The sequence below is a fragment of the Protopterus annectens genome, chromosome 1.part1, assembly GCF_019279795.1.
Source record: "Protopterus annectens isolate FY-2018-M chromosome 1.part1, PAN1.0, whole genome shotgun sequence".
Lineage (NCBI taxonomy): Eukaryota > Metazoa > Chordata > Ceratodontiformes > Protopteridae > Protopterus > Protopterus annectens.
Window position 1 is genome coordinate 1,591,434,745 of NC_056726.1, and position 72,089 is coordinate 1,591,506,833.

General features: G+C 36.0%; 1 protein-coding gene and 1 long non-coding RNA gene across 2 annotated transcripts; one reads left to right on the top strand and one right to left on the bottom strand.

Annotated features, from left to right (window-relative positions):
* Positions 1-4,972: 4,972 nt before the first annotated feature.
* Positions 4,973-34,161, bottom strand: LOC122813978. Its single transcript, XR_006366753.1, has 3 exons — positions 33,881-34,161; positions 5,288-5,337; positions 4,973-5,181 (listed from the first exon to the last, which is right to left on the bottom strand). It is a non-coding gene; the product is annotated as an uncharacterized LOC122813978 (long non-coding RNA).
* Positions 34,162-37,992: 3,831 nt separating this feature from the next.
* POU3F1 (POU class 3 homeobox 1) lies at positions 37,993-40,770 on the top strand. Its single transcript, XM_044083486.1, has one exon. The coding sequence runs from the start codon at positions 38,018-38,020 to the stop codon at positions 39,146-39,148; it is 1,131 nt and encodes a 376-aa protein (XP_043939421.1). The 5' UTR covers positions 37,993-38,017; the 3' UTR covers positions 39,149-40,770.
* The last annotated feature ends 31,319 nt before the right edge of the window (positions 40,771-72,089 follow it).

A 72,089-nucleotide genomic window follows, 5' to 3' on the forward strand; every position in this document is an offset into this window, starting at 1 on the left:
GAGCTGCTATCTGGAGAAAGTATGATGGGATGTTGTCAGTAGATACAGTGCATGGTTTTAGCTTAGAGAGTAGGGTTTTGATGTACGGAGTGGGAACAGGTTTGAGGAAGAAAGTGTTAAGAGAATTGAAGATTCAGGGTAGTTGGGAGCATTGGTGTTAGAGAGGTTAGGGTTAAAAAGTTTGAATATAGATAGCTGTACGACATCTTTTACAAGTGACAACCGAGTATACATAGTGTATATAGTTTACTAAGTAGGCCTAGACTTATGGTTGCATCCTATTTGTGTGAGATTTTAATAAGTATATCACTACTTTTGCAAAAACAAGTGAACACCAAGTACTGTCTTATATGAGCTTATGTTTAACTCTAACTGTTGTATTAGCACTGCAGTCCATATGTCTGATACTCTAAACTTCCTGTATTTGATTGTATGTAACTTATTTTAGTTGAAAGCTAGTTTTCTTTCTGTATCTGTACTACATATCAAAAATTATAATAAAAATTATATTGGAAAAAAGGTTGGATATAGATTCTATAAAGTAGGTGTTGAAGGTGTTGGCAGTTTCATCTGGTGATTTGTCAGGACATGGGTTGGGTGAGGTAGGGTTGCAAGGATGTAGTGTATGGTTTATTGCATTACAACATTTTTTTGGATCAGATTTTAGAGTCATTGAGGGGTTGTAGTAGAATTCATTTTTGTCTTTATTGATGAGATTTTTTTGCCTGGTTTCTTTGTTCTTTATATCTTTGTAGGTCAGCAGGGTTTTTAGATCGTAACCATGCTTTACAAGCCCTATCTCTGGCTTTCATGAGGGTGTCAGTAGTTTTTGATAGCCAAGATGATATATTAGCCTTTATCCTTATTTTTCAGAGTGGGGCTATTGAGTTTAAGATATCAAGGAAAGTTGAGTTGAAAGCTTGGATAGCTTCATCAAGTGGGAGATGGGTGAGGAAGTTCCAGTTTACTCTAGAGATGAGGGTTTTAATGTTGAAGTTGGAGAGATTGTGGCAGGTGATGTATATGTGTGGTTTAGAGAGATGGTTAGTCTACCTGAGCAAGTTTATGGGTGAGTGTTCACTCAGAGAATCAGGAAGTGTTTCAGAATTGTGATATTTAGAGGGATTTGGAGCGAGTATCTGATCTATGAGGGCAATGGGAGAGTGAGAGTTATTTGTATGGGTTGGTTGAGAGATTAGCTGAGTAAATCCATATAGATTTATATGATGTGGGGAGCAAGGGTTATTGAGGGATTGCCAGTTTATATTTATGTCCCCAAGGAGGATAGTTTTATTAGGGATGTTTTCAGAGAAATAGGAGAGAATGCTTTCCAGCAGGGTAATATTATCACCTGGTGGAATGTAAATGGCTGCTATGGTAATGGTAGTATAGTTACTGAGTTTAAGGTTAACTGCCAGTATTTTGACAGGAGAAAAGGATGGGATAGATTGCATGGAATGGCAGATAGTGAGATAGCTGGAGTAGACAATAGCAACTCTGCCACCTTTTTTTTTTTTTTCTACAGTCCAGGTAAATAATATTATAGCCTGGGGGGAGAATATCTTTGTCAAGATTATGGGGTTTAAGCCATGTTTCTGTTATTGAAATAATATCTGGGGTATGGTTAAATATCCATGCATGAAATTGGCTAACATTGTTAAGGATGCTTTGGGTATCGATCGCGTAAAAAGATATTTGTTTGTTTTTTTGTGGAAGAATGGCCTGAGTTTGGAGAGGAATTTAAGAGGAGGCCAGTGTAAGAGATGGGTCCAGGATTTGGATGTATGTCACTTGATATGAGTAGTCTAGTAGGGTAGTATTGAGTTTTCACTGTTAATGAGTAGTATCTAGTATACTTTGTCTTGTTTTTAGATGTTAGCGAGGAGGGAGGAATTTTTATTTTGGAGAGTTGGGTGTTGATGAGAAAGATAAAAGCAGAGATAGTTATAGATTGCTGTGAGTAGGAGAATTCATTAGGATCTTTATGAAAAAGGAGATAAAGGTGTGGAAGGTGATGTAACAGTAAGTAGGAGGAATAGTGGAAGCAGCAGTAGGGTAGAGTGGACTGAGCTATGCACAGTGAAGTGGTAAGAGTAAATATGGGTGGGGTGGGAGGTGAAGGAAGGACAACTTAACAAGGTAGTTCTTTAGGAGTAAAAAGTTGAGACAGATTGGTTGATTAATAGTTGATTGGAAGGAGAGGTATAGTAAATTTTCATATAGGAAAAGTAGATTAGGCAAAAGGTAGCAGGAGTATGCTGGGTGGCTGAAAGGAAGGGGTTAGAGAGAGGTGTAAACCAGGTGGGTGTGGTTTGAGTGTGGGAGGAAACAGGTGGTTAGGTATAAAGGAAATTATATGGGTAGTGGGTGGGAATGGGGGTGGGAGAGGAACAAAGTGAGTCCAAGTGGATGGAGGGCATACGGTGCGGGGCTACACCAGAAATAGAGGATATTCCCAAAGAAAGCAATCTGTGAGTATGATTTAAAAAAGGGAAAAATGGTATTTGCCCAATTTAAGTAGGTAGATATCAGTCCTTACCTTGCTAGTCCTTTTTACAAGGGGTTACTATTAATTCACAGGGGGAGGTTAGAAACAGAGATAAGGTAAACCAGACAAGGTTTAAAATTTATTAGCAGGAGAATATATAGAGTCAGGAATTGGGAGGGTAAATATAAGTGGGTCAGGATATAGAGAGGCTGGGCGTTCATAATATCATGCTCACTGCAGCTACCTTGCCTAACAAAAATCACTAATTTAGGCAAAATTAAGATTACAATCAGTTAAGGCAGATTAACTGTTATTCATACTTTGTGACTTTTTTAAGGATGGTGAGACTGTCCGTTGGGTGAATGTTCCTATTAATGGCTCCTTTAATCCACAACAGGCACTAGGTACAGACATGCCTAAGGGTAGAAAGGGTGCTGGGGGGTAAGGAGGGAAGAACAAGATAGAAAAATATGTTAGGAGAATGTGCAGAGGAGATTAGACATCAGTCAACACTTTTTCTCTTTTTGTCAGCCAACCAGTATTCCTTCTTAGCCAGGTCAGTCTCCTCTAACTCCCACTGCTTTCTCTGCCCCTTCTTTCTTTTGATAATTTCTTGGAATTCTGCATTCAGACATCATCTTTCCTTATATACCTAATTTCCATACCTGGCTTGGCAGCATATCTGTTCTGTATTCCTCGCACATGTTGTTTTCAGATGTCATCATTCTTTAACTCCACCTATTTTGTCTTCATCCTGAGGTGTTAGAGCCCTCAGTATTTCCTTGAATGCATGTGCTTTTTCTCCAGTCAACTTCCAGGTCTTTATCCTGGTTTTTGTTTACCTTAGAGCCTTCTCTGACCACTGCTTGAAGCTTATTGTGGCAACTAGTGGTTTATGCTGTAGGCCAACTGTTTCACTGGGGATGACTTTGCAATCACTTATTCTACTCCAGTGCCCTTTCCTTAACTGGAGGAAATCTACCTAAATTTCATGTTGACCACTGTTATATTTGATCTTGTGACCATTGCTCTTTGTCAACCACTTGCCACCTGCTAATAATCCATTTGCTAAACAGAAGTATAGAATGAACTCTCCTTCTTTACTCTTGTTGCCCCATCCACATACACCCATACAGTCTTCATCCCGTGCTCTGTCTGTCCTAGTATGAGCACTCAGGTTTGCCATTACTAGCATCGGCTCACTTTCTTCTTCTTTATCCACTAGGTTCTACAACTGCTGACTGAATGCAGTCTTTTCCTTACATCACAAACCTGCTGTGGGATATTATGAAGTTATGAAATTATGAATGTTGCCCTATTTGTACAATGGACTTTGAGTTCAAAGAGTCTGTCTTTAATTCTGATGAAATCCTTGTCTTCAGAAGATTCTTTTTCACTGCTAGTCACGTACCATTTTTAATCTGCCCTCCACCTGAGTAGTGGATTCTGGAACCCACGCTAAGTAACTTTGCAGCACTGCTCTTCCCGTTTCTCTCTTGAATGCATAGGATGCCCAGCTCTCTCTTTACTATCATTCTTCCATTTCAAGACATTCTGGATAGCAATCCTTAGTTATCTTTTGGCACGTTGATTTGGTTTTACATCCTGGGTTTGCTCAATTAAGCTTTCCACAGTTACACAAACATATTCATAGTGCATAGCCAGCCAATAGCCTATTGATTCAGATTTGCTGGGCCTTATGGTAGGCACACATTGGCCAATAATGGCAAATAGACCCCTCCTAACATTAGCATGGGTCCCTGGAATATGTCAAAGGAGGCAGGGTCCTCAAAAAATTTAGCATAGAAAGATACCCTTGCCCACTTTTGACAACATTACTGAATGCGTCCAAGTTTACACCACTGAGTGGCTGTCCTTGACACCATTATAAATAAATAAAAATAGAATTTAGTGACTGTGAGCATGGAAATCAAAAGGATAAGATACATAATAAAAATAAATTCTTAATGCATGTTAATGTTACAGAAAGCTTTAGCTAAAAAGGCATAACTCTCTTTCCTCAAGTGAACCAGTCTGACCTTAACAAGGGATATACAAGACAGAGGTCCTTTTGTAAGTATACAATGAGGGTTTCATACTGCTATTTTTCCTGTGTTTCCTGAATAGCAAGAAATTGGATTTGTTTTCCCGTATTGTAGCCAAAATTTGCTTGTAAGGAACTGTGATTTTGGTTTTATGGCCTAATTTTATGAGATGGGACCTTTTCTTTTTTGGATAATGAAGAAAGCCATCAAGCTGGAAATGAAAACGTATTTGACTGTTTGTTACCTGGTTACTTGAACTGTTCTGAGGACACTTTTCAGAAAAAAACTAGATAGAGAAAGGCAGAAACAAACATGAAAACATTCAAATACATCATGTCAGTCCACAATGATTGTCACATAAGTGCATGGCCAATGATGTAAAAATTACAAATAAAACAGGTAATCTTCAAGCAGTTTACAAAATGAATGTGAAACGGTATTAAAGCAATATGTGTAATATTTATATAAGAACATAACAACAGAGCCCAGCAGAAAGTGCATAAAATATCCAGAGAGATTCCAACAGTTTAGCAAAACAGTAGTAACTATTGTTTTTTATGTATTAAGGGAAATAGGTCTGATGTGTATTGACCAAGACCAAAATTAGACGGCTAAGAGGGTGAGGGGTGTGGCTCAATCTCCTTGGACCTGAAATGAAGAAAATATGATGAAATAAGGTTATTGAAATAAGTTTTTTTTTCACAGTAAAAGTAGAGAAAAGAAGCCTTAAATATCTAAACAAAGTGGTACTTACCAGACAGCTGCACATGTGTATTTATGGAATCCCTAGTTGTGAACCAGAGCCTGAAACAAAACACAGATGGCAAATAAACATTATAAGATCTTATTTGCACAAAGGGAAAAAAAATCAGCCAAAATGATGTGAAGTGCTGTGATGCTGAGAATTAAATATACACATGCGCACACACACACACACACACACACACACACACACACACACACACACACACACACACACATATATATATATATATATATATATATATATCTGGGTCTACTTCAGAAGATCGACGGACCATTTGATCGACATTCATTTGGTCAATAACTCATTTGGTCGACAACCAGTATTCAAGGTACTTAGGGATTTGCCCCCCCCCAATGTTGTGTGACCCTGGAGTTGATATATATAGTTAGGGGTGGGGGGCACAGCCCCCCACCTATTTTTGTTTAAAAGCATGAAAATACAAGAAAAACTACACATTTTAACCGAAAATAGGTGCGGGGGGCTTCACCCACCACACCCCCCATTGTGCCATAAAAGGCAGTACAGGAAGCACATGTTGACAGGTATACTACTCCTATGGTGTTACAATTAACGTGCCCTGGACAACTAATGGTTCGAACACAGCTTTTAACAACACTGTAAGGACCATCATTAACGTATCTGCAAATAAAACACATACCACATTTAAACATTCTAGACCTGTAACCGTCATTAGTATTGGAAAACTCTGATTCTAATAGTTCATTTATATTCTTGCTACTACTATAAGTAAATAGAGGGGTTTTACCATTCTGAGCTTCAATTTTTCAGTAAAAATTAGATTCCAATTAAATGTTATAGTACTTCTAATTTTATAGACATCCCTATTGTATGGGATAACTAGTGCTCCCCTTCTAGAATCTACTCCTTCTTGCCTTAAATTCACTTGAGTAGCTGTAGAGGTTAAATGCTTTCCCAAAAATGGGGGCATAGTGATAACCCCTACCTGGAAAATAAACTCTTTTAGGTTGTATAAAAGGTCCTGTGGGTAGTCTCTCTCCAAAAGCATTCTAACCTTCTTCTTTCTTCTTCTTCTTTTGGCTTTTCCCAGTTAGGGGTCGCCACAGCGAATCACCTGTTTCCATTTCTTCCTGTCCTCTGCATCTTGCTCTGTCACACCAACCACCTGCATCTTGCTCTGTCACACCAACCACCTGCATTCCCCAAATGTTGGTTTCTATTTCAAAGTGGCTGTCCTCAGTAATTAATCTGGACAGACATCTGTCCCTTAACAATACTTTTTTTTCTGAAATATACAATGACAGCTACTATAATGCAAATATGAATTGGAGAATGTGGCTTTCCTAAAAATAGTAGAACAGAACCTCTTCTGAAATAGGTCCTTGTATATGGGGACATTCAAGTAATTAATGGCTTCAATAGATTTTGATAGGCGAAACATAAATAACTTGTGGTACTTTCCAAATGCGTAACAAATTCTGCTTTCTGATGTTTGTTCCCATGCCATAACACAAGCATTTCACCTAAAAACCTATAGTATGCTAAAATCTTGCTGACAAAGGGGGTGTTTAATACAACATTTTTTCTCATGCTGTCAAAACTGTATTGGTAAAAATGGGGGCACATTTGTTTCCCATAGCCACTCCCGTCGTTTGATGGAAAAACTGCCCCTCCAAAAATGCAAAATTGTTCTTAAAGACCATATCCATGAACTCACCAACAACAGCTATTTACTGGTGGTCCAGGGAAGTTGTATCAGTCAACATTTCGGTAAATAATCAGTATGCATTATAACTGAAAATAAAGTGATAGTATCTATAGTCACAAATAAAATCTTTCTGTCAAATTCAAGATGGTCAAGTTTCTCCAATAAATGCCACCAATCACGTAGCACATGGTAAAAAACACTAAGAATATTTTTACACTTTGTGTCCACATATTCAGCCAGAAATTTGGTTCTGGACTGATATGCAGCTACTATTGGCCTGAGGGGGGATTTGTGCTATCCTTGTGGATCTTCGGTGTCCCAAAAATAGAAGGGATCACATGCTTTTCAATCCTTACAAAATCGAGGGGTCAACAGAAATGAGATGCTGGTACATCATATCTATCAAATAATAGTCAATTTTCTTATATGATATATTAACTTCATTCTTTGATACTCTTGTTTATACTTCCACGTCATTAAGGATGTCAAACATTTTACACGAATAATCCTCATAGTCCATGAGCATTACCCCTCTCCCTTGTCTGGCTTCATAAAAGATATAGACTTATCTTTTATGATGGTAACTAATAACGAATGTTCCACTTTTGTTAAATTGTCAATATATGCCCTTTAACAGCTGTAACACATGGACCTAACCTGATTGTGACAAAAAGAGATACTGCCAGCCCAGCTATCTGGAGTTTTGTAAATGGTTATGCATCATTTGTGAATATCAACATGATTCATATGCTTGTTTTACGAATGTATTAGAACTTTATGTCATATAAGATGGTTTGTACAGATGTGTGCTGAAGAGATATGTTGCAGAGTACTCAGCTTAGAGATGTGTCCACCATGTATCCTACTGAAAGAGAACAGAAATGTACATAAACTATTGTAAACATGTAAAAGTATATATTTTAACAAAACTTCAGAAAAATAGTTGAAATTAAATAATTTTATAATGGCATCATAAAAGATGGTTTAGATGCAGCAAGGAGACAGGATGCCTAAAACTAGGGAGCCTTCTGCATGGTCTTATAAGTGTTTTATTGTTTTATGTCTTCCAGCAGCTGCAAAGATCTAAGGGCTATGTATTTTTCACAGCTAGATGCTAAAGGCTGACAGTTTCTTGCAATAGGGGTTAAGCTTGGGAACTAAAGTCAGATGACAAGAAGTTATGTCATCCTGCAAGCTAACCCAGCAGTAACATTTGAGATATTAATTTAAGAACTCTCTGAGAGAGACAAAGTATTCTGTATTTTGTCTTTGACCTGACAAGAACATCCACTCACCACATCTGTCTTGCCTGGCTCTGTAAGTAAGTTAAGTAGGGTACAGTAATTTCTCTTAGATTCAGACAGGAATATAGTGAAGTATAGCTTAGATGTTTTCTTTATTTATTTGAAACTGTCCTGCAAAGTTGTTTTAAGTATTTTCTGTGATTTTGAACTCTGATGTAACTGTGATTATTTACAGAGTATTTTCTTGTACTTTTATTATTTATTATTAAATATATTTAAACCTTTCATTGTGGCTGATCTGTTAGAGACATATTTATGTTCTGAGAGCACTTATATATGTATTTGGTGACACTGTGGTACTCTTCATAGGTTCATAGATTAGTACTAAGCTAACTGCCCTTGTGAGCCATTTTAAGCCTAGCCAATTATCCCTTGTGAGACTCAAACCCTGCACCTTGTGTTTGTAAGGCAAACACCTTAACCATTAGGCCACCCTCCCAACCCTTAATAGCCTTGCTCTTGGTCAAACTACCATTTGGATTAATAGTAACGTTACACAGTAAGATTGGACACCCTTTGTTAAAGGTCTTAAAGTAGCTGACAAAGAATTGGCTGGTGGCAGTAATAACTACCTTGTAGTCTGGGCAAATGGGAGAATACCTAGAAAATCGGTGCCAGCATTTCCCAGGTGTCTGTATGTTTGGGTATAAATCAAATCTCAAAGAGTGTGTGTGTGTCAGCTACTTGGGCAGGGACACAAAGCACTGGTTAGACAGAGAAGGTGCTGGAAGTCTTGGCTTATCTACTCAGCTGAGTTCTCAACTCTATAGCTTTGGAAGTGGACAGCCTTACTGGGGATCTGGAGAAAGAGGGAGAAACCAGCCCCGGATTTATTGTGGTCTCTGTATCCTCTTAAGGGAAATGGCACTTGATGTAGAGAGCTGCATCTGGAAATACTGTGTGTGTACTTGTCATCTTCTCAGTGAATATCACCCACTGTTGCCAGTGGTGAGGAATGAAGCTCCTGGACTACTGAGCCAATGGTGGGGTGTCACATATTAATTGGTTGGCAGTGGTGGAATATCCACATATTAGGATTCAGTGGTGTGGATATTGAACTCCTGTAGCCTGTAAACAGTGGTCACTAAGGAAGGTGTTTGTACTCTCAATCAGCCACATAGTGAACATTCAGAGTTTCATATCACTATAGTTTTATTTATTTATTTTTTTTGTTAGCTTAGTTAGTCAGGGAGAGCAAGCAAGGATGTCAGCAGAGGAGGATGACAAGCTGACAAGGAGTCAGTTGGCTGAGATGTGCCAAGACAAAGGACTGGGGCATATAAACCTGACTAAAGCAGAGATGATTGTGGCCCTAGTCAAAACTGCATCACAGTCCATCAACCAGGAGGACAATCAGACTGGCCTTGGGGAGATACTACTCAGAAAATGGACAGTTCGACCTTTACACAGAAAACTTAAAGATCAATCTGGAGTTAGAGACTAGAATTGGAGGCCAAATGTTTGGAAATAGAATCAGCAGAAAAACTGAGACATCTGGAAGCTGAGGTGAATGAGAGGCAGAAGCAACATGAGAAGGAGATGCTGACTCTTTGCTAGGGTCATGGAGGTAACGGGGAAGGGAGTAACCGAACCCCAAAAGCAACAAAGGTCGGTAAATTTATTCCACAATTTACAGAGGGTGATAATTTTGACAGTTTTATTTATATGTTTGAAAGGGTATGTAAGTAGTATAATGCTGACCAAGGGCTCTGGGTACAGTTTCTGACCCCCTTATTCCATGGTAAAGTTGTAACTGCTGTTTCTAAATTGTCTGATACTGATTGCTTAAATTATAATACTGTTAAAAATTGTCTGTTAGAGTGCTTTAAGTTAACACCTGAAGCATACAGGAAAAGGTTTCATGAGCATAGGCGCAAAGCAGATGAAAGTGTGTGTGAATATATTGCTGAGTTAAGCACTTATTTTCATAGGTGGCTGAGTGGGTGTCAGGTCACCACTTCTGAAAGGCTGACAGAGGGACCAAGCCATTGGCACTTTCCCTGAGGAAATGAGACTCTAGTTAGTAGAGAGGCAATGCAACAGTGCAGATGAGTTGGGGAAGAAGGAAGACCTATACCTAGCAAGCAGGGCATCACTGCACAGGAAAGGGATACCCAGTGCTGCCCATGGGTCAAAGGTAGGGGTCTCAAACACGTGGCTCATGGGCTGCATGCGGCCCTCAATGTAGTTTTCTGTGGCCTGCAATTACTTACTGAGGATCTAGTTGTCTGGTAGTATTTTTTTCCCCAGTACGACTTTTCTCAGTATGAGGTACGTCCTGGGTTGTGTGCATCACCAAATGTGCCTAATACAGTGGAGATGTGATTGGAGGTTGCAGTCAGGTGCTTCTTTCCTCCTCCAATGGCATCTCTCTCTTGAATTAGGTGCATTTGGTCAATTCCTTTCCATGCATAGAGTAGTGGAGCTGCCCTGTGGGTCTTATCTGATCATCCATTCACAGCAGACTAATGCTCAGACCGTGTGAGTGGAGTGTTCCTGAGGTAAGCTGCTTTGTTATTACTTTTCTAGTTGTTTTCAGGGCACCAAACCAGCCAACATACTGTTGAGAGAGATCTGCTTTTGGTGCCCTGGGCTGCAAGCAGATTCTCTTTATTTTACCAAAGATAGAGTGTTTTTGGGAGATTCTGAAATCAAGTAAAGCAAAAAGAAAAGTGGGTACTGGGTCATCATAAATAAGAGCTAAGCTGTTCATCACAGTTTTTGAATAGAATGATTTTGTGTGTAGTCAAGCATCCTTTTATTTTCATACCAAACTGTTAAATCCTACATTTCTCGGTATTATTAGGATTAAGTCTTTAATCACAGTTCATCATTGGAAAGTCAGGGAAACACTACATACAGCATATGTACTGCTTCCCTGACTTTCCAATGATGAACTGTGGTTCGGCCACAATGCACAAACATATGGAAGCGGGGACAGCATGGGAACCTGAAGGGGTGGTGGAACTTAAGCATGCCTCTCTACCTCTTAATGCAAGAAATCTGGTCAAAGAGTGACAAAATGGGGGGACAATGACCCAAAAATAGGGACATATTTTAAATATTTCTCTCATAAGCTTAGAAAGTTGCTAGACTAACATGATTTGATTTAACATACATTTTCTGAATTATTTGAAGTCTGAAACTCAAATATATATCATTATTTATTGACTTCGTTTTCAGTTCATTCCAGTGATTTGCTGGAAAACCATACATTTTGTGAGGAACAGGCCAACAATATGAGCCAAAAATCTGGACATTCTGAAAAAATCTGTACAACTGAGAGGTATGCAAAGCTGTTTGGAAACCCTTATTGATGCATGCCTGCAACCCACTTGTGCTTGTGTATACTTAGGCATGCTGATGCAGGGATTGGTGGGGAAACTGTTTCCTTTCAGTACTGGTGCGTATCTGAACACATCAGTGGGGAAATGTTTCATTTTGGTGCTGGCGCATACTTGATAAACTGCTGATGTGATTGCTGGGCAAAATAAAATGTGTCAGTTTAGTAAATTTAGTGCTTGTGCATACATTGACATGTTGGTGAAGGGATTGGTGGGGAAGATTATTTCATTTTGATGCATGTGCATGCTTGGACAAACATCTAAGTGATCGCAGGACAAAATAAAATGTCATATTTTACTGCATGTGCATACTTACACATGTTGATGAAGGGATTGCTAGGGAAATTGTTTCATTTTGGTGCTTGTGCAGGCTTGAGAAAGGTACTGAAGGGGTTGCTGGGGGAAATAATTATTTTGTGCCAGTGAAATGCTTGTGCATACTTTGATAAACTACTGATGGGACGGTTGTGGGCAAGTTCGTAGATTGCAACTCAGGTATGAAAGGCAAAGCATTACATTTAACAAGGGATGTGTGGGCAGCATTGATAGTGGACTGTGAATTAGAAAAAAGTACACAATTCAGGAATATGGACCGAGCCCTGGAGTTATTGCATCATAAACTATTGCTTACACAGAAGACTCCCGGTACAGAGAACCCTACATAACTGATATCCCCTTGTACCACTCAGGATTCACAAATGCGTGAGTGATGGAGTAAAATGGGTACAGCAACCTGAAATCTGTGGGATAGGAATTTATTAACTTATTTATTGACATTTGATTGCCAGGAATGTCTGACTTAGTAGATGCCTGTTATCTCTGCAATCTGCACCAACTGCTGGATATCTTTGTACGTGGTGGTTTACGTGGCTGTCTTAAGGATCTCAGGATAGTGTGGGTTAATTACCCAAATATCATTGTGTGTACATGTGTGTATATGTGAGCCTTACAAAAGTTTGTAATATCAATTCAAAATTATAAAGCATTTGCAGGTTATTTTGTGGCAGGAACAGAATTGAGAGAGAGAGAGAGAATACTTATTTATAATTTGTGGTCATCATCTGTTACTAAGGAAGTGCTTGTTTCAGTATGAGAAAATGTGGGAATCAATATACTTTTCTTTGTATGTTTTTTTTTATATTGCAGACTAGTATTATAAGTGAGTATTAGTAATGTCGTCATCCAAGAAACGAAAGATTGTAGATGAAAAGTGTGTTTTCCAAGAGAAGTGGGAAAAATTATATTTTTTCACGGAGTTGAATAGTCATAGCAAATGCCTTATCTGCTATCAATCTGTTTCCATTCCAAAGGAATACAATGTACAGAGACATTATGAAGCTACGTATGGTAACGAATATGATGTGATTACAGGCGAAATGAGGGAAGAGAAAGTTCATCATCTAAAATCAGCCTTTGCTAAGCAGCGAAACTTCTTTAAAACTTTTAACAAAATGAGCAAAGACTAAGTACGAGCAAGCTTTGTTATCAGTGAAATGATCACGAAGTTGTCCTGTCCCTTTACTGAAGACCATTTCATTAAAGACTGCTTCATAAAAGCAAGTGAAATTCTTTGCCAGGCAAGAAGAAATTGTTTGAAGGTATAAGTTTGTCTGCAAATACAGTGGGCAGCAGAATTACTGAATTGGCCAGTAATGTACACCAGCAGCTACTTGCAGCTGGAAAACAGTTTGAAGCTTTTTCAGTTACCCTTGACGAGAACACTGGCATAACAGATACCACATATTGTGCTCTGTTCATTTGAGGTGTGGACAAGAACTTGAATATTATGGAAGAATTACTAGACCTGTTGCCTTTGAAAGGCACAACCACAGGACATGACAGATTTGGTGAATATGAAAAATGTATAGAAAAGTCAGAATTGCCATGGGATAAGTTTGTTTTGGTAGTAACTGATGATGTACCCTCAAGGTGTTCTGAAAAAGTTGGTGTTGTTGGGTTACTGAATGCAAAGCTCAACAGTGTTGTCGCTGACACATTCATTGTAATTCACTGCATTCTGCACTGGGAAGCGTGTGGGAAAAAGTCTTCAAATGAAGGAAGTCATGGATGTTGTTGCTAAGGTGATTCATTTTATACGTGAAAGAGGTTTAATTCATGGCCAGTTAGTAACTTTCTGTCTAACCTTGATACCAAATATGGAGAATTACTCTATCACACCAAAATCAGAATGGCCAAGTATGAGAAGTGTGCTGAAAAGATTCTTTGCACTTCGACAGGAAATAGCAGTCTTCATGGCAATGAAAGAAAATGGAATTCCTCATCTAGGTGATCCATTTTGCATATCTAACCTTGCTTTTCTGACAGATTTATTTACTTGTTTATTTATTTATTTATTTATTTATTTATGTGCAGTTTGTTTGCCAGGATGGTCCATTGGGCTACGAGGAGCCCTTTTTCAATAGAGTCCTGGGGAGAAAAGCTCCAAAGCAGTACAGTATTATGAAATTACAACATCATAACATACAAAAATTATAAAATTACAAAAATTAAAAAAACATATAAAATTATTACATGAGAGTTAGAAAAATGCCTGGTAACAACAGTTGCAGAAAATAGGTAACTGAGGGAGTTGATACTTGAAAAATTCCTCACTAACAAATTAAGGATCTTGTAGAACAGATGTACTTCTTACAGGAATTATATGGTTAGTAGAGACTATTGGCAGATGTAATTAGCTGTAGTGAGCAGTAAAGTTAAAAAATGTATGTAGGATGGGAGCAAGAGATATTACACAGCACCTTAGTGAACTCAGCCTCAAGCTCCAGGGCACAAAACAGATGATAATGAGGATGTATGACAGTGTCAAGGCTTTCAGATGTAAACTTTCCCTGTGGGCGAAACAGCTGATGAATAAACCTAGCTCAGCCTTACAGTCACTCCGTGCAGTCAAAAAACAGTTCTTGAAAGAATATTCACACAGTCATCAAATTATGAGCAGAATTTGACCATCTGTTTCAGGATTTAGAGGCACTAGAACCCCTATTTGCCATCTTTACTACTCCTTTTTCCATAGGTGTTGACACTGTCTCTGAAGAATTCCAGATGGAGTTGTTGGAACTTCAGTGCGATAGTGTTCTGAAACAGAAGTACATAGATGCTGGTGTTCCAGATTTTTATAAGTACATGAGTCGAATCCTTGCAATGTTTGGCACTACATACATTTGTGAACAGTTTTTTTCATCTATGAAGCTCATCAAATCTGTTTTCTGGTCAAGGTTGGCTGATGAACACTTGACAGCTACTTCGCGAGTAGCTGCTTCACGTGACATAAAGCCTAATGTTGACACCCTGGTCTCTGCAAAACATTGTCAGCTAAGCAGTCAAAATGAAGAAAGGCAATAATTTTCATGGACAACAAATTCTTTGTCATAGACTTAGGTGAGATTACTAGAATATCTGAAACTAATACAATAGAATAGTGTTGGTCTGTTGCTTCAAACCATTTTTTTTTGTAACTTTTTTTTTTGGAAATTAAAAAAATACATAGTTTGTGGATGACTTGGACTTGCAGCCCCCCCCCCCCCTAAAAAAAAATCCTTGAAGTTATTTGCAGCCTTCATGCTCCCTTTAGTTTGAGACCCCTGGTCTAAGGGAACCCATGGTGGGCAGCCTAAACCACCCCAACAGAGTCGACCAGTAGCAGAGGAAGCCACTCGTTCAGGTACATGGCCAGGACTAAGGGTTAAATGTTTTAAATGCAACCAGTGGGGCCATGTAGTATATAGATGTACATGGAGGCAAGGTGGGGAACAAAATGTGGGAGAGCCAGTAAGTGGGAATGACAGAATGCCAGCGGTAAGTAGTCTGTAGACAACAAGGGCACCAAACTACCACTAAAGTTACTTAGTAAATGGGAAACAGGTCACTGCTAAGAGAGACACAGCCTCTGACCTAACCATTCTGAAGCCTGCGATGGTTAAAAAGTAGCACTACTTGCTTGGGCAGTCTACTCCAGTCAGAGCTTTAGGAGGGACCCCATTCCAAATACCTTTAGCTAGGGATCACCTTGACTGGGAGGGTGGAAAAGGAAGCCAGCATGTAGGTGCGTTTGAGGATATCCCTGCAGATGTCCTGATAGGGAATGAGTTTGATAATGCAGTACCTTGTGTGCATACAATGACACACAGTCAGGCTTGGGACAAGCATGTTGGTCTGGTAGTCTGGGATGGGCCCAGACAGACAGCTGACTTGAAGCCAGGACTGGTGTGGTGGTTACTAAAGAAAGTGAGCTACCCTGTAGCAGTGAGGTTCAAGATGAGCCACAGCTGCTTGTGGGTACTGATGTTCCCTTGGACAGAGTGACGGCAAGGGCAGAGGAGAGTAGTAGTACTCAGGCTGACAGTGAGGTACTGCTGTCTGGGAATGCCAGACTTCTTGTGGAAGGGAAGCTGTGAAGGGTTACAAAGAGAGAGAGAGAGCGTTGGGATAGCCCTAAAAGCTATTGGAGCAGGTCATGCTGTTTTTGCATTGTATTCCTGTTTATCTCTGAGGAACTGTTTGTTTCCTCTCCTTATTTTATGCCATTACTGTCTAACATCTTAAACACACTCACATATTCTTTTTTGTACACGTCAGATAACAAACCCTTTTCCAAATTTCTATTCAAAGTCTAGGTTGGACAGTTTGCATTTTTTTTCTTTAATTAACAAATGCATTAATTCAATGATCGAAAGGTTCAAAAAGTTTTTCATGAAACACAGAAAAAGGCTTTGTCCTGCGGGGTATTTTCCATAAGCTAAGACCCTTGGGAACCCATTTCACTTTTATACAGTCAGCCAAGTAACAATTGTCTACCTGTAGGTTCCTAAACTGTACTGTGTTGGGACTAGTGCTGGTAATACGATAATGTTCTCCTTTTGTTAATGCAGTTGTTATAGAATTTGATTTGACTCCTGTTTATATAGGACAACTTAATTAATGTGAAGATATATAGTACTAAGACATGCTATATCTTGAATCCAGCTTTTAAGCTCTATACACATTTAAAGACACTAGATACACTACTAATACTAATTAAGGATCTTCTACAGCATTCACTGCCAAGTTGTAACATTAAAGCTGTCAATGGTCAGATAACTAAAGTTATTCTAAACTAATAATCAAAAATAGTCAGTCTATAGATTTAAATATCTTCTGCAACATCAACAAAATGGTTTAGAGTGACATGTATATCTCACAGAGGATACTGCTGCTATGGAAAAGACTCCCTCTTTACATAATACAAAGTTCATACTTGCCCATATTCAAGCATAACTTAGATTTATGGATGAGAAACAAAAGAAATTACTTTAAGCCTGCCCTCTTTACTACTAATGGATGAAGACAGTTCCCATATGCTTTATCCCATGCGTGGGTCCTCTCAAATTATCCATGATATAACTCTAGTTATTCTCATTAGGGGTAATATATAATTATTGACCATGGGATAAATAGGGCCAGTCTATAGCCAAATGAGATAAGGTACTTTGAGCACAAAAAAAGAGAAAGTAGGTAAGCTTAAAATGGACTACAAGGGGAGCTAGCCTAGTACTTACCTATGAATCTATAAAGATAGTGAGAACTGACCACTATTTCAGGTGCTTGATGTGTAGAACTTTATTTTCATTTTATGATTCTTGACTTATGGAGTTCTTTCAAGGATACAATCATAAGTTTCTATTAACTGTTATTATATTTCCTCTGATAGAAAAGTTGATACTGGTATGTTATATGGGTTCAGACTACAGGAGTACATTGAGGTTGTTTATATGTTCTCTTTACTACTTAGGTTGTAAATAGCTTGCTTTTTTTCTAGTTTTCCAAACTTTCTGCAGTACCTTAGGATAGAAGATTAAGTCAAATGAGGGTATGGGATGAGTTAAATATAATGAGGAGTGTTTGGTTGTTGTAGTTTAAGTAAATACCTTAGCAAGTTTAATAAAGTGCTGCATTTTTTGCACAAATGAACACAGTGTTCATGATCAACTTGCATCTCAACCAGTTTATGTTTACTATGCAGTACAATGTTGTTTAAAGGAACCTAAAATGTATTCAGCAACATTCCAAAGAAAAATTGCCTTTACATTTGTTTTGTATATGTAAGTCATGTGTTGCAAAAAAGATGGACTGGGATTTCTGAAAAGTAGATTAAATGTGCAAATCTAAAAACTCTGCATTTGGACCTTGCAATACAGTATTTTAATAATGCTTTCCTGCAAATACTCAATAACCTTCCCCCAGTCAGGAAAATTCATATCAAAGCCAAACAACTTCTATGGTTATCAAAAGAAACAATTCTGCTATTTAAGCTAAGGGACAAAGCATGGACTCTTTTTTGAATAACAGAAGTAATATCAATCTCACCTCCTACCAACAACTGAGAAAGCAAGCCAAAAAACAAATTAAACAATACAAAAATACCTATTTCCAATCATGTCAACTGAAATACAAAACAAATTCCCAAAAATTCTGGCAATCAACCTCGTCTTAACCCTGGAAAACCCACTAATCCAGTCCCAACAACTACCAATACTATTGAATGTATAGCCACTCAATTCAATTCCAATTTTATTACTTCAATAACTTTACTACTTAACAAAACTCCTAACTCTCCTCTTTCCATACCCACTCCCACCAACCTAAAGTCTGATATCTGCTGGCTGTCATTTGAAATGATGTTCATAGGCATAGCCATTTGTTATAAACATTTTAAAGCTCTAAGGGATATTAATTTGCCAGCAAAATAAAAGCAGTATATAAATAATTTGTCACATATTGTGATAATGGTATTTATTAGCATTTGTGTGAATTGCAAAATGAGGTCAATACAAGCTGAAAATGTAATTTGTCTTGGCCTGAAGCAAAAAGTGTTGAGTTATGTTTAGGGTGGACTCAACATCCTTCATTTGCAGAAGAAACTCTAATAACTGCTGGAGATTACAACATGTGACAAAAGCTGTACTACAACAAAGGGCATTTTAAAAATTGCTCATAATCTCTTTCAGAATGTATATAGCTGCCCTATATCAAATTCCTTGATGAGGCAATAAACTCACAACTACTTAACCTTCCCCTTGATAGCTACTAAATGAATTGGTTTATTTAACCCCTCCCCTTTTAATTGTTTTGACAGTAAGTAATTTATTAATATTTCAAAATGAACAAAGTCTCAGGTTCCAACAGTCGCTGTAGATTCCCCTTGATATCTACTAAGTTAATAGGTTTATTTAAACTCCCCTTTACTCATTTTGAAAATAATACATTTATTAATATTTGAAAATGAACAAAGCACCATGTCCCAACAGTCACTGTGGATTTTTTATAAAGTATGTATAAGTTATGCAAAATTCTATTGAAGCTATAGAATTGCATTTGACAATATATAATCTCAGTTAAATACTTAATCAAAAACAATATTGTGTTATAAACCTAACAGACTGATTGCTCCCACTTTATGGCTGATTTCCCTTATCAACCTTGACCTAATGATAGACAGATAGATAGACAGATACATAGATAGATAGATAGATAGATAGATAGATAGATAGATAGATAGATAGATATAGAGCTACAGGCAAGTACATTAGCAAATCAAGGAAGGTTTGCCTCTTGTCATTTCTACGTGCCACTCATTTCATGTGTCATAAATAAAATAGTGATCAAACACTGGGATTAGAGTGTTTATTTCTTCTTAAAGTTAAATAAAAATATGCTTTATTTACCTTAGCTATTGATCTTCCCATAGATTTTGATGTGGTCAGCTACATTTTTATTTAAGATTTTTAGCAATGCAGTTTTTCTTTGTTATTTTTAATAGAATCAAAACATATTCTCATCTAGATGCATTTATTTATTTGTTTATTTTTCATTTGTTAATTGCAAAAGTCTGGCTGGGCACAAAGGCCCCTTTTTAGTATTAGCCCATGAAAAAAAAACACCAGTACATGCAATACAATCAAAATCTTTTAGCTAATATAATATCATAAATGTAAGGCAGAATATATTTAAAATAAATTTTACAATGTCAAAATAGATAAGATAGTAACTATGCATACAGTAGTAAGGCTTCTTATACTAATTATAGTAGTCGGATAGATGTCACAATAAGGAGTGCTAAGTTATTTGCAAAGGGTGGATAACAAATGGTTGATTCAATTTGAGATACAAATGAAATGAGTGGTAAAAGAGATAAGAAAGGCATGGGTAGAAGGTGGGGTGAGTGAAGACAGATTGATAGTTGGTAATAGAGTAGGAGAAAGTCGAGGTATAGTAGAACAGGCAGAGAAAGCAGAAGATGTACAACTACAGAACCAGGATGTTGAACGATGTTCTCTTATATTTGTTTTGAATATCTGTTGGTTTTCATAAAGCCTGAGAGCATGTGGGAGATCAATACAGAGGATGGCTACAGAGTTTGAGTATAAGGAGGCTCCTGATACATTTTGGGCTTTAATGATGGAGAGGATGAATTTATCTTTAGAGCAAAGACTATTGTTGGAGTTGCAGAGCTGAAGCAAGCCTTTTAGTGCAGGATACTTATCAGGGTAGTATGTTAGAGTATGTAGGTTAACATCCACAGGAACCTTGCCCAGGCAGTAGAAAGTTGCGTACACACAGGAACAGTTAACTTAACGCAATTTAATATAAGTGTACTAGCGTTTTCTCCACAACCTCTGTCACAGCTTCTTCAGAGATAAAAACAAACAATCAAGGCAGTTACAAAAAATTTAAAAAGAGGAATGCAGGAAATGATGTAAAATTGTAACAGCATCCTAAAACAATCACGCGAGGTTTCTACATCAATACCTCACATTTACCATTCAATTAAATATTCACTATCCAATAGAATTATATTAAATAATTCAGTTACAGGTAAAAAAAAATTTTTCTAACTAAAAAATTTTTAAAACCATAATGAATTGTTAACACAGTTTCAATGTTACCTACTAGCATGTGTTTAGTAAGAAAAATATTTTTTTACCTTTTTTTAATAACAATGTTCGGGTTTTTAATACTACACCGGGAACTTTTGGCGTTGGTGCTCCTGGTGTCCATTCTGGTTCTGTTTACGGTGCAGGTGGTGTGCCTAATCTCACAGAATGGATGATTAACACAGATACTTTTTGTTTTTCACAACAAGGATCTGGTATCAATAGGAATGAACAGGACAATTTTAATAATGAGGGAATAGCTAACAAACTGAAATCTTTTGATAATAAACTCCTCAAGCTGAAAGAATTACAGCTAGAGTCAGCTTATTTTAAACAATGCATCAGTGACAACTTAATTCCAAAAGGGTTACGAAATAATTTTTCACCTTCCGGTCTAATTGCGGATACCCTTTTCTTTAATGATTTAAAAGGATTATTTCAACAGCAGGGTATCCAACTTCTTGAACTGATTACTAAACATTATGCCAATCATATTACTTTACTAATCGGTGAAATTGACTCTCTGGACAATGAGATCAAAGGTGATATGGACTTCCCTTGATACAGATACGATTATAATCGTATACTGACGAGTATCGACGCACTGTTGGTTAAATTGAAAGTTAATAAAACTAAAAAACTGGCCAGAGATAGGCTTGCTTATCAGAATGACAACGCATATCCCAGATTTCTTAATTCTAGTACTAGACAACCCCCTACCAGTGACAATCCGGTTTTACCAGAGCCTGAGGAAGACCTCGTAGGGGCTATGGGCACTACTGACGACAACTTCTTTGAAGTCACCGATGTAGGGCCTAGACATAGTAACAGAATAAAAGGTCTGGCTAGTAATAATACTGGTTATAATAACACAAATAGGAATAAAGGTAATAATAACAATTTTTTAGGCCAGCGCAACAACCGTACTTTCACCAACAGGAAGAGGAACCGGAACAATTAAGCCTGAGTCCGAATGTACTAATGAGTGTAGAAATGGATGTTGATAATGGTTTGACCCATTCCCACGTTGACCAACCTTATCCAGTAGTTATCACAAATAAAAAAGGTGACTTTAAAATCTACAACTTCTTGGAGGTTCTTTTGGATGAGGAATTGGTTGAACTCTTAGCTTACGGGAACACTTTTGTCCCTAGTAGACACAGTAACATTTCAAAGGACATTATTGACCTCAAATGCTTTGTCCGTAAACTTAATTTAAAATTATTATTTAACAATGAGCTCCCCGCATCTAGTGGTGTTTTGAAACTATCTAGTGTCTTTAATCCTCCTCTACATCCTTCACTTCACTTGTTCGAGAGTGTATGTGAAGTTGATTTTAGGCATCAATTCCTAAATTCATACAAGACATCTAACGGAAGTGACTTTAACACTACCAAAGAGCAACTACTTCTTTTAGACCACCTTTGCCGATCATCGGTAAGACTTATCAAACCTGATAAAGGCGGTGGTTTAGTAATATTTGATGATTGTATGTACAAAGAGAAGATGTCGATTGTATTGACGTCTCCTGCATACACTGAATCGTCCATTAATGAAGTTAATGTAGCTCACCATAGGATCAGGGGTTATTTTCGTGACCTTTTTCTGGAGGGGAAAATTGACATTGACACATACAATTACATTGACATCACTTTACCCAAAATCCCTGTGATGTTCGGCATCCCCAAGATCCACAAGGACATCAAGAATCCACCAATGAGAGCCCTTATAGACGGCAGGTCATCAATGACGTACCCTTGTGCTAAACTCATTGATAACATCTTATCAAAGTACATTAAATTTATTCCAAGTGTATGCAAGGACTCTTGGTCCTTCCTGGAAGGTATTAACAACTTACAATTTGACAACGAGTGCAATTTTCTAACAATCGATGTGGTGGACTTATACACGTCCATTCCACACCAGGAAGCTACCGAATGGATTGGCCTTCTCCTATCTGATTTTGGGGCTCCGAAGGTTGAAGTGGATCTTGTGACCGAACTTTTAGAAATAGTCCTTACATCTAACTTTTTTAGTTTTGATAAGGAGTTTTTCCTTCAAAAACAGGGGGTTGCCATGGGCTCCCCCTGTGGGGCTAGTGTTGCCAACTTTTTCGTGGGCTTTTGGGAGAAGAATTTTTTGTATTCTGATCCTCAATTGATGTGTCTTGTCAAACATTATACCCGATTCCTTGATGACATGTTTTTCATGTTTAAAGGGAGTAACCTTGACGTAGCTGCTTTTGTTAATTCCTTGAATGAAACAACAGAGTTCTTAAAATTCACATCCAAATTTTCTCCATTTGGGATTGACTACCTTGATGTGAAACTTGTCAAGGATGTAAACAATAAAGTTTATATTTCAAAAGTTTACAGGAAACCCACGTATTGCAATTCCCTCCTTCATTACTCTAGTCACCATCCATACCAACAAAAACGGTCCATAGTAAAAGGCCAGTTAGTAAGAGCAGGGAGAATGTGCAGTACAATTCTGGACTTTCGGTCTGAATGTGCCCTTTTGAAGGAAATGTTCACCAACCGTGGTTATCCTGTACAACTCTTGAATTAACTAATTCTAGAAGTGGATATTAAAAGGACCAATGGGTTTTATAAACCACTATTGAGTCAACCACATTCCCCTCTTTTCAGTTTACCTAATTCCGAAACGACATTTGCTTCGGGAGGAGGACCTGATACAAATTGTGATCTAATTACTGTCAGAGAGACACGCGACTTCTCTTTGAGCCTTGTTACAACTTTCAGTATAAACTCTAAGACCATTTTATCTATTATATGAAAAAATTGGCATTTTATAACCAATAATTCAATTTTAGCGGAGAAATTAGGCTGGTCTCCCTCATTTGTGTTTAAAAGAGGAAGTAATCTCAAAGAAATGTTACAAAGAGACTTAACTTCCTACACATTTAACAAAAGGAAAGGCATGTACCCCTGTGGATTTTGCAATTGGTGTAATAAAATCAAAGTGGGTGAAACTTTTGTCATCAGGAATAGAAAATATTCCATTCATTTACCTTTAAATTGTGAAAGTAGGTCTATTATCTATGTTGCCCAGTGCGATTGCTGTTCTGCTTTTTATATTGGCAAAACGGACCGTTGAGTCCGTGACCGTGTTTATGAACACATGTATGCCATTAAAAACAAAAAGCATGAAAATGCACTCGCCAAACATGTTGATTCTAATCCAGGCCATAGCTTTTGTTTTACGGCTATAGATCAAGTACCAATAAAAACAAGGGGTGGGCCTTTCTTATTAATTCTTGAGAACCGAGAAATGGAATGTCAATTGAGGCTTGACGCCTTCTGCCATCCAGGACTCAATGAAAATTGTAATATCTCTTCGGTCTTGAAACTTAGGAGTTACTTAAGATAGATATTGAAGGTATCACTTGTTCAGGGTAGTATACATACAATTTTTTAAATGGCTACCTATATATGATGTACTACTGTCTAGCATACAAGTGTACTTTTTATATAGTAACTTTACCTTTAGGCTTAGCAGTAACCCCTTTTTATGTGTTAGTTAACTTACCTTAACTTAATACCTATACCAGTTCCTGTAACTATACTATATGTTAGGGTCAGAGTTACCAGGATCATATATCCTGTTTTGTATTTCATTAATTAATAGATAGTTATACATTTTCAATACATTTTGAATTTTCAGGTATGTTTTTCCTGATTTAAACACATGCTAGCAGGTAACATTGAAACTGTGTTAACAATTCATTATGGTTTTAAAAGTTTTTTTTAGTAAGAAAAATATTTTTTTACCTGTAACTGAATTATTTAATATAATTCTATTGGATAGTGAATATTTAATTGAATGGTAAATGTGAGGTATTGATGTGGAAACCTCGCGTGATTGTTTTAGGATGCTGTTACAATTTTACATCATTTCCTGCACTCCTCTTTTTAAATTTTTGTAACTGCCTTGATTGTTTGTTTTTATCTCTGAAGAAGCTGTGACAGAGGTTGTGGCGAAAACGCTAGTACACTTTTATTAAATTGCATTAAGTTAACTGTTCCTGTGTGTACGCAACTTTCTACTGCTTGGGCAAGGTTCCTGTGCATGTTAACTTGGTTATTGTTTTTTTTTTCGTTCACTTTACCATGTTAGAGTATGTGCTAGGAGTAGCTGACTATAGTAGAGGTGATGTAGGAGTTCAGTCCATGGTAGGGTGGTAGTGTTGAAGCATGCCTTTTAGTGCCTGATACTTACCAGGGTAGTATGTTAGTGTATAAGCTAGTAGTAGCTGACAGTAGTGGAGGTTATGTGGGAGTTCAGTCCATTTAGTTGTTTGTCAGAACAGTGATGAGTTCCAAAGAGGCAATGTTCAGCAAAGACAGCTGTTTTGTTGTAGCATCGCTTTAGCTTTGTTTGTGTGGAAGTTTGTAGTTAACTAAACAATTTGGGCAACATACAGTAGGGTAGGTAGAAGGCAGGCATTAGTTATTGTTTGTCTAGCTCTCTCTGTTAGGTAGGGTTTTGTTCTATATAAGACGCTGAGCTTTAGGTGCTTTTTTATAACAGTTTAAAGAGTTGGTCAACTTTCATGCTGTCATCAATGGTGACTCCTAAGAGTATGGTGCTAGGGACCTGTTCAATTAGGGTGTTATTTAATTAAGTGATTTTGACAAGAGCGTTGCTTTGGGAAAACATTTTAGGCTTTAAAAGTAGTCATTTTGTTTTCTGGGGTTCAGTATTAGTTGTGAGTTGTTGAGCCAGGATTCTATGGACATAAAGGATTCTTGTGTAATTTCTTGATGTTTTTGTAGGCAACAGGCTATGCAGATGAATGTAGAGTCATCTTCATATTGTACAATAGTGGCATGTTTGGAAGCCAAATGTAGATCATTTAAAATCTGTTAAATAGGAGGGATCCAAGTATGGCACCTTGTGACACCCTACAGTGATGGATAGAAACGAGGGGCACTCATGCTGCCATTTGACTGCTTGACATCTATCTGTTAAGCCAGTAGAGAGAGGAGGGGAGAGACCCAAAGGGGAGAGTTTTAGTAATAGTTTATGGTGAGAGACAATGCCGAATGCTTAGGACAGGTCTAGCCATAAGGAAGATACTAGGTTTCCAGTATTTCTATTTTTATTAATAGTATCAGCAAAGTGCAGTAGGGCAGTAGTGGTGCTGTGGTTGGGATGAAAACTATGTTGTGTGCTGGAGAGAAGATCATTTATGGTTATGTATTTCAGTCATTGAGAATGGACACACTTTTCCTAAATTTATACAATGGTGACATAATGGCAATCGATCTGAAATTGGAGAAGTCAGCAAAAAGACCTACTTTATGAAGAGGAAGTATGTATGCCTTCTTCCTAATGGCTGGGACATGATATTCAAGAATGGATTTCTTTATTAGTGTAGATATATTTTAGTTATAAACAACGTATTAATCAACTGAAACTAATATACATTTTTATAGATTAATAAATATCGGGTTTATATTAGATGCTCGAAGTTACTGAACTTCAAATACGATATGATCTACACCATATTGTTGAAGTCCAGTAACATCGAACACCTAATAAAAACATCACAAAAAGTCAAACAATAGACCTATTTGCTTTAAGCAGGGGGGGCAAGCCCGCCTTCACCTCCCACACCCCCCGCTACTTAAATATTCCAACTCCAAGACCGCACTACATTGAAGTAAACGGAAATCTCCCTTTACGGAGATTTCCGTTTACCTCTTCGATATTCTGCGGTTTCACTGTTTACATGTCGACAATGTCAGATTCGACATTGTGAATGTTTGCAATTCTGATATAGACCCCTAAATATCTTAACTGTATACTGCATTTGTCAGTGATGTCAATATTTGTTTACAGCACCTCATCATGTGACATTTCCAGAGTGCTTGAGGCTGCCCTTTGATGAGGTGATAACCAGTCATAAATTCAGCCAAGCCTTGACCTGTCATGAGGGTAGATATTGGCAAGATGATTATAGTCCATGGACTGGTCCAGCCATGTAAACTCTATGAATCTATGAAACAAAACATGCTCCAATCTTCCAAATTATAAACTCAGTTTAGAAAAGTCAAACCTGGTTTCACTTTTTGATGACACTTCCATGCTAAGTCCTGTGGACTTATCTAGGATTTAAATATTAACAAATTAAAATATATAAGGATTAAATGTTCTCTATAAATAAACTTACTTTCTTACTGAAGCATAATTAGTCAAAATCTAACAAGATCACCCCGGTTTGGATATTAGGTCTATTATTATATTACGTATTTCAAAATATGTTTTCCACAGAATACAAATTGAGTGGATCACATGTATTTGACACACTAAATCTGTAAGAATTGTCTATTTACAATTTCTATTCCCTAGAACTTTACATAGTTTTAAAGTTCCTGATTGCCAGTATTAGTATAAGTAGCAAGAGCAATTATATACTTTCAAGGTAAAGAAATCTGCAATCGGGATTTATTTTGGATTTCGCTGTGGACTCAGATCTGAGCTAATATTTTTACAGTAATAGACTCTAACTGTCTGACTTTGCCATACCTGAACTCCACTGTATTAAAAAAGTTAGATTCCCAGATTTTTAATTGCTATGATTAAAACATTTATTTTATTTTTATTTATTTACATTTCATTTTATTTTAATGTTAATTATAAATTAAACTCTTAGAAGAAAATCATATATTACCTCTGTGGCTCATTGGTATTCAACTACTAATAACCCAACTACCTTAATACATAACAGAATGATTAAAAATCAAAATTTTCTATTATAGCTCCCCATGAGTTATGTCTCACCATCAACATTATATGGCTCAAACTTATGGAAAGTATTCTATATTGGTAATAAATAAATTAAAATAAATCATTAGTATCTATCTATTAACATTTGCCGTTCACATAAAATATAATTTCTTCTACATAGGTATCTTTTCTAATAATCGAATGTAGTCATTTTTTTCACAAACCCATTCATTTGTGTTAAGTACGATGCTTCATTAAACAATAATAACATTCATTAGAAAATACAGGCCTCCTCTTTTTAAGATACATTGCATGCATTAAATTATATTTCACACATTTTATGGTATCATTTAATATATGTATGACTCCAGCTTCCTATTTTCCTAGACTTTCCTCAGTTATAAAACAAGTGATAGCAATGTGCTACATATTTTAGTTCCTACGAAAATTAGGAATATATATGTATTGTATTACTAATAGCTGAGAGTTATTTAAAATAATGACTCTAGATACTTCATGGTAACAGGCAGTATCTTGTTTAAACTTTTCTGTGTATAATGAAAATAAATATAGCTTACATTTTTGTACATCTGTGGTACAGCTAAGTAGTTAAGCCAAAACAAGACATACGTTGCAACTCTGTGTCATATGATAACTACATATTTGATGGTTTATAAGTCTACATATAAAAAGACATTAAGCATGGCAATATAAAAACTAATAATGCAGTGATATAAAGTATGATATCTGTGTCTTTTTGTTTTTATTTTTTAAATAATCACCTATTTTGACCTTTGTTATTTATTATTTTAATTATTAATACTGTGTTTTGCTGCATATTACTTGACACTCATTGGTTAACAATGTTTGCTTAAAACTTAATGTAGTAACTGTAATATTTATTTTTGTTTGTTGCAAATGTACTTACAGCTTAGCATATTCACATGATAGCCTGTTATATTTAAAACATAATAAACGTGTTCTACAAAAAAATACCTATGTATGAAAAGAAACAGAAAGAAGCAAAAAAGATAAAAGACAAACTGCATCTGCCGAAATATGTGTGTGTGTGTGTGTGTGTGTGTGTGTGTGTGTGTGTGTGTGTGTGTGTGTGTGTGTGTGTGTATGTGTGTGTGTGTGTGTGTGTGTGTGTGTGTGTGTGTGTGTGTGTGTGTGTGTGTGTGTGTGCGCATTCTAGTGTGAGAAACTCAAATGTATAAACTCTGTAAGTATACTTTCTTTGAGTCTCTGCAACCTAGGAGGCAGAATATTTATTGTCTGAAGGTGTGGGAATACAGACCTCATATCAAGGGTCGAGGTAGTTTGTCCCTGTAAAAACATTTGTTTCAAACTCACTGTTGATCAAGAGTATTTATTCCTTGACTCAGGTCATCAGTAGTGAGTTATTGATACCTAAGTAGTTAGAGTCTGAGTTAATAAAATAGATCTGTTGCTGTATCCATATATGTGTGTGTGTGTGTGTGTGTGTGTGTGTGTGTGTGTGTGTGTGTGTGTGTGTGTGTGTGTGTGTGTGTGTGTGTGTGTGTGTGTGTGTGTGTGTGTGTGTGTGTGTGTGTGTGTGTGTGTGTGTGTGTGTGTGTGTGTGTGTGTGTGTGTGTGTGTGTGTGTGTGTGTGTGTGTGTGTGTGTCTGTGTGTCTGCACGCTTGCATGTGCATGCATTTTATCTGTGCATGTATGTGAATGTGCTTTAAATACTTACATATGAACTAAACAGAAAGACTTAGAGTGGGTTCTATGGATCTGTAAGTAGAACATATTGGAATAGGACATATCTCCAGTATTTGGAACATATTGGAATAGGATATATCTCCAGTATGTGGAACATATTGGAATATGACATATCTCCAGTATGTCCTCAGAGAGGGCCTGTCCCTACCTTCCACATAGAAATTTTAGGTGACATTAACTACAGCACCCTTACAATATCCAGTCTCATCAGTATTTCCAGACAGATCTCATTCACTGCTGCAGCCTTGGTGCATCAGGACTGTTGAATTATTGTAGTGACTTCATCTAATGAAAAGGAACAACTCACACTAGTTTCTTCTGGCATCTTTTCCTATCAGGTGGGCATAACTGATGAATTAAGGATTTCCTCAAAGTGTTCTCTCTACCTCCCAACAATGTTCCCAGTCAACATCAGCATTTCTCTGCACAAGCTGCTAACAGCCTGGATATCTTAAGGCACTAGAAGTGTTTTCAGATCATTTTTTATGGCAACCAAAAGTCATTCTCTGTGCCTGTGCCTATCTACTCCCACACCAAGGTCTTTTTCGTACTAAATGCTACAGAGGCTGCCTTGCAGGTCTGTAGGTATAAAGCAGTAAAACCCACTATACCTCTTCACCAACAAGGCTGGTTCTTTAACATGATGGCTTCCCTCAGCAAAAGTGTCTACTATTGAGTTTTAAGGTGTTCACCATGACAAGGCCCAGGCACAAACAATTAAAAAATTATACACAAAGTGAGCAAGACAAATATGTTGGAATACTAAAAAACAATAATAAAGCAAAAGTAAAATGCAAAACCTGATACAATTTCATAGCATAGTACTAGGCTAACTGCCCATGTGGACCATTTTAAGCTTAGTAAATTACTCCATGTGAGAATCCAACCCTGCACCTTACGTTTGCAAGGTAAACACATTAGCCATTATGTCAACGTCCCACCCAATTAACATATTTAGTTAAAAATAGACCTTCTTTGCCCCATTTAAATCAGCCTGATACAGGTCACCTGAAGCAAGTGAATACGATTCCAAAGGTTGTGTGACTCGATGAGAAAAGTAGCAAATACCAGATAACTCCAAATGAACCCTGGAAATTTCCAGCTGACATATGGTGGCAAAAGATAAAATAGAGGCTAGACAAACATGGGAGCAGCATTTCTTTCTTGTAAAAATAGATTATTTATTGTTAACACGCTATCAATTAAACTACATGAAGATTTTAATTTTTAAGTAAGTCATGAGTTTTGTAAGGGCACAAGAAGCTTATAATATTTAAAAGTTGATCTTCGGAGTCCCTCATTGACTCTCTTCAAGAGGAATCTTGATGAGTGGATGGGAGATCGTAGATTTACTCCGGGTATCACTTCTGTGTCACTGTCAGACAGATGCACAGTATACTAACCTCGAAAAAGGGCATAGAAAAATTAATTTAAAATGGGTGGCGAAAGCCAAACACACTCTGGCTAGATTTATAAATGCCCTAGGGCAGATAGCCTAGTATGAACCTATGAACATATTATAGATTCTATAATTTTACGCATAAAGGGGGCTACAGAACTATTTAGAACTTACCTTGATAGGTACGTTTTTTTAAGTTTTACAGTATGCTTCTTTCATATTCTGATGGGAATCCTTGCAAAGGAAAGAAAATAACTCCTAAGGTTATAATAATAATAAAACTTATCTCCATCACCCCAATAAAAGTTACAGCAACTACCTATATCTTACAAGCCCACATCATTTATATCATTCGCTCTAGATTTTATACTTCTTGATAACCTGTAACAAATAAATATTTTAGCACAAAAGATAACGGTCGATTTGTATCTAAATTTTTAAGAGAGATGTTAAAGTAAAGGGAATTTACTTTTATAGAAGAAGTAGACGCTTCCTGTAAAAAGTTGGATAAATTATCAGAACAAAGAGTGGCAGAATACATATTGGAGTGTTGGTGACACGAAATTAGATCCATATAAAAATGGTAAGCTCAAAATTAAAGTCTGTAATTATTTATGTAACAATTTCGGCCTAAAATGAATTTATCAATCCAACCACGGGAAACGCTACACAAGAAGGCAACCCGTTGCACCATATGTATACATTGCTACTTCACAAACACTATTTAAATACAACAAAAAGCCCATACTATGCATTTAATGCCCACGTTTCTTTTTGCTGTATTTTTCGTTGCGTCTGATATTTGCTTTACTACATATATAACGGTGACAACTAAAACTGCTGCACCATAAATACATAATCAATCTATTTCTCATAAGTAATTAAAGTATCAGTGAACACCATTTCACTCAAAGAGGGTTTCCAAAGGCTATGTTCCCAATAAGTTCTCAGTTTCAAAGTCCGTTGTATGTTCTTGAAATGCCTTGGCTCTGCATTGTGAAATGAAACAGGCAAATGACAGCAAACGTTGCACTCTAATTAAATGCATCTCGGGACGCGTCTAACCCCCCCCCCCCCCCACACACACACACACACACACTTACTCAAATACACTCCCATTGATACACTAGAAACAGACGTTGCAGTGAAAAAGAGTGCATAATCAAAATCCTTTTTATGCTACATTCATTCAGATGCAAACTAAACTACTGTCAGAATTTAATAATGCCTACGAAAAGTACAAGTCTTTTTTTTTCAAAACTGATTATTGTATGATGTTAATGCTACCTGTTATTTTTTGTACATTATTCTTTCTAGAAGGACAGCAAATTCCATACCTCTCAGCTGTTCTGATTTTCACAGAATGCCCAGATTTTTGTCTCATATTTTCAGTATGTAAATGTATGGATTTCTGAGAACTCACTGAGGAATAGTCACAAAATAGTGTCACACATTTGAGTTTCAGACTTCATGTACCTGAGGCAATGTATATTAAACCTGTTATTATATCAACTTCCTAAGTTTACAAGAGCAGTATTTAACATCTATTCCTATTTGGTGATCTTTGCCGCCCCCCCCCCCCCCCCCTTTTTTTTGGCTTTGTCCAGAATCCAGATTGCTTTCACTAAGAGGTTGGAGGTAAGCCAGCATTCCGTAGTTGGAAGTGTGCGCACAAACAAGTGTTTGCTGAATCCAGAAAGCATTGCATGCAAAATTGGAGCAGGCTGTTTCTGTAAACTGATGGCCAGCCATTATTTAGATTACTTTTTACTGCGTTGTTCTTTCTTACAGCAGTAAACACAAAATATCACTAATCACTTCATATGCAGCTTTTAAAAACAAAGACTTTATATTTCATTAAAACGTTTCCAGTGATACTTGTAAAGAAAAAGACAAACTGGAACAAATCGGCAACAATGCCCCTCTGGTGCAGAAAGTTAAGCCCCCCTTCTCTCCATTGTATTTTAATAATCGTGGGGTTAGGTCTTGAACTCTGTACTGTAAGGGACGTAACCGAAGTCAGAATTCCATAGACTAAACCTTGCAGCTGAATAAATTGAACGACTAGTACACAATGACTTTACTTTTTGGGATGGCGTAACGCAGATGTAGCCTGGTGCAAAACTGCAGACTTTGATTTTAGCTTAAAAAACTTAAACAAGAGACTTTTCTCTTTCTGGTTGAACTCTGTTCAATATGGTCCCTGTGATCCCTTGAATACTTTCTCCATGGCAACCAACAGCATCCCTGTAAAAATGTCCCTTAGCCAGACAAGGCCATATTCTTTACAAAAGCCAGCATCTGGCCACTTTTAACCAACTTTACTGCTACTCTGTTTTCAGCACTAAGCTCCCCAGACAGCAACGTTCTAAAGTCTGCCAGATGGGTGAATGCACAGAGTTAGGATAACAGCTTCATAAAATATAATAAGATGGAACTGTGGTGTGAGCCTAAGATAAGTGCTAAGTAAATAAATAAATGCATACATACATACATACATACATACATACGTAAAAGTGCAAACCTATACAATGCCTTTGGAGCCCCAATCCATCTAATTTTTGGAAAAACAAGCCATGCTATCTCCAGCCTGGTTGGTTCAAGGCATATTTAATTTAAGTTGAGTCTAAATACCAAAGTCCTCGTAAAACCGACAAACCTGGTCCAGTGAAATTCATACTTCTTCAATGTTTTATGTAGTAAGATAGGAATATTCTTCCACATATTCAGATAGTGTCTTTTTAGCATGATGTATCTTTCCTAGCCATTATGTAAATATTTCTGATTAAAAATTAGTTAAAATAAGATAGACTTAACCAGGATTACGATTCCTCTGAATCTACAGCATCAATTATTTTCTCATAAGTTGATGAGTTTGCCTGCGATCATGACTCCCGTCGTCTTTGCTGATGAAACTTCCAAGCAAAATAAAAGGGAAAAAAATAGATTTTATAATACCGCACTAAAACCCGTAAGAGAGTGTGTGTGTGTGTGTGTGTGTGTGTGTGTGTGTGTGTGTGTGCGCAATTATTCTTAGAAAAAAAGGAAAGAAAAGAAGCCGATCCTTTTCAAACATTACTATACCAAATAGCAAGCGTTTTCATCTTGTTCATAAGTTAATGGAACCAAAGTCAAGGAAAACTTATTATGTGGAAATCAAAAGAGAAACAATAACTAAAAATATAGTGCATATGCTGTGTTTTAATCAGCCTGTCCTTTTGTTCCTAGCATGCCAATCATTTATCTACCCTGACTCCAGAACAGCAGAGGTGTTAGAAACGTCAGGACGTAGCTGACCTCTTTTGCTACCTTCCAAATAATAAAAGGTATAGCCCGATAAACTCAGAAATGTAGGATGATCTATCAAAAACGTCTGCCCCCATAGCCTGACCCCAAAGGATATGCAAAACTTACCAAACCCTCATGCCGGCAGCTAGAAGTTCAGTCCTGGATATCCACCACGTTTGTGACCCAGTGTTATGCTACAGAATTGAATAACGGTGGCATGTCCTTTCCAGTAGGCAATATGTCGGATCAAGACAGTAGCATTTTAAATAGCCTTATATTAGAAGAAAGAGAATCTGAGACCCCAGCCCAAACTGTACAGCCAACAGCACCCAGACACACACACACACACACACACACACACACACACACACACACACGCTCACTCTCACACTCCACTCCTGCTTCCCATCTGCTTTGCAATTCATAGAATGGGTAATTTGTCCTCACTGCAAAACGTGAACTGAAAAACAATCAGACCAAGCAGGAGTGAAACTAGGATCTGCATAAAAATCCTTGACAGACTGTACAACTACTACCAGCAGCAATATATTCCTATTTATTTGTCTACAGATACATTTGTATTATCGTGAAACCTATTCAATAAACCATCACTGTGGTCCTGCCTCTTGTGTTTGTTAGTTTATTTATTTGCTTACTTATTTGCTTATTATTTTCCATCTTGTGTTTTACGTGGAATAAGTACCTAAATCACAACCCCTTATTTCTAAGTATTGAAGTTCGGTTTACACCTGTATTTGTTTAAAGCGCTTGCTTATCAGGGCTAACATTTTAAGCTGCCTTATGCCTGAACTTCACCTTCAGAGTAACATATTACGGACAATAGTCATACTGATTTATAAGACGAGCTCACTGATAATTAGATTGCTGTTAAATGAACACCTCGTGTATATTAGTGTGAATGCGTGTATGCAAACTATTTGGTGAGGGGCAGTTACACTGATCCAAAACAGACTACTTTTATGCAGTACAAAAACATAACACAATTCATAAATATTAATGCCACCAATTATACAGAAAATACAGCACAATACTCTAGAAGAAAGTCTAGTAGTTCAGTATACTTCAGTAATGTAAAGTAATATTTATATTACCGAGGTGCAATAAGTAGCGAGACACCCAATGGAAACTGCGTAATTTGTGGGTTCCTTATGCTATAAGACAGAGAAAGGGTAGTGCCCACAGAGAATAAAGTAAACTGGTCTATGACAAATTAAATCTCACTTTGGAAGTGAACACAGGTTAGTTATAAATTACAGTAAGAACTCATAGGTAGTTAATGAGTCCTATGAAGATATTAGATGATAGGCGATTGAAGCTAATGTTCCAGCTAGTAACAGAGTGCTTGCACTTCACCTAAGCTTATAAACACAGTTAAGTTAACAGAAACCCTCACAATATACTTAGGGGAAGAGTGGGGGCACTTTCATTAACTTTTTATTACAGGAACCTGCGTGGTTTCGTTCAAGTTAATTTTCCAGTGTGAATACTAAAAATAAAGCCTTATTGTAAAGAATATAAATGAACATTTTTCTGGAAAACAAGAAACATAACTTCTCAGCTATCATACATTTGAGGTGTGGCACTCGAGTTAGCTCTCAGAAAGCACACATGAATGCAAGGAAAGGAAGTTTTTGCACATCACCCTTAAAATATGTCAGATGATACAATAAAAAGTTATTGAGCATTACCATGTTTGACTGCATGGTGCTTGAAAGTTTCATTTTCAAATGCAAGTCTTGTCTCAAATATTTTGCCCACTTGTCACAAACTCTGTCGTTCGTCTTGGTGAAAGGAAAATGAGAAGTGTGCTGTAAAGTCCTTTATAAAAAGGTAGGTGCTTAATTGTCTGTTAACTCATTCCACTTTCCTTCAGAATGAGAAGTTGAGAAACTCATTACATTAAAGCATATGAATCAGCTATTTATTTTTTACATTACCTCCTCAGTCCGTGGAAATAGCTTGATTGTCACTTTGTCACGGTGTGATAAATATATACATATATATATATATATATATATATATATATATATATATATGTGTGTGTGTGTGTGTGTGTGTGTGTGTGTGTGTGTGTGTGTGTGTGTGTGTTTCTTCGGCACCAAAAATACATTTACTGTCATCCAAACTATGGAAATATAGCAAAGCGAGAAACAGAAATGTAAATACCTAAGTGTGTGTGTATGTTTGTGGTAAGAGCTGCCTAGATGTTTCTTACAACAAGCAACAAACAATCCTGTTGTTTTGCTTTGTTTATAGCATCCCTGCGCCACACAAAACGCACATAGTGTAGCCAATAAACAGGCCAAATCCGTATGCGTTATTTACAGGTGCATTCACAAAATTTGTAAACGACATTTGTTTCTACTTATTATTTTGGTGAGTTGCAATAGTTGCGATTGAAGTAACATCTATACGGGACGGGCACACATGACCGAAACATTCTTGCATTCAGCATAATTTGGAACAGAAATTATATATCTATTTTATTGTAACAGTATCCCAGTATTAATACGAGGCGGAAACTCCAGGTCACACATTTCTCAGTACGACAGATGGTCACCTGATTGTAGTGTGGACAGACTGTGAAAATGAAATTAAATCTACATCTGAGATGAATAAGTAGTGAGCTATTGGTCACCTCCAGGGTGATGGCTTTTGAACTTTCCAGCCGTTGCCACCAAAATCCCGTGGGACACTGTTGCGTGACTATTAAGTTGTAGACCCTTGGTGAGTAAGAATCGGGGGGGGGGGGGCAGACACACGCACCTCGCTGTTTCTGTTTTAATTATTTTGATTTTGCTGCTTTCTGTTAAAACTGCAATATTTTGTGTAATATAAATTAGGTTCAACATGTTATTTAAAAAAATATTTTCTATAAAATTTGATATCCAAACTGCTCTTTCCAGCTCAATGTATATTAGTTGTGTGTGTGTGTGTGTGTATATATATATTACATACCTATTACACTGGCTGTCAGTGTGCTGTATATTGTATTTAATGACATCTTAAACAGCAGTGCCCCCATGTCTGTGGGAAACAGACGAGAGATAATGTTGTTTTACTCGACCACACGTACACATGAGACACACACACACACATACTGTCAAACAGACACACACATATATTGTCTCTCAGATACACACTATGTGTAGTTGTAAATGAGCTGGCATTTTATTCTGTTCGACTCTCGTTTTGCAACAAACTCTTCAAATAATACAACTGAAATATTCAAAATATGTGTTTAGTGTAATCTAACGATTGAGAATTGGATGTATTTGTCAAATATTTAATACTGCCAACAGTCCGTCACCAAAATTAGTAAATGTGCCATAAATAAATACGAATAATAATAATAATCGAATGAATGGAGAAAAGTTCTTGGGCAGTTATTTTTATTTTAAGTGAGTATGATGACTTTTGTATATATGTCTAAAGAAAGTTGAAAGCCATTTTATGATTATACCTTAATGAGTCAGTAAAACATAACTAAGTAAGCGAAAGTGCCAACTATTAACACAAGCGTTAGTGACCATCTTACGCCTGCTGCGCGTTTCCATTTATTCTGAGCGAGCTGCTGAGTGAGGTATGAGTAAGTAGGCTATGGAAAGGGAGGCGACTTTAATCAGCAATACCTGGGGGTTGGAACAGGTGAGCTCCTAGTGGGTTGCACATCTAGAATAAGCAGGGCTCACCCCAAGCACTGCAAGCAGTTTAGTTGTAATCTCCAGAAAGCAGCGATCAAGTGCATGTTTTTGTTCCAAGAACTGTCAAATTTCATCAGTTTGTCTCTCGATTTCAGTAGCACACAAATGACTTAAAGAGGGCCAAAGCGCTATCTCCTCCTGCCGTTCTCACCCCGGTTTCCTCTCTTCCAGTGCAATATAAGAACTTCTAACTCCCCCACGTGGTTATTTACAAAACCGCATGAATGAAATAAGGTCCGCCAATCAGAGCGATAGCTTTTTAGATTCATGGAGGAGAGGCCTGCCGTAAACCAACTACTGCAGACCAACCCCTGCACTGGGGAAACTGCATACGGACCAATCGGAAACGCCGCGTGTAGGACGCTTGGGAAGACGAAATCAACCTATTAATAAACTGAACGCATTTGCAATTAAATACAAAACGACCAGTTAGATTTTTGGGGGCGTGGTTGGATAACTCCGTCTGCTTTTGCAGGTTGAGCATTTTGGACTAAAGCTTAGAAATCTCAGAAGTCTAATCAGTTAAGAAGTGGGAGTCATGGCTACAACTGCTCAGTATCTCCCAAGGAATAATACTTTAGCCTCCAGTCCTTTAATGCATCCTGACTCGGACAGGATGCATCAGGGGACAACGTACAGAGAGGTGCAGAAAATGATGCATCACGATTATTTGACAGGACTGGCTGCAAACACTGGACACCCAATGAGTCTTTCTCATCACCAGTGGCTACCAACTGCGAGCAATGAATGGGCAACCACGACTCATCTCGGACAACAAGATCACACTAAACCCAATGTACAATCAAGCAGGGATGATCTGGGGAGCGGTTTTCATCACAGATCTCACCTCGTTCATCAACAGACTCAAAGCAGCCACCACGGAACATGGGCACAAAGTACGGCCCATCACCTGTCTCCCTTGTCGTCCACGTCTAATAGCCACCAGCCTTTGCTTTACTCTCAGACTGCTTATACAAATCTTAGTGGCATGTTAAGTCCGCAAGCCTCTTCTCTGCACCATAGCTTGAGAGACCCCTTAAATGAAGATACAGGCGGCGGTCATGACAGCAGGATTGAATCCCCCCAGCAGCATCTAAACCATCATCAGGACCACTCAGACGAGGATGCGCCGAGCTCTGATGACCTGGAACAGTTTGCTAAACAGTTTAAGCAGCGAAGGATCAAACTGGGGTTCACCCAAGCAGATGTTGGCTTGGCACTTGGTACTCTGTATGGCAACGTCTTTTCCCAGACAACTATTTGTAGGTTTGAAGCCCTACAACTCAGTTTCAAGAACATGTGCAAACTGAAACCTCTTTTAAACAAATGGCTGGAAGAGACCGATTCAACTACTGGGAGTCCTACCAACTTAGACAAGATAGCAGCCCAAGGAAGAAAAAGGAAGAAGAGAACATCAATCGAAGTTGGAGTCAAGGGGGCTTTAGAAAACCACTTCTTAAAGTGTCCCAAACCATCAGCCCACGAAATCACCTCACTTGCAGACAGTCTTCAGCTAGAAAAAGAAGTGGTAAGAGTGTGGTTTTGCAACAGAAGACAAAAGGAAAAAAGGATGACCCCAGCAGGGGTCCCCCATCCCCCAATGGAGGATGTATACTCACAACCTGATACCCCACCTCTTCATCATACATTACAGACTGCAGTGCAATGACTAATATCAATGCAGCTGTAAAAATGACACTGGGTTTACAAGAATCAAAATAAGAGTAAAAGAAAACAGGAAGGGATACTGACTGACAGTGACTGAAAATTGAATAGACCATCAATACCTGCCAGTTTTGGGAAGAACACCTATTTTCCCTTCACTGCTATGGTAAGATACATGAAAGTATAAATAAAAAAATGCATATTTCTTCAAAGTGTAAGGTAAAAAGACCTTGTTTATTTATTACCCCAAACTAAAAGCGGTTTAGTTGTTGAACTGAAGGGGCTATGTTGGTGCAGTTACTCGGGCATTTGGCCAAGTTTAAATATAATTCATTAATTTAAGGAGACAGACTTTCAGCCTGTGGACAATTCTTATTTATTCCACAAATAAACGCAAAGCCCTGAATTTGTAATTTATGTATAGGTGTATGTATTTTATGTTTACATTTTATGTGTAAAACCCGTGTAAATGCATTTTCACTAGAAAAGTAATGCCCAAAGGTTTTAGCCTGCATAAATCACAAATGGTCTTTAATATTGGATAGTAATGCATACGTTTTCGGGGCGAGGATACTGTTTTGTCACCCCCAAAATCTAGCATTTTATGGGCCTTGAGAAACGACAGTGACATGTTTCGAAACAAGTAATATTTTGAACATACTGTTTTTGTAAAACCCTATTGAATTTAATAGTACATATTTATGGGATTTCAAACAAAACCTATCTCAGGCACATGCCAAGTTAAAGATCCATACTGCATTCATTTTAACAGCCCCTAAGTTCTTAACTCTACTGTAATTTGTTCACCTACACTCGGTAAGTAGAGTAAACTATCAGGGTGTAAGTGCAGTCGCAAGCATAATTCCACTGGCTGTTTGGCTTCTTTTTAAATAGTAAAATACTCAGGTTTAAATATTACAATGCCCACATGTGTATTGGATTCCAACATATTATGGAGCTGGTAATTTGCCAAATACTTTTAAGATAAACTGTAATAAACACTAATGTGTTTTAATACCTCTACAGAAAGCTATATATGAGTAATTTAATTCAATGATCGTAACCGAGCTTAAAAGCTTATGAAGGGTACTGGTTAAAAACCAACATTATTTTAAGATTTGTTCTTTAAAACGTAATGGAGGTGGAGTTTTGACCAACTCTGCTATATAATGAACTTGAATGTTTGGCTTATAAAATAACTGGGAACGCTTGGCTACCTGAGCACTGAGTTATAGGTGATAATGTCAGTTTCAGTTAAGTTCCTCAGCTTTCTATTAATCTACTGTAAATATGTGAAATATGTATACATGTGCATTTGGATTTTCGAATGTATGTTTTTTGTTTTGTCTTTTGTTGTTTTTCTCGACACTTTTGTACACTTACTAATCCCGAGAGGATATTTTAATATTATTTCCTTATGGATATTGGCCCTTTATATTTATTTCCTAAATGTGTTTGAAGCTTTTTGTTTCTTTTAGCCATTTTAATATTTTTGTTGCAATGGATTTTAAACGTCATTCTTGTTTTAGTACATTTTTGTACCTTTATTGCAAATGTAGACTACGATGTCGCATTTATATTTATGTTATAGTAATATTTTATTACTTACATAAAACATAAACACAACAGCAAGCGTCCTGTCTTTTTTTGTAAGTAATTCATTTCTGGCTGTTTCTTTCTAATGAATCATGCATTGACATTTCTGATGTCTTGGTTTTACTTAATCATTGCTGCAAAAAGTCAGAATATAATATAAATAAACAAACAAATAAATAAGATTTGATTGTACCAATGAATGGGTAGATACATAATTAAAATGTGGACTTATGCAAATGTTAAATAGCGCCAGTATGATTCCACACTGTTTCAGAAACCAGACTAATGTTATAAAAGGCAATTATTACATAAGGTTTGAAATATTTTGAGAAAAAATGCTGCATAATTTAATATAATGGTCAACCAATCCGTTTCTTTTCTTGTCATTTATCAACTGTCGTCTATGAACTGCACAAATCACATTGCTGAATGTTGCTGTAAAAAAATTAAAGAACATGAAAAGTGAGGTACCTAATGATCATTCTGAAATGTGATTTCGTCCGGGACCTTTTTCATTATGAGACTAAGGGTAAAGTAGACTATTTCTTATTTGGGATAGCGATTATAATGTTTACAGATTACCATAATTAATTTGTTACTCTAGCTTGTGCATATCATCGCATGCAAACCTCACACTGTCCCTGATTTTGACTCACATTTAAACTATGTTTTTCTTAATCCCTCCTTAATCTGATGACTTTTGGAGAAAAGGTGGTGAATTGCACTTAATGAATATAACGACAATAATTAGAGTTATAAACTTATTTTGCTGCATAACATGTATATCAATTCACATTGTGTTGTTCTGTCAGTGTTTCAGTTTAATAGTACTAATATTTTAAGTGTTTCTGATTGCGCCTGAATATTTCTGGATTTGACCCTGATTTTGTTGAGATTTGTCCCTGGTGTGTTGTGAGCTATTGCTTCATAATGTGGGGTGAGTGTATTAGCAGGACTCATAAGTTTAAACTGTCCAGAATTGGACAGAATGCCCATATGCATGCCTCACATTTTGATCTGTTAAATTAATGTTTTCCCGGCAAATTATTGAGCATCATAGTCTCTAAATAATGAAATACATTTGAGTTTCATATTTCATATCCACCACAAAATGCATGCTAATGCAAAGCATATTATTCTAACAACTTTATAAGTTTATAAGTGCAACATGCAATATGTCACTGATTTTGGGCCTTTTGTCCCCTCATTATTTATGGCTTTGTTCAGAATTCGTGAGTTAAAATGTTGAGAGATAATGGACTGCAGTCTTTTTAGGTGCACTGAGTGGGGCGTGCTTATATTCTTAAATCTTTTTTTTTTTAATTATTATCATTTTTACAAATCGTTAAATTGCAGGAACAAAGAACTCATAACGAATTACATCATAAAAATCACAACCTCATTTCTACATAAAATCTTTAAATGTGCACTTCCAGGACAAGCCTCTGTTTTATGAATTTTGAGATGTTCGGTACTCAGGCAATCTGTACCTGCCCTGATATTGCAATGTAATGGGTTAACAGTTATTTGGACGAACGTGAAAGCTGGACATTTCTTACTGAAACGTTAGATTCTGAATAATATGCAACGATCTCAAACAATAAAAAATCGTCCATTCACTTTATTGCTTAAGTAAAAAGTCAGTGCTGATGAATTTTAATTGATTCTACTATATACCCAGGTTTAAGATGTTTGGGTATGTTATTGCACTGTTTTATTCAATATTTAGAGAGCAGTTAGAATTCGGTTCAACGATATTAGGATGCTGCAAAATTTTAACTTAATTTTCAGCACAGGACACAGCTACCCTTTGTCAGGACTGTCCTGAGAAAAGAACAGGTGGTAACGCCTGCCAATGTAGTGGCACAATGTTGGTAGACTCGTTGTGAATTCATTAGTTATTTCTACATGTTGAAAGAGACTTTATGGCATAATATGGTGCACCGAACCAACTTTTTATTGCCGACCTTTCTTTCTGCTTTATTATTTGAAGCAATACACACAATTCCACATTGAGATGATAAACTTCTAAACATCATTCACAGGGTATTTATCCAGTGCCTTTAAATTTGTGAAATCCTAACCATAGCAGCCAGAGGAGTTCGTTTTGCAGCCCCTCAAAATATAGAGAATGATAGTTTTTAACATTTATGATGCGTTTTATCAGTGAATTTGTACACATATAAAATCTTCAGTTTCGACTCTGACAAAGAGTTTCAGTGTCTTCCATTTGGAGTGTGTTTGCAAAACATTTCACTGATGACTACCATTATACATAATGCTTAATTTGTTCTTTTGCTAGGAATTGTGGGCGTTATGGGAATTCTACTATGCAGCTCAGTCCACATATAGGGCATTATTTGTGTTTAGAAAAATGATAAGCTATCAGATGCAAAAATATCCTTTGAGCAGGGATGTAAGGAACCAATAATTTCCTAATATGTATCTCCAGTTTAGGTAGATAAGAGCCCATATTTTTTGTGTGTGCTGAAAATATGAAGCAAAGAAGGTGCCCTAACAGCTGATGCTTTTATTTTGTATTTCTTTAGAGTAGGTTTCTGGAATATATATATTTTTTTAATGGTGATATATATATATATATATATATATATATATATATATATATATATATATATATATACACACACACACATATATATATATATATATATATATATATATATATATATATATATATATACATATATAGACAAGCCTTCCTAATAAGAACATAATTTGATGAGATTATAGTTTGTATAATCCCTGTAAATTCTTTAGGTTATATTGCTTTATGGTTTTGCAACTGATTTAGTTTGATTTCATTGCCTCACACTGAACACTGAAATATACAGTGTGACCAACATCATGTGCATCCCAACAACCATTTTACTTGACAAAGCTGCTTTTATAAGGAACCTAAAATAAAGCAAAATAGTCACATCACCACAGCATTTAAACTAGTTTAGCAGCTAAAATAGAACACGATTCTAGTTTCCTTCTTAAGACATCGTTTCTGTTTGCCAGTGTTGTTTGACATGTTTCACATTGCTCTCCAGTAATTTCCTGCATATCTTAGGAATACTAGTAAATTACTGATAAAAATAAGTATTTAAGGAGATATTTGAAGAATGCAAAGGTCACAAGAAAGACATATACACACACACAGAGGCAAGAAAAAAAATCAGTGCAGAAGTTAGTATGCTGATTGTAGTTGGTGTGTTAAATTCTTCACTGACATTTCAAGTAACATACATAGTATACCAAGTTTCTGTGCTTAACTTAGATGGAAAACTTTTGAAATGAATAAGATGTATGGTTGTTTTCTTTTAATAGGGGAACAGAAAACCACTTTAAGTATTTACATGCTAATGTTATTCTTCATTTTGGAAAATAAACATTTTGTCTAGGAGACTGAGTTAATAATTTTATGTGATGGTATTTATGTACTATTACTGCAAAGGTGCTGGTATCTCAGGTTAGCATAACAATTAAACTGGTTTATTTTCTTCAACAGGAACTCATTAAATGTCTTCTTCAATTAAGAAAGCATTTATCTTTCCTCAGTGTGAGTTAATAATTTCATCTAAAGCCTTTAGAGGTGTTTATAACCTTGAAGCATACAGTTGTGCATAGGTGCATTTGTGCTTTACATATTTTCTTCATATTGACCTACTTAATGCATAATTCTGTAGACTTGTTACTACTGTTCAACAAGAATTCATTGGCACATGTCTAACTCAGTCGCTAACTGCCCTCCTCAATTGTGTTCTACTATGACATCACAACTGGTCACCAAACACTGTCTATGATGCTGCAACCAGTGCATTGTTATCCCTATAACGCAGACTGTATAGTGAAACCGATTAAGAACATTCCATTTTATTATAAAATTCTACAGTAATGCATAATTGGACAGAAAAGTGCAAGATTCTTAACACCATAAGAGAGCTGATTAGTGTCTAAACACATTTTGAAGCTGCTTGGTAAGTGTTATCAGGTCCTTATATTAATGAGTTATTCTCCATTTCATTTGTGAACACCTGATTCTTATATAAACATAATTTTGTTTGCTTCAAGTGAGTAATTACTAGAATTATGACAATGAAATGCTCATCTGCCATGATAAGTACTACAGATATATATATATATATATATATATATATATATATATATATATATATATATATATGTATATATATATATATACATATACTTATTTCTGATTTTCTATTGGCTGTTGTATTTAAAGTCTGTAAAAGGTTTGGTATTTATTTAGACTGTCTTCTACCATTGTTATATTTTCTGATGAAGTTCCATATACTGATTAAAAGAACGAAAGCGCTCAACCACCGGATTGTTGTATGTTATTTAAGGGTCTGGTGGGAAAGTTGTATTTTTTCATATATAATATATCTATATATATATATATATATATATATATATATATATATATATATATATATATATGTGTGTGTGTGTGTGTGTGTGTGTGAGAGAGAGAGAGAGAGAGCTACAGAGCATTTCTATGTATGCAAAATATCTGCTAAACTACACTAAAATAACATATTTTTCTCTAAATACTTAAAACTGCCCAAGAGTCTTAAGAACAATAAAAATGCACCCCATAACAATACATACATCTTTTCCCCCTGAAACATATGAATCATTATATACATGTTCACATTTAATGGTGCTGCTGATGACTTTTCTACTGTCAAATGTATATTACTCGCAAACCACTGTGTCCTTAAAGAAAATAAACACTATCTTAAGGAAACACACATCAGTGAGTTGTTCAATGTTGAAAATGCTTTTTAGGCAGTATGGATACCATTTTACACCAAGCTCAGTACTGTTTGCAAGCCACTGTTTAAGAAATATGTTTGAAGTAGCCATTTGCCAGGTACTAAACAACAATACATAAATGCATTGCAGGTACTCTTGTATTTACAGTAGAGGCACGCATACACTGCAATTAATTTGCAAAAGTTTGGGTATAAACAAAATTAAATAGTATTTTAGTTGCATAGATGTTTTGGAATACTCAGGCACTGAAACATTCTCTCATATTCTATCTTTCTTGATCACATTTCTTATCCTTTGACATCAAACTAGAAGTGCCTTACATGGATATCATTTATTAAGCGTACCTGTTAGAAGACCTATTCTTAAGAAACTGTACAATAACACAGTACAGGCATATTTAATAGAATAAGAGATGACTTTCATGCAACTCATTTCTAAAGTCATCATGCATAATTACCTTAGATACACAAACAAGGACTTAGCAGGTAATTAGTATGAATTATGTTTATTAATGTTATATAAATAAATTAAATAAGAAAGGCTTCAAGGGATTTCATTAGTTAGTATACTGGGGATGCTGATTATGCATGATCCAACGAAAAGGCTGAACATGATATGTCTCATATTATAAAAACAAAGCATTGCATCTATGTACTATTTATTATTATTAATTTCTCATGCTTGTTTATTAACATAATTTTTACTTTAAATACTTTACCTAATTTAGGACTTAAAGCAGTTAAATGTGTAGTTATGCAAATTCACTTTTTAACAAAAACAAACACATTGAAAAACTATTCTGAAATATGCAGCTGGGAATGGATAAATATGTAAATGTTAGTTAAACAGGTAAGTGGATACTACATGTACTAATATCTTTTCAGGAGGTCATGAGAAAAGAGTGGATCATATTATGAATCTATAGTTACGTTTGAATCGATTACCTAACTAGGATAATATGTATGCTTCACTAATTTATAAAACTGAAATAATCCTGGCTCACACAGGTAAACTGAGATGTTACATTGTTCATAACTTAGGAACAGATTTACTATAGTTCTTTATTTTACCTAATGTCAGCAGTCTGCACAAACCTGATATATCAGTCATTTTGAAGTACAATATTAATATCATCACTGGAGGGGGGGGGGGCTATACTACAGATCCAGCAATTTTGGAAAAATGGAGAAGAAAAATGTTTATTCAAGATCCACAATGTCCATTAATTATTTTATATATACTCGTGTCTTTTTAATCTACTATAATGCAGACACCACACTTGGAAACACATGCACATAATTCAAAACACATGCTACATTTTCAAGGGAATTTTGAACAAAAACTATTTCTTCTTTGACTTCATTTGGCTGTGATGAGGCTGTGGACCTTATGTGAACCATTTTTCTGAAGTACTATTAGTTCTATTCAATAGCTTCACTTTTGTGAAGTCCTTTTTTGCCTGTTACCATTTGATATTTGTATCTCAGCCCTTATAGATGTATTTGCATTGCTTTTGATGCAAACAGTTGTGTTCTAAAAGTTACCTTATTGTATATTAAGCATATTTTTATGATGTTTAGTAATTCCATGCATATTGCCTGTTGCACAAGCAAATAGGTATACTAATCATTGCTTTATCCATTGCCACAGAGAGCATGTACAATGTAACCTCATGAGTGATTACCACACAGTGACATAAGACAAACTATACAAAACCAATAAATCATAGCATATTGGGGTTCACTGGCTACTAATAAATTGTATTAGAAAAGGACATAACCCAAACTAGTAACTTGTCTCTTACAGTAATTAGAGTATATGCATTTCTCTCACTCAATGAATAAGTAGCTAGATTTGAAAACTTTGTTACACAAAAATGAATTCTAAGTGATTAATATGTAGTCCCATTACTGCTTGTAACCAGTGGCTATGATAGTAACATATTACTGACCTACCATATTACCCTACTTTAACTTCCTTATTGCAATTGAGAAAAAAAGGGTAACTATGACAAAAATGGAAGCAGTTGATATATCCACAGAAAAGGCAACATAGAACTGTGTCAGTTTGTAATTAATTCCACCCTTATTTACAGACATATGTAGCAGCTATGGTGTAAACTTATATAAAGGAACATGCGTGGAATGTTTTCATAGTTCTTGGCTATCTGACATCTCTATATTTTTTTCTCTAGCATTTGCACTTCATTGTATGCCAAAGCAATGGAAAGGCATTTGCATTGTCAGTCTCAGCTCTTGCAATTACTCAGAGCCCACTACATTCATGTTAGAACATCCTCCATACCCAAGCCAAGTTCCTGTAGCTCACACACAATCCTCAACGTATGTAATCAGCATAGTATTAGGTATGCAATTTAGTGCCAAATATGCATTATCATTGAGATGACGATTGCTCTCATTTATCAGAAATGAAGACTAAAATATCATTAATAATTTTATTTAATATTTTATTTTTAGTTTATTTTTTTCAGAAAAGGCTACTTTAAGTCTCAAGGATAATTGTTTACTTGGTTAACCGCAATATTTAAGACTACTTCTGCAGTACTATTTTCTCATTTGTAATACATTTGCTTTGTTTCCTCTACTGATTCTAAATAATTGCTTTACTACTAGGGCTAATAAAATGACATTGCAGTCATAGGATTCACGTTTTTCTTAGAAACAAATGCTGTTTTACAGGTAAGAAAATATCCATGTGGTCTATGATAAATTTGAAAACAGAGTATCACAAATCTAATATTTTTATACTATATACATCAAAATTTAATCCATGCTTTCTATATATTCAAATCAACTGATTCACTTCTAAGTTGCATTAGCTTTTATAATGCAGTGATCATGGCAGAATGCCATCTAATCAGTCATTTAATGTGACATTACCACATCATTTTTCAGTCAGTTTCATCAAGCATTCCAGCACCAGAAATAAAAAAAGATATATATTAAAGAAAGAAATATGAATTATACTTTTTATAGGAGGCACCTTAGTATTAAATGTCAACATGCTATAGAGTTGCAGTTCCCATACACTGTGTTAATATACTACAATAAAAACTACTATTTTTAGTACTGTCAAAATACTTTAACTTCAAATCTGAGGTAGTAAAAACATTAAGGCCTTTGGAAAACAGACCATCAACATGTCATGTTTATCATACATATCAAATACTAAGCTGTAGGTGTAAATAATTATTACATACACATGGGAACTCAGGCAAAGACATTTTTCATTGAGGCTTGTTATTACGCATTTACATATCACTGCCTGTTAACCAGGTAAGTGACCTGGTTCTTCCTTAACCTTTTCAGCCTTGACTCAGGCCAAGAGTAAATGCAATAACTGCAGATGGTTCAGAATAGCAAGCCAACAGCCATGTTTTGATGAAGAAATAAAAAAAAAATAGATACACGAGAAAAAAGTGACACAAGGATAATATAAGAGTAAAAAATAAATTGTTGCAACGACAAAATAACAGACTCTATCTCTACACCCACAGTGGCCAGAGGTCAGGACAGAACACTGCCTCTTCTGCTGTGATGCAGAACTCTTACCTACTAAGTTATGTGATCTGACTTTTTAGTTGTATGCTGTATGTTGTCAAAGATATGATGCTGAGAGTGTGTGTGTGTGTGTGTGTGTGTGTGTGTGTGTGTGTGTGTGTGTGTGTGTGTGTGTGTGTGTGTGTGTGTATGCATGCGCAATACACACATCATTGCTACTTCTCATCACCCTATAGTCCAGGTACTGAGATAACTATTATATGCACATGTTCAAAGCAGTTTGTGGTTTGATATTTAAGTTAGGCTTTAAATCACATAGAGTAGTACTACATTAAAAAAAAAATCTGTCATAATTCTGCAGAATAGCTAATTGGGAAAATATACAAATCAGGTAATAGTTCAGAGTTATGTCAAGGGTAACAAACTGATCAACATGGCAGTGCCCTGGCTAGTGAAACAAGGAAAGTTAATATTGAGACATGCAGTTACTTGGCCTTCCCATTTGAATTGCTGCTGCTGTTTATTTGTTACAAGGACAGAGTCTTCATGGCATGGTTATGTGGCTACCACAACCACTGGACTTCATTTCCACAGCCACATTAGTTGCAAGTTTTGCATTTGAGCTTCTTAGTAGTAGAGTTAAAATCCAGATTAAATGTTTTAACTAGTTGCTTTTACTTAACCCTGTTTTGAAACTCTTCAGCAATGTTAGTGGTGCAGTTTGATTACTTTTTGTATTGTTTCTGTCCATTGTGAATGCTATATAATTCCCAAAGTTAAACTACTCATACAGAGGGAAAGTTAAATAAATCATGCAAATTATGCCACATTAACACATGAGATATTACTCGTTTACATGAAAGAAACTAGCATATTTGGTATTCTAAGCACATAAAATGTGATTCGTGTGTGGAGAATTTGCCTGTGCTTCTCAGCAGCTCTGAATGACAGTAAGAACTCAATGTGATACCTATTTATGAAGGTAGAAAATTTTAAATATAAAACTTTGCCCCAGTCTAATTCTATAATAATAATAATAATAATTGCTACTTGTGATTATTTGATTCCATAATTTACTACTAAGTGCATGCTATATTATTTTCAAACTTTATTTTGTTTATTACTTACTGTCTTTATGCCAGGTCATAACTGATGAAAGACCTCAGGACCAGCCCATTTATTTATATGCTTATAACTTAACAAATAAAAGCAAAAATAAATTTAAAAAGCATCTCTCCCTTGTAAGTCATCTAACAGAATCTTAAATAAATAATCATACATGTATTTCCTATGTTTTCTTTCACACAAAGTTATATTAACAAGACAATTTAAACCATTTATCTGAAAATCATAGGTAATATCAATTATTTAATTAACATACCATATCCTTTTTACAAAACCAATATCTATATTCTTTTTTTTTTTTTTTTTTTTCATTTTAAAACCTATACAGGGCTGTGCTTCTTAACAGTGAGATACAAAAATAGCAGGGTAGGACTCAGTGTTTGTGATATGTCATGCACTCTTGTATGTTCAATTCATTTTGATCACTAAGACGACTTCAGTCCTAACTGTATCCTGTTTCATGTGAAACATAAAGTCCATTATATAGAAGTATGTTTCATAAGAGTAACCTCTCACTTGTTAAATGGCAAGCTGTCCTTAAAAGTTAGCAATGATTATGAGAATAAATTTGCAGACATTTACACACTTTTTTGTGTTTTTCAGGAAATCTTGTGCAGTGGAATGTATGTAAAGACTTCAGTCCTAGAAATGCAGATTTACAGAAATACACAAACTTGTAGTCAGAATGATAGATTACGGAACGATAGGTTATTTGTACAGTAGTGAGGTATTGCTAAAATATTGAGATACTACTTAAGAATTATAAAGCACACTGTTAACTTAAAACAGACAGTATGAGAACAAAGGAAATCAATACATACAAGGTACGCCCTGGATAAAGTAATTATGTATAATGATTATTTAGTATACTTATCTGAGATAGAACAGAGAATGAAATTACAAAGATGTAACATTTATAGGAGATTGTCCGCCAAAAATCATCACAATATTTAATGAAAAACATTGAATTTTCAGAATTATTTCAGATAATATGTAAGTATAGGAACATATCAAAACATTTTTCTTGTCTCAAGTATACATGTCTATGGTCACAGAGGCTTAAAATATTAAGATTTGACAATAACATTTTAGGCATTTGTTTGAGGGGAGGAGAGAGCGGCAAACCTCCAACACATCACAAAATTATATAAACAACTGTAAGATCTCACAATACAGGAAAAATGACAAACATTTGGATTTTGGTAAATGCGAATGGTTTCCTGGTCTCCACAATCTTGCAAATTTAAGAAAAGAAAATGTGTTTTCAGAAACACAGTGCATGAAGTTATGAGAGTGAAGTATTTACACTTCAGTAAAGAAAAAAAATGTTTGTATCCCATAAAATGAATATTAGTCTCAGAGGTTAAGTTCATTGAAATGCTTCAAACAGAATGTATGCTAAACAGAGGCAATGTACAATTTTTAAAGATTTTAAGTGAATTAGAAATGTATTACTGCACCTGAGAAATGTGTCATGAATCTGAAACTTGGTGTCCAGTGGATATTTGTATTCAGGACAGAGGTGGTTTGCAAAGTGTGTATCAAAGCACATCTTTCTTCTTGCATAACACAAATTGCAGCACTAAATATGGTGTAAAGGATGCAACTATATGGCTCTTTACAGAAACAAGATAAAACAGGCCCACTTCCTGCAATTGTATCACAAATGAAGCCAGAGCAAGATTCTCCTTCTCCTGTATACATTCCTGGGGGTGTGCCTCTGCAGTGTCATTGCACATTACATTTTTTTAATTTATGTAACTTATACACATCATCTCTCCAGGTATCCCAACTGCTATAGTCTCTGTAAATATGATTTCTGAAATCACTAATATTAACTTCACTTATGGTTCTATGATCCCACTGCTTGACCAACTCATTCATAGCACTCTCATCACTTACATCAGAACCTGTCTTTTAATAAAAAGTGCAAATGATAGAGGCTTCTATATTCCTGCAAGCCAAAAGCTAACCGACTTATATAAGACCATCTGTGGGTCCTATGCCTGCAATCATTAATGCGGCAATATGAAGCTCATTGTGTAAATGCTAAGACAGCTGCACCATATTGCTGTTCACTGTGGTACAGAATGAAAAAGTAAGTGGTTACAGGAATCATGGTTATGGAGTATGTCTTGGATACTTTGGTGCGGTAGATAGATAGATTTGAAGATTTTAATTATTACTTTCTTCTAAGTTCCTCAGACATGCCATTAGGTGAAATGCTGATCCTCTACTGCCAGTAAGTATGTATACAGTGCATGAGTGAGTGTGTGCATCCGTCCTACAATGCACCAGGATCCTATCCAAGATGGGTTCTCTGCATCATACCCAATACTTACCAGATAACATCTCACCTCTCCAGGACATAGAACTGGATAAAGAAGATAGCAGAGAATGAGGAAATATGACTGATCTATAAAATTAATGTTTTATTGAACAGGTAGGTCTTAATAAGCATATTCATGTTTTTTCAAGGGTGACATATGCACAGATGTATATATGCATACGTTGTATATGTTATAAACACACATATGCACAAATCTATATATGTGTGTATGCATGTGAGTGTGTTTCTACCATATGTATGCACACACATATAGATAGAGATAGATAGATAGATAGATAGATAGATAGATAGATAGATAGATAGATAGATTAATAGATAAAAAGTTATAGGTATGATGTATCCACACTATTTACATATTGCCAGCACATAATACACAGTTGGAAAACACTTCTGTGATGAATGTTTGAGTTGCATCTGGTCTGCTTAACTTTGTTGATGTAGCAGAAGTGAAACTGTGTACAATAACTTAATATTTGTTATATATATATATATATATATATATATATATATATATATATATAAACAAAAACAAAAAATAAGAGCCTATGCTATGTTTATGTTAATATTTATTTATGTATGCATACATGTATGTATATATGTATGTATGCATCTATTTATTTATGTATGCTTTGTTGGCCGGGTTAATCCCAATAGGCTAGTGGCTTCTTTTCAGCGGAGAAAAAATGAGCCCAGGTCATGGCTGAAAGAAGTCTGTAGGATGGTTCAGTCATGCACTATACAAACAAACAAATAAATAAATAAAAGAAAAAATAAAACTAGATAGATAGATAGATAGATAGATAGATAGATAGATAGATAGATAAATATAATTGTCATAACAGGAGTCACTGAGTCTTGGTGAGATATTTTCCATTCAAAACAAGCATTGACAGAAGCCTCCTGCAACCTTACATTCCTGAGATATCTATCTATCTATCTATCTATCTATCTATCTATCTATCTATATATATCTATATCTATATATATAAAACAATATACATATATATGTGTGTGTGTGTGTGTGTGTGTGTGTGTGTGTGTGTGTGTGTGTAAGTGTGTGTGTGTGTGTGTGTGTGTGTGTGTGTGTGTGTGTGTGTGTGTGTGTGTGTGTGTATATAGATACTGATATATAAATTCCAAGAAATTCTATGATGACACAACACTGGGGAGAGGGACAGTCTTCCTCTCCCCACTCACATTAAAACATTTACAGCAATTAATGCAGTACTCGAAATGGAAACTGATTCTTGTTTTAACCAAAATAATCCATGACCAAAGTACACAATATATATATATATATATATATATATATATATATATATATATATATACAAGTGCATGCATGTGTGCATATGTCTGCATGTATCTAGACAGCTACATTTGTGTGTTTTATATATATATATATATATATATATATATATATCTGTGTGTGTGTTTATATACATACATACATGCATACATACATATACACAAGTGCATACATGTAAAATATGCATTTAATCCAAAAAAAAATGAATTACATTCTCATTAAACTGGCTTACCTAAAATTGGAAAATTGAAAATAACAGAAAAAAGAACCAAAATGAATATAATAAAAGTCCCTTTATTACTTGCTTAACATTTTCATCTATAATAAGGTAATATGGTAATGCAAATCTCTTCAGTTAATTCTATATGTTAGCAAAATATATACTTGCTATTTCTTAAAGAGTTATTTTCTTATCTTCCTTAATGCCTTCATGAAGGTGAGTTTAAATTGCTTTTTTTTTTTTACATTTGGTTTCTTTTTTGTCAGATCTTTTTGCTCTGGTCATGTATAAATTTGCTCTTGGACGTTTTTCTTTTAAAATATATATAGCTGTTCATGTACATAATACGTAATTTCATATGTGTGTGTGTGTGTGTGTGTGAGTGTGTGTACGTGTGTGTGTGTGTGTGTGTGTATGTGTGGTGTGTGTGGGGCTGCATGTCTGTCTTTCTGCTGATTATAAAGCCTATTGCACTGCAAGTGGTCATAAAAATCTGTTGCTTATACAAGCTACGAAATGTAAAGCAAAACTATATATACTACACTAATAAAGGATGCAGTCCCACACATAACATTCCGGATTAGTAAGACTACTACACAGTGGTAATATACTATGATCCAGTACACATTGAAATTAACTAAAAAAGATTAAAGTAAAGCATTTTTAGGGGGTGAACCCCCCACATGTCAAATATATAGGGAGGGTGGCCTAATGGTTAAGGTGTTTGCCTTGCAAACACAAGGTACAGGGTTTGAATCTCACAGGGGGATAATTGGCTAGGCTTAAAATGGCTCGCAAGGGCAGTTAGCCTAGTACTAATCTATGAACCTATGAACCTATATTAACTTCATAGGTAGGAAGCAAAAGGTGCCTACCTTATACATGGAACCGCTGTTATACCGCAAACCAACGTCAGCATACATAGAATGTCTAACCATGACAGTTGACGGAGTCAAACCCTGTACTACAGCTCACAGCCTTAGCAAGAGCTGTCAGACTATCTAGTATGCATTTTAATGCTCGCTTAGCCAGCAAGTGCAATTATCTTTTTTGAGGAATATTCTGGGAATTTTATTCTGCTAAAATGATTTTTATATGGTAGCATGCATGAAGCTGTGTATGTTCTAATCAAACCTAGGCCAAGGGGATATACTGTTGCCTAACACAGTTTTGAAGTATGAGAGTATTCTGCTAAACAGTGTTATTGGCTTGGCAAACAACTGAGCAAATATTGGAGATCCATTCTACCATGAGAGTTGAGATATCATTTCACTGGTTCAGCAGGCTCAGTTTTCATCCTTTCCTTGAATGGATGTATGAATATGAACAGTTCAGCTATTCAAGGACTGCACCCTTGTCTTGGCTGTCAGAGGGACACAAGGTTACATATTCCTTACTCTTCTTAGCTGGAAAAGACTTGTGAAAACTTTGATATTACTAGTCAGAATTCATGCCCATTAGGTTCACCTGTTTAGTGTGTACTAGTGACTGCAAAATGGAAACTGTTGTGCCTGTAATTGTAATGCTCATTCCCTACTGGATTAAATATCTGACCTGCAGATCCTATACCATCTTACGTGGTCATTATGCATTGTGCATGAAAAGCATAGAGTGTGTATGACATAGTATTCCAGACTGTCTGTGCATACAACGTTAGTTAAACTAATAATCCAGTACTGGGGAACATACCAGAAATGACAATGACAGCCTACTTCTTTTGTGGCAAATTGAAAAGTCAGTACAGAAAAATATTGTGCATTTTTAATCCATCTTTTTTCTCTCAGGCACTAATAATATTGCAGCACAGTGAATCTTCATACAATTTCACTGTCATCAATATACAGCTTATTTGGAAATGTAGAACCTGATAATTTGTATGTTGATGTCTGGTCTTCCAAGGCTAATGATCCTGGATACTCTGTTCTTCGCAGATTACTTCACTACCGTGCCCATTTATTGCATTTTTCTGAATGGATTCAAAGTTTGGGGTAGTACAAATCACAAGTCATCAATATATAGCTAACAACCCCTACTTGCAAAAGCATGCATTAATATGAATGCCTGATGCTTTAATGCTCCACTATGGAAGTTTGTTCATGAACACCATACAGCCTCAATCACTGTAGGAATAGCAGAACTGTTATCATTTGTGTCCATGAATGTCGTATTTATGTAGAAAAGTGGAGTCTGTCAACCACGTGAACCCTAGGTAGGTTGCTGTATGACTATATATATTTCCAAAACACTTGCTGCATATGCCCTGCTCTGTAAGTAGGAAGGTATTCAGGCTATGACTTGTACTACATTAAGCCACCTCTTTACGTATGCCATGACATCATAGTAGATTTTCAAGTAAGGATAGTAATCTTGTTACATCACAAAGAAATAAGAGGGATAAGGAGAAACAGTAGAGCACTAAAACACTGTTTAGAAATTAGGGACTTCATCTTCATGAAAGCTGGCTGTAAATGCATTAAAAATTTGCATTTATTTGAGAATGACTTGTCCATTTTATTAGCAGGAGAGGAACTTGAATTTTAAAGAAGAGCTAACAGGTTTGTGCCAATCTATCTACTGATCCAATTATACATGGTAAGACAATTGTCATCTCTTTATTATAAGTGCTCAGGCAATTGTTGGTGCTTTTGCTGAGGGGATGTGCATTTATGTAAACTGTGATTTTGTTACAACAGCACATTATTGTAGGTACTCACACAAATTTTATTCAGTATGCCTTTGGCTTGCATTGTATGTTTCTTGATCATTTATTTCTACATAATTGATGGCAGAACACTGCTGTGTGGAAAACAAGCAGGCAAGGACTTGTAAACCAGATTTTACAGGACCAGAGATACTGTCTGACTTTAGTTAATGGTGCAGGAGTAACACACTGCAGATGGGATGCTTCTTGTGTTGTTCTGCTTCTTGTGTCCCCATGTCTTTATTCTTCCTGCCTTACAGCAAACATTTCCTTAGTAAAAGAATCTTCAAGGGTTTATTGAGCTGTTTTTCTATCACAGCCTTGCTCTGCTGATTATGGCCACAATGAGACAATAAAAATACTTTAGAAGGAATATAAATCCTTTGCTAAGTTGCTACTTGGGGACATATTATGCAGGTACTTCCATCTAGCAACCACCCAGGAATTCCTTTCCGAAATCAATGCCAATCTCATGCACATAAGATAAATAGTTGAGCACACCATGCAGCACTTAACTGTGAAATACCAGTTCATATTTTTTCTGTGTTCATTGATCTTAAAGTAAATATGACCTATCCATGTCTCCCCTTTTGCAATTTAAGACAGCTGTTTACCACACTTGCTGTTGAAGGTTATTTCTTTCAAAATTATATTTTGAACTTCATTATTCAATCTGTATAATTTCTAACAATAAGGCTATAACAAGCAGATACACTCAGCTGCAGTTGTTAGCCTTGACATTTACAAGTATTGTATAATAAGCAGCAAAATTCCATAATGTTGTACTTAATTTTACCTTGGCAGGTGCTTCTCTTTGTCTCAGATGGAACTTCTACTTTGTATTTACAAAAGTTTTTGCAGATGTTTTAACATTTCTAGTAATATAAAGACTGAACACACAGACACACATGCTTTAATACAGTTATTTTAAAGCATGTTATGATATTAATCACTTTATTATAAATACACACACATGCATATGTGTGTATTTTTATAAACACACATGCACTCATACATATAAATGTGTGTGTGTGTGTGTGTGTGTGTGTGTGTGTGTGTGTGTGTGTGTGTGTGTGTGTATGAGTATTTGTTTATTTAGTTGTGTGTTTACTGAACTGAATTACTGGAAAAGACAGACTGGGTAGGAGCCCATTTCCAGTGGAGGCCCGGGTAGAAAAGCTCTAAAGTATTACAAAACATTTTAAGAATAATAATTTTACAGTCTTTTAAAATAATACAAAAACATGTATAGTTTAAATAATTATACCAAATTAGACATAACATGAGAACATTGTTTTTATATATACATATACTGGGATACACATCTTACCGCAATCAATCTTTTGTCAAATTTCACTTTGCAACATTGAGTCAATAACATTTTCACTTGAACACTGCAAAGTGATAGAATACATGCAGGCTGACTTCTTTTGTCAGTGTTCCTTTCACTTACACTGAGTATTTGTGTGCACTGTTTCTTTTTGTCAAGATTGGTAGTTATGTTAGTAGGGTATGAGAATTTCTCCTTGTCCCAACTGTTGAGTAAACCCACAGCTTTGTGTGTTTCTCAGCATGTTTCAGGATTTCTTTGAATCTAATGAGACTTTTGCTTTCAATGCACACTGCAACAGAACTAATGACATAAATCCTAGATACAAACACACACACACGCACACACACACACACACACACACACACACACACACACACACACACACACACACACACACACACACAGACACACACACACACACACACACACACATACACACACACACACACACGCTCGCGCACACACTCACACACACACACACACACACGCACACACACACACACACACACACATCTATCTATCTATCTATCTATCTATCTATCTATTTATAACACACACACATAAATATATTTTATATATATATATATATATATATATATATATATATATACATATATATATATATACATACACATACATAGAGACACACACACATTTATACATGGTTAAGTGTACAGGTGTGTATGTGTGTGTGTGTGTGTGTGTGTGTGTGTGTGTGTGTTTGCATGTATCGATCTTACTATCAATCTATCTCGCTATCTGTGTCTGTGTCTTTCCATGAATGTTTGCATGTTAATATAGTGTATGTGTAAGCTGACATAGATGTAGTTGTTCACTGTGGTCTATGTGTATTTCTTTTAATACATGTTGACATCATATCTATATCTATTTCTATAGCTATATCTGTCTGTCTATATGTGTAGCTAGAGAGGTATGGCTATAGATGTATATTTGTATATATGTATATATATATATATATATATATATATATATATATATATATATATATAAATATATATATATATATATGTAGATACATGTGAATGTGTGTGTGTATCTCTGTGCTTGTCGTCTGTATGTATGTATGTATGTATAATTAAGCATTTTTCATTGGCCATAAGCTGAAGAATAGCATATTCAAAAGAGTGTAATATTTTTTATGTGCACATGGCAGTTTAAAACAGTTCTGAGCTAAATATTCATCTCTTTCTCAGTAACAATATTGTTAAAGTTCTAGTCTATCCTAATTCTCCTTAGGGAGCAGTAAAACAGCACGTTTCGGTTATTAGATATAGCTCGTTGACATGTTATGTTGGCTTGTTAATTTCAGCAAGGATCGAGTTCCATCATAGTCATAATTAGAGAAGTGCCAGTGTGTTACAGTGCTAGCTTTATCTTTTTACTTCTAGAAGATTTTTCTGACATTTTGAATTTTCAGATATACATTTTTATGGTAACACTGATATTTTTGACAGAAATTACCAATATTCTACATAATCTATTAATGTTGCATACCAGTCATTCTGTGTTACTATAAGAATTATAATCATTTGTTATAGAATGGGTTCTGCTATAGTTTTTATTATCATTTTAAGTACATTGTAACATTTGGAGATTGCTAATATATGTGTATCTATTTTATTCAGCTACCTCATATGAACAGCATTACTCTGTTGGTGAGCTGGAATCATTATGCAAGTCTCTTTGCTGGGCTAAATATGCTATATTTTATTATGCTTTTTTTCAGGCATCTTTCTGCTTTTCTGTCATTTGATACCTTTCAAACTCTTTTTATTTTTAATTTAAACTTGGGTTGCCAACTGAATACAGCATTCCCTTTGTAACAGAGATCTATAAAGTTAAGAAGTTTAAGTAATGCGGTGAGTGTCACACAGCATGCTTGCAGGGGGTGATAGTGTCCAAACACAAGCCTCCATCTTTACACCTCACGCATGCCCTCTGCCAGAAAGGTACCTCATTATTACAGCTTTAGCTCTCACTATTACACAGTCTTAATGGTCAATAAACACTACTATAAGCCCTGTATAAGAATATTAGCAGATATGAAGAGTTCAACAATTTTTATTTTTTGTTTAGAAGAATGCAGAATTAGATCTTAGAGGTATGGAATAAGAAACACTAATAATGTGAATTGGAGTAACATAAGAAGCTAAATGTTTCAATGCTCCCAGGTATACATGATACAGTCTCCACCAGGAACATTTTAAAACTACACAGGTTAAAACATTATTTTGCACAGATAAGTTTGTTTATATTTTAGCAAGTGCGCTTTTAAGTGTACTATTTGTATTTTAAATGCATGAAGAAACTCCAGCTCTACTCAGTGGCATACCACCTGCTCAGAGGCGATCTGTGCCTGACTTATAAAGCCATGTCCAACCCGGAATTAATGGACATGCTGCACCTCAGAAAATCCAAATCCCATCGAGCTACATGCTCGAGAGACTTGAACCTCAGCACTGAAATAAATAGGACATGCTGGAGGGACAGATTCATAACCCAGAGGCTCCCTTCACTCTGGAATAAAATCCCAGTCCAGGTTAGGCAGAGTCCCTCATTGACTCTCTTCAAGAGGAATCTTGATGAGTTGATGGGAGATCATAGGTTTACCCCGGGTATCACTTCTGTGTCACTGTTAGACAGAGGCACAGTATACTAACCTCGAAAAAGGGCATAGCAAAATTAATTTAAAATGGGTGGCGAAAGCCAAACACACTCTGGCTAGGCTTATAAATGCCCTAGGGCAGATAGCCTAGTATGAACCTATGAACCTATAGGTTCATACTAGGCTATCTGCCCTAGGGCATTTATAAGCCTAGCCAGAATGTGTTTGGCTTTCACCACCCATTTTATATTTATTTTGCTATGCCCTTTTTATGAACCTATAACTTATTTTTTAAACAGTGACTGGTTCTTTTATGAGCATGCACACTTTGATTCTTATTTAAATGGTTCTCTTGTGTTTTCAGTTGTTCTAATGAATATTTTCATCAAGAAGACAAAATTGTTAAACATTAAAAACTGGTGTGAGGGACCAGTGATGCAGAGGTATTTTTTAAAGCATGCAAATACATGTTATTTTAGATTATACATAAAACCTTTTTCAAGCTAGTTTTGTAATATAAGGTTTGTCTTTATGTACTCAAAAAAAAAAAAAAAAAAACACAGGCTAACCCACAAAAGCATAGGCCCCTGAAAAATATGCATGTTTATTTAAACATAAATTAGGCAAAATAGACTGGTTTTGGCCCAAAAGGTTACTAGGCCTTCCTCAGTGTTAAAAATCAAACAAAAAAGCCAAGCCTAATATACATTAAAGTGTTCTCACAACACAACAAAGTGTTTACCTGATTGGTTGGCTAAAGATGCTCATTTAGACCTGGTGGAAATAATCCCCCCAGCTTAATTATCCACTTTTTTTCTTTCTTGTTCAATATATCATGCCAACCTGATTTATTAGCCCAATCACCAACTATTCTGTCAATAATGGTAAATCTAAAAGAGGCTGTAGTATGAGTCAAAGAATCTTTGAATAATGCGTTATTAGGTTTTTTAACCTGATGTCACTGAGATGTTCGGATATCCGTAACCTCACCGGATGGGAGGTCTGGGCTATAAAATGAACAGATTATGTAAGAACGTTGAGTCCACGAATCCCTGGGATGAACACCACCAACAAAAACCAAACCAACAAGAAAGTTGGCTAATAAGATGACACCAACAGCCACGTTGGCTTAAAAAAAATCTTCTTTTAATACTCTTGTTAAGCGCTTTCACCCACAAGGAAGTGGGCTTCATCAGAAAAACTCAATACAAATGTATATAAATTATTGAAAAATGACACAACATTGTCAAGGATACATAACAAGATGTTTAAAGGATAGTTGGTTGTTGTACTGTTATACAACTATACTTAATCCACGAACGTAACTCTATTGCATTTTTTATTTTATTGCATTTTTATTTTTAATTTTCATCAAAGTGGAATATTAATCATGAATATATTTTATTGCGTATCAGACAAATTGAATGTTTACATAGCGTATTAGTTTATATTTATTTTGAGAGAAGATTTATTTGAGGGTAATATTGGCAGCAATAATTTTATTAGTTTTAATATGTGTGAATATATCTTAATGTTTAGAGGGATGTTTATTTGGAATAATAAGTTGCAACACATGTATTTGAAATAATATATGAATGAATTGTTTGTATGAATTTTATGTATATATTTTCGGCGCACTTGTCACTTTAAATATTTTTAAATATTTTGAATTGGCGCCAAAAGCAGTATTTAAACTGCAAGTGTTTTGTATTGAGTTGTTCTGATGAGGCCCACTTCCTTGTGGGTGAAAGCGCTTAACAAGTGTATTGAAAGAAGATTTTTTAAGCCAACGCGGTTGTTGGTGTCATCTTATTAGCCAACTTTCTTGTTGGTTTGGTTTTTGTTGGTGGTGTTCATCTCAGGGATTTGTGGACTCAGCGTTCTTACATAATCTGTTAATTTTGTATCCAGTTGATGGAATGCTTCCTTGGTTCAGGTCTGGGGCTATATAGAAGGCAGAAAGTGTACAAGTGGCCTAGTATATAACCCAGTCCATTCCACAATTGGCCAAAAATCTGATATAAAAAAACAACCCAGTATTCTTACCTGTAAACTGTTTGCACTTAGCCATCCTAACATAGTGAACACAATGTCCACATGGATAGCACCCCTGTAACAAATCCCCCATTAAGGTGGATTGGGAGGGATCCCCCAAAATCAAACCCTGTTTATAGTGATTGAAATAAGAACCCATGGCTTTCCCTCTATGGTAAGAAAAGAAGCATTTGTCATTAAAAAAACTGGATAACCTGTCATCCGCTAATAGAATGTTCCAATGTTTGTTGACAATATCTAACAACACATTGGTATTGCGTCCAAAGATGGTAGTCAATCTAAGTTCAGGTTGCCCAAATTGTTGTTTATCCTTGTATACTAAAAGGTCATTCCAGTTCATTGAAGATGCCAGATTACTGGCTGTCAGTATCGTGCCAGTTTTGTACCCCCAGGATTTAAACCTGTTGATGAGGTCCTGTTTATAATGATGGTATTTATCAGGGTGTGAACAAATCCGTCTTATGTGAAAATACTGTGATTTGGGGATGTTGAGTGTGATATGGAGTGGGTGAAAGCTGGAGGCATGTAATAATGAGTTATATTGTGGATACTTGCAAAAAATATGTGTACCCAAAGTGTGGTCCAGATTTCTAATAATTAGAACATCCAAGAAGGTGATTTGATTAACATTATGACTGACAGTAAATTGGATCCCCCACTTATTCCCATTGATGTATTCCATAAACTCATACAAATACCCCTCATCAGCTTTCCAGACCATCCAGCAATCATCTAAGTAGCGTCTCCACATATCAGTTTCCTGAAGATATAAATTATGGGTAACATCATAAATCAATTGTTCTTCCACATAAGCCATAAAAAGGTCTGCATAAATGGGGGTGAAGGAAGTCCCCATGGCCGTACCCTGAATCTTCCAGAAACATTTACCATAACAATAGAAGGTGTTCTTAGTAAGTACATGTTCCGCAAGGCAGATAAGAAATGTGTTAAAGCCAGGTGGATGGAGCTCGGCTTGATAAAGCCAATGTTCAAGGACAATAAGCCTGCCCAATGAGGAATATTGGTATATAGAGATGCTACATTAAGGGTGGAGTTGTATATCCGAGATTAACCATAGAAATTGAGTGGTGTCCTGGATACGAGATCTAACATATTTGAGAAGAGGATGAATATATTGTGACAAGAACTGTGGCAATCGTTCAGTAACAGATCCATGACCAGATACAAGTGGTCTTCCCAGGGGGTCATGTAAGTTTTTAAGGATCTTTGGTAACAGGTATAGATATTGGTGACTGGGATCAGGGACAGTAAGGTGGTACAAAGTAGACTGGGAAATAATTCCTTCATCCCTTGCTAGCAAAAGAAATTGGTCAAGTTGTTGTTTAAATTTAGGACCAGGATCCAAGGGCATGTGCATGTAGTACCGACCATTGCTTAACTGTCTCTGGGCTTCAGCATCATATTTGCACTAGTCCATGACCACTATGACCCCACCCTTATCAGCTGGTAGAATGACCAGATCCCTATTTTTTTGTAAATCATTAATGATCTGTTGTTCAATACTTGAAAGGTTGTGGGGCTTAGTCCGGAATTCCCGGGACAGGAAATGTAGATCTTTGAGAACCATGTGTTGAAATATATGGACTGAGTGATGCATAGGTGGCATAAATGTAGACTTCAACTGTTCTTCCAAGGTCAATAACACCTTCTATATAGCCCAGACCTCCTGTCCGGTGAGGTTATGGATATCTGAACATCTCAGTGACATCAGGTTAAAAAAAAAAAACTAATAATGCATTATTTAAACATTCTTTGACTCATACTACAGCCTCTTTTAGGTTTACCATTATTGGCAGGATAGTTGGTGATCGAGATAATAAATTAGGTTAGGATGATATATTGAATAAGAAAGAAAAAAAGTGGATAATTAAGCTGGGGGATTATTTCCACCAGGTCTAAATGAACATCTTTAGCCAACCAATCAGGGAAACTTTTGTTGTGTTGTGTGAACACTTTAATGTATATTAGGCTTGGCTTTTTTGTTTGAGTTTTTTTTAACACTTGAGGAGGGCCTAGTAACTTTTGGGCCAAAACCAGTCTGTTTTGCCTAATTTATGTTTAAATAAACAAACATATTTTTCAGGTACCTATGCTTTTGTGGGCTGGCCTGTGTGTTTTTTTTATTGCTTTTGTGAATTCTGGGGCCGTGCACTTGCCGTACTTGCAGGAGTCTTGTATCGTTGTCTTTATGTACCACAGAAACACATTATATGTAAGTTATGCTGAGAGGAAATGCAGATAGAAATAATAAACTGTGTGATTGTGAAAGAACTGTATCTCTGTTGTATTATAAAAGTTAACTGTGACAATATTGCTGTTTTCCGGAAATACATACTTTGCCTTCATCCAAAGTAAGACTTAAAAGTTAATATGTAAAATAACTTTGTAATAGTTATGTGACATCTCATCACAGTAAAGGCCAGAGAATTAAAAAAAATGTACTGTTCATCTGTGCCTACTATAGATAACATAGCTGAGTCATGGAGGTTATGTATAACATATGATGCTGGTTTGTAAAAACACAGTTATTTTTGGAGGTGATGAATTTTTAAAGGTGTTTGCTACAATGAGGTTTTACTTTACAAGAAATTCTATATATTTTGCTAGTGATGTTTACATTTTATTTAATACAAGTCCTAGAAGTGGTTGCCTGTTTAAAAAGTGTCCTTTGGTTCTTTATCATCTGTGACAAGTTCATCTTAGAAGAAAGGTGAGATATGTTTGCTGTAAAACATTACTATAGCTACTGCTACTCAAGAAATTCATGCTACGGATGGAATTCAATGTAAATCTGAAATGCTCTCAGTAGATGAGAGGTCCTCATCTACCAGAATCTACATAGATAGGAATTCATGGGAAATGCAAGATGTCTGATAAGTGGCCATGTGTACATTGCCAAAAAACATCCTCAGGCTCTACAATCCCTTTCAAAGAGGGCAAGGCCTGCATGTCCTGATATAAATTTTAAGGCATTTATCCAATCGTCTAAGCTGTGTTTGAAGGCTGACAGGGAATCATTTGGTTTGATGTGCAAGGTGAGCTTATTCCAAAAACAAGAGGAAGCACTAAATGATTATCTACGATTAATCATTTAGTTTTAGTCACTGGAGGATGAATCTATCCCTCCATTTAGTTTTATTTTTTCCTGGTGAAGACTGAGGTCACCAGAAGGATGCTATCAATGATATCTCATCACAGTGCAAGCCAATTTATTAGAATGCCCCTAATATTTTATCTAATAAACATACATGCTTACATCCAAACATGCATCCATACATACATATTTCAGGCATGGTTAATAATGCCCTTCTAGTCTGCCAATATACCATATTACTCACATCCATAATATGTACACAATCAGTTCTTCCAAATATCTAAACTAGTGCTTGCTTTAATACAATTTTGAAGTCTTAGTAAGCATCCTCTACTCGCTCAGAGAGCCCAGTTAGTACACATCTCATTCCTACAGTATTTTCTGTGCAGGTTGTTTGTTTGATGCTTCTTTATTACTTTTTTAAGAAGCCCCCCCAAACATGCCCAGAGGTAGTTGTCTCTAAATACCATACATATCATTTTTATTTTATTTATTCTTTATTGGCTGGGTTTCTCCCACTAGGCTAGTGGCCTCTTTTCAGGAAGACCCAAGGTGGTGTTTATACTACTAGGGGAGATTTGGCCAGGGTATAAGGAAGCTTCACAACAAAACAGAGCCACGGAATAGCTTCAAAAAGAACTTTACTGGCATTCTGGTACCTCGGCTTAGTGCCTTCAAATTAATACATTTCATCACACCATGCAGCCATTTTATACAATCATCAATTAATTAATTCAAACAATTAAACATATTTAAAGTGCCAATATAATTTGCAACAATACATAAAAGTATATTTAAAGTGCTAATGCCATAAATAACAAAAAAATAAAAATATATAAATATATAAATACACAAATCAGATATTCAAATTAATGTCTAAATTTAACCCTCTAGTATTAATGTCCTATCATTTAAAATATATCTATTTCCAATTCCATCTGTTTTTGTGTGAAATTCCCCCCAGCCATTACCTGTGGTTTGGCTAATACACTAAAAGCAAACTGTCATCATGTTTGATTGTTTAATTGTTTGAATTAATTAATTGATGATTGTATAAAATGGCTGCATGGTGTGATGAAATATATTCCTTTGAAGGCACTGAGCTGAGGTACCAGAAAGCCAGTAAAGTTCTTTTTGCAAATGGATCATACCGGTTACTTGCTTGCCAATTTGGTAAAAGAAAAAGAGGAGAAATCAACTAATTATGACCCCTGGTCATCTGTTTGCAATGATGCATAGGACAAAAGGTTTGATGAACTGAAAAGACCAATGGTGAAAGAGGTCATTTTGTTTTATGATTTGAGACTCCTGGAGAAATATGTAAGTCTTTGAATTACTCCTATGGGACTGAGGTTGATAAGTTGCCTGCCTTTGAATTTTCTGAGGATGATGTGGATTTATTGGAAGGACAGAAGAAAATAGCTTTACAGTGTACGTTGGGCTGGCTAAAAGTATTGATTAAGTGGAACGCCAGGGCACATAGCAAGATACAGCAGAAGATCTTTTTATTACAGGATGGTTTGCTGAAAGAGACATCCACAGTTGTATTTTTTAACAAAATGAAAGACATTAAAACTGAACTTCAGAAGGTAGAAAGTGATTTGGTTAAATGTAGAAGAAAATCTCAATCATGATATCAATGATTACAAAAATAACCTTGTTTTTCCTTGGTAGAGAAATCTGAGAGGTGGGCGGTCCCGGGTGAAAACTATGGATACCTGGTCACGTAATACACATGACTCTTTTGTTTTGTCAGCGGAAACTACTATCAGCAGGAAGAGCATTTCTTTTGAGAGTGTTGAGATGGGAGAAGAACCAGCCAAACACAGAGAGGGAGAAGAGCAATCAGGGTTTCAAGCCAACAACAGAAGATGGGGTGGAAGAAACAAGGGTCGTCATAAATGGAATTGAATCATGTCATTTTGAAGCCTCCCAGCAACTAAATACTAGTGTTGTTTTCCCTTTTGGCACACTAACCTCCATTTTATATGAAAGTAAATCCGTAAATGCTAATTTGAACATTGTGAACTTGTCTGACTTTCATATTTCGCAAATTGCTAAAAATATCTTATTGAAAGGCAGTAGGTTTGTGCCGACAAAAACTCCTTGTTTCTCAGATGTTTTATTTGATGTTAAATGCTTTTGTTGTAAATTTCATTTGATGGTGTACTTTCATTCACAAAAACAATGGTCATTGTGTCTCCTGAAATGGACTTAAATGATTCTCTGTTGGATGTATCCATATATGACAATGAGTTTTATGTTATTAGTGAAGGGGAAAATGATTTAATTGATGTAAATGATGTTAATTATTTGAGTGAAGAATTAGGTATAGGTTATGGTAAGCTATCCATTCCTAAAATGCTTAACATTAATCTTTTCATACTTAAAAAAAATCATCTGTTCTAATTAATTTTGAAAATGTTTTGTGTAAAAAATTAAATGTAAATATCTGAAGTTTTTGAGACTTAAAAAGATGTACAATTTAGACAATCAGGAATGGTTAACTTTAAATGAGCTCAGGAGGGCTATGATAATTATGTGTTTTTATAGGCTGATAATGGAGGAAGCTGGGTTATCATGTCCAGGTTACAATATCACAAAGTGGTACATGACTTATTGAAGATGAATATGTGAAATTGGTCAGCATCCCCATGTCACAATATAATTCTATGTTGTTGGAGATTTTGGAACAGCGGGAGAAACTAGGTATTTTGTCCTCACAGGATGTTAGGAAGTTGTTTATACCATATCTCAACTATCTCACTTTTTGTGCCATATCTAAAATTCACAAGAATTTAACAGAACCTTCGGGCAGACATATTGTATCGAGTTGTGGATCTTATTTGGAAAATGTTGGAATTTTCCTAGACAGTTGTGTGAGAAAGGTATCTAGGTGAAGTTCCTTCACATATTAAAAATACTAATGAATTTTGTTCACTGATGAAAGGTATGGAGTGGAAGGATGAATTTTATTGGGCCACAGCAGACATCCCTGTACACTAACAGCAGGAGAAGGTGGGGTCTGGAAGCGTTTGAGATGTTGTTGGGAGAAGGACCCTGTACCTCTTTCCTAGTGAAATTGTCAGAAATTGCTTTGACACTTAATTATTTCATTTTCAATAGGGAGATTTTTCTTCAAAAAGATGGGAAGGAAATGGAGGTGACATTTCCCCCCCTCATATGCCATGATTTTCATGTCCAATTTTGAAAATGTATGCATGTACCCCACAAACTTTTTTTTTCAAAGTTTTATTAAAGTACCAATGATACATCAATGATCTCATTTTTATATGTAAAGATGATATGAGGGATTTTGAAGGGTTCATACAACAATTGAATAACAACCTGTTTGGGGTGGAGTTAACTTTTATTGTCAATAGGCAGACAATACAATTTTTGGATATAGAATTATATGTGGATGGTAACAACAGAGTGCAATTTAACCCTTTAAAAAGGTGACCGCAGTTAATAATTTTTTTGCATGCAAGCAGTTCCCATCCCATCTGTTGGAGTCTTTACCGTATGGAGAGTTCAAGCGTGTTTATGAACACACTTCTGAAAGGTATTTGCTAGCTAGGGAGTTTACGCAAGTTACAAAAAAAGTTGTTGCAGTGATGTTATTCTGAAGCTTCTATAGAAAAGACCAAAACAGAGTAAAGTACAGTGGTGGTGGGTCTTCCATTCACCACAATCAGGTTTAATAGGAATAGGCTATGCAGGGGAGATGCATTAAGGGATAAAGGGGGAAAGAATATTTTTTGTTATTAAACTTTCCCCCTTTTCCATTATGATGAAACAATCAGTAGAGAGGTTAAGGCCTGTGGTCTGCTTTGATGAAGAACTGGGAAGTTTGATTCCTAAGAAGGTGACTCTTTTCTACGGTAGGTATATTAATTTAAAGGAAATTCTGAACTCTAAGAGTGTTGTAGGAAGGGGAAAGAAGGCAGTTATGTATATGTGTGGTAAATGCAAAGTATGTATAAAGGTTAAGAATATTTCTGATTCCAAAATACATGTCAGGAAGTGTGTGGCTGTTGACCATTTCAACTGTTGTTCATGTGGGGTGGTTTATATAGTGGGATGTGGGCGTGTTCCTACTAAGTGGTCCATAGGTCAAACTAAGAGCATGATAAAAGTCCATATACTAGAGTATTTGGGAGATGTTAGAAATAAACATATGGATAGTCAGATCATGTTCATTGGATACATGAGAGACATGACAACAGTTTTTTTAGGGTATTAGCCAAACCACATCTAGCAGGAGGGGGAAATTTCATACAAAAACTGTTGGAATTGGAAAGTAGATGTATTTTAAATTATAGGACATTAATACCTAGAGGGTTAAATTTAGACATTAATTTGAATATCTGATTTTTGTAAAGTATTTATATATTTCTATTTGTTGTTATTTATGGCATTAGCACTTTAAATATACTTTTATGTATTGTTGCAAATGGTATTGGCACTTTAAATATGTTTAATTGTTTGAATTAATTAATTGATGATTGTATAACATGGCTGCATGGTGTGATGAAATTTATTCCTTTGAAGGCACTGAGACGAGGTACAAGAATGCCAGTAAGTTCTTTTTGCAGCTATTCCGTGGCTCTGTTTTGTTGGTTTTTTTTACATGTTTTTTTCTGTTTTTATGTAAGGTTATATCAGGAAACTTCTCCTACTCTTTTTGATAAGTACCAGGAAATCTTTTACCCCTACCCGAGATACCACCAAGTCAAGCATATAGAGCCTCTGCTTAATGTCTCACCTGAAAATCAACACATTCAGGAGTGCAACTCCTCTGTAGTCAGGGACATAAGGACACCCACAGACAGTAATTTAGCCTTTGACCATCACTTATCTACAGTAGTGAGGAAATCATTTTATGTTGTGGAACTTATAGACAAAAGGAATGGAATCTAGGTCCAAGGAGGTCATTGTTCCACTGTACTCAGCATTCATCAGACCAGTCATTGAGTATAGTGGTCACTTTGGTTTATTCCAAACCATGCACATCCAATAACTGGAATGTCTACAGAGGTTCTTCACTAAAAGAATACAGGATGTTGGTAATATGTCTAATGCAGACCACTGCAAAGCCCAATCCCTGTAGTCTGTCTCTTACAAGCTGTTGAGGGGAGATCTGACCCCACTTTGATGGACCTCCTATATATCCACAAAATAAACAGCACCAGAACTACCTATCCAGAGCCTCCCCAGACTCTGGAATAGACTGCCCATACATGTCAAGCAGAGCGCTTCTTTGGCCCTCTCCAAAAGGAACCTTGACGATTGGATGGGAGAAAGGAAATTCACCCTGGGGATCATGTCAGTTGCCCTGCTAGACAGGGGTCCAGTGAAGTAACTAGTGTGGGAAGAAATAGCAAGGGAATTGTTATGGCTAGGCTTGTACACACCCTAGGGCCGATAGCCTAGTACTAACCTATGAACCTATGTATCTAAAAGACTTAAACCTTGCCTGTGATATAAACAGGACTTGCTGGAGAGACAAGTATGTATCCCAGAGACTACCCCTTCTCTGGAACAGGATCCCCATCAATGTGAAGCAGAGTACCTCCCTAACTCAATTCATGTGTAACTTGGACACTTGGATGGGGAACAGGAAATTCATCCCTGACCTGGCACTTATGTCTCTAATGGACCCAGGCAACCTGTAAATGGTTCATCTCCCAGGTCCCCATCTTATAAATGTTTCATCTCCCAAACTCTTGCTTATACTTATCAAGTGTACCAGAACTTGACAGAGATTTTTAATGCACGGCTAGGCTTAAAAATGCCCTCATGGTCATTAGACTAGTACACACCTACAAAACCTCTAATCTTGCACCGTAGTGTCAGCAATCCAGTCTCCATCGCATTCTGCTCTTTCAGAACCAAAGGCAAGTGTGCTTCCAACTATACCAGTGACACTATATAGCGGAATAATGTCCACTCTTAAATATCTATATGAGATATGGTACAAATTCAGATATTTAATCTTTATTTATTAATTTATTTATCTATTTTATATTTGTTAACTGAGTAACTGTACTATTCCAAGGGCAATTTTCAATCATGACATGAGCCAGGCAGGCAATGACAGTACACATGCAAATAAAATAGTTTGCATTAAGATGCAGACAGATTAAAACATACATAAGGTATAGATTGTAATGACATAAATAAAT

Coding starts and splice junctions, on each gene's coding strand:
- POU3F1 (XM_044083486.1), top strand. CDS start 38,018: ATGGCTACAACTGCTCAGTATCTCCCAAGGAATAATACTTTAGCCTCC.